Source organism: Corvus brachyrhynchos, unplaced genomic scaffold (assembly GCF_000691975.1).
Source record: "Corvus brachyrhynchos isolate BGI_N302 unplaced genomic scaffold, ASM69197v1 scaffold279, whole genome shotgun sequence".
Classification (NCBI taxonomy): domain Eukaryota; kingdom Metazoa; phylum Chordata; class Aves; order Passeriformes; family Corvidae; genus Corvus; species Corvus brachyrhynchos.
The window spans coordinates 8,210,429-8,272,228 of NW_008246060.1; the positions used below are offsets into that span (position 1 = coordinate 8,210,429).

At 39.3% G+C, this 61,800-nt stretch overlaps 1 protein-coding gene and 1 long non-coding RNA gene across 2 annotated transcripts; one reads left to right on the plus strand and one right to left on the minus strand.

Annotated features, from left to right (window-relative positions):
• The first annotated feature begins 20 nt into the window (after positions 1 to 20).
• Positions 21 to 10,584, plus strand: LOC108449655. The gene is made up of 3 exons (XR_001865913.1): positions 21 to 402; positions 8,865 to 9,025; positions 10,406 to 10,584. It is a non-coding gene; the product is annotated as an uncharacterized LOC108449655 (long non-coding RNA).
• Positions 10,585 to 15,022: 4,438 nt separating this feature from the next.
• On the minus strand, positions 15,023 to 51,267 carry RET (ret proto-oncogene). Its single transcript, XM_017746188.1, has 20 exons — positions 51,217 to 51,267; positions 49,565 to 49,880; positions 47,659 to 47,952; positions 46,945 to 47,186; positions 45,723 to 45,924; positions 45,073 to 45,272; positions 40,568 to 40,826; positions 39,325 to 39,450; positions 38,432 to 38,542; positions 35,751 to 35,870; positions 34,288 to 34,544; positions 33,001 to 33,148; positions 29,723 to 29,830; positions 28,070 to 28,284; positions 27,850 to 27,972; positions 25,694 to 25,764; positions 21,656 to 21,793; positions 19,638 to 19,737; positions 17,857 to 18,004; positions 15,023 to 15,943 (listed from the first exon to the last, which is right to left on the minus strand). Exons 1-20 carry the CDS (start codon positions 51,265 to 51,267, stop codon positions 15,786 to 15,788), a joined length of 3,387 nt encoding a protein of 1,128 aa, XP_017601677.1. The 3' UTR covers positions 15,023 to 15,785.
• Positions 51,268 to 61,800: the final 10,533 nt, after the last annotated feature.

Consider the following 61,800-nt stretch of genomic DNA (forward strand, 5'->3'; position numbering starts at 1 on the left):
GCCCCCCGGCCAGTGACCCTGCCCTGCGGCACTGCCCGAGCGCAGACAGCGCACGCTGCTCTGCCAGCCCTGCAGCTCCATGGCTCGCAAAGGTCCTGCAGCAGCACAGTGATGCTGATTTCTCAAATGTTAGCAAAACCGTGACATTGTGAGGTAGCCTTTATGGTGGAAAAAACAAGCAGAATTTACCGATAATTATTTTCTACTTATCCAAATATTTATGTACAGTTCTGTATTTCCTAAAGAAATTTCTTGACCCTGTTTTTTTTTTTTTTTTTAATTATTAGTTTTCTGCAGGGCTTGACCTGAAAGGAAGCCAGGCTTAGGAACTCGTGCAGCTTTCCACCCACGTGCATGAATGGTGGCCTGTAACATTTTAAAAGGGTAAAGCTCAGGAAACAGGTAAGGTAGCAATGTTCTTCCACAACTATGTATCAAGAGGTTTTTGTCCCGCTTTTCAAAAACAGAGTCAGAGAAAGACAGTAAAGGCTTATCCTGTAAAGACCTGCACCCCCTAACTTGACATCAGTCTGTTGGATTGCCTGTGACTGCTCACCTGCCTGAAAGGCAGGCACTGAGGGCGTTCCAGAATGGAGCCCCCCGTGGTCTGAGCAGCAGAGGCTGCACCCTCTGTCACATTACTGCTCTGTCGAGGTCTGCACCCCCTTTAGCACAGAGCAGCCCTTTGTCTTCAGGCAGGCAGAAACCCATTTGTTCATAAATAGCTACACCACACAGGGTGGGAGAGGTCTGGATGTCCAAGGACCCGTTCTGTTCAGTGTAAATTTCAAGCCCTCAGACAGCAAAGACCTTTCCAGGGAATACCTTAAATGAACAGGGAAAGGACATTTGGCTGATGTGACTAGCCATCACTCCAGGCACTTTCCTATCCACTGAAACTTGTCACAGTGTTAGATCATCATTTTAGGTATTCATCAAAAATATGCTTGAAAAGTATATTCATAGAAGAGAGTTATCAGAAGGTTTTGAATATTCATATATGCACTCCTCAAACTAGGTAAATGTGGCTTCATTACTCCTTTAGAATAGTATGCAAATATACTATTTTAAACCTGACCTCATGTAAAGTTTCGGTATTGCATGTTAGAGATGGCTGTTGACTCTCCCTCAGCACCAATGCTTGTCTTTGTTGTGGATAATGTGTGGGAGTTTAGTAGACACCCATGACACACTGGAGAGTGCCGTGCTCTGTAGACATAATATTATTTGGGACTACAACAAGATAATGGAATGGAAATAACTGAAATTACTGATTTGGTTAACTAATGCTAGAACGTAGATCCGAAACAAACTGACTACCCTGCAGCACCCACTGGTTGGCCTACAGAGAGCAACCAGACTCTGAATATTGTCCTTCAGGCTTCCCAGGTACCACCTTTCTGCACACAAGCTTGTTGCTGCTGTGTGGGGGGAGCTCCACAGGGCCTTCCAGGAGATTATACACAGAATACTTTTTCTTCTTCTCTAAGTGCCAGTTTCCTCTGTTTACCACAATTTCTTCACTAGCAGAAGGTTTGGGTTTTTTCCAGATTGAGAGAAGGAAAAAATAGATTTCTTAACCTCTAGTAGGAACAACATGGGTATTCACAGTCATCTCTGTATAAAAGATCTACCATGTCAGGAGAAATGATGGGTTTGCCGTGATGTTGTGTATAGTTTCCTGACTCTTCTATCAGAATGAGCTGTTCTAAGATTAGACATTCCTTCATAACTCAGACCTCTATTTATGCTGACAGATGTTATAGTTCCTATTTGGTGTTAATCTTACAGGCCTACAGAGGAATTCCCACGTTGTTTGTGAATAAAGTAGGCAATAAAACATTTAGGAAATGTCTGTGTTTTAAGATACGATTCATTTCAGCCTGGGGATGTTTCTTAGACAGGTAGTTGCAGACCTCCTAGCATCTGAGAGCAATAGATGTATGTGTCTACATATATGTGACACAGCTTTGAATTTCCCTAAAATATTATGATAGGATGGTTATTTAGGAGACCAACTTTAAAAATGTTTTGCTAAACTTTGCTAAACACTGTTCTTAAATTGGTACAGTTAGGGGAAAGGAAGTGGCTGGCTGGCAATAGCTTATTCAAAAAAGAAGAGTTTTCCAGAACAGCATTAGCTCCAGCCTCTAGTGGTTTTGGTTTTCTTTTCCTTTTTCATGCCTTTTTTTCTTTTAAGCATATGTGTGGGCTGGAGGGGAAGAAACAAAAGAAAAAGAGAGAGAAGAGCTGATCTGAGAACATGATACCAAAGTGAAGGAGTAATGTAAATGAGGCCAAAGGAGCAAAGAAGAAAAGCAATCCTTCAACAAAGGATATTTTTGTTCTATTAACCTCTTGAGCCAAAATTTTCTTATTTGAGAATAAGAAAAATTGTCTGTTATTTTGTTTTAAAATTCTGAGCTTTAATTGTCAAACAATAGTCATTAATTTGCCTTGACACAAGGCTTTTTGTCAAATACCACAGCTCAGCTTTACTGATGGCACAATTCCAACATGATCCCATGTGAAGCCGCTTTCTTTTTCCTTAGATGTTGCAAATTATTTATAACAGATACTGAACAATACAACCAAAATCATGAAGAATTTTTAATAGCCTGAAATCAACCCTCCTACAGTATTTTAATAATTGTGATTTATATCCTTTAAAATCCTCGATTTGAGCTTCTAAGTGACACTCTCTGGCCCTTTGTCACTGGTCCTGTCCAAATGCATCCTGTTGCTCTGGGCAGTGAAACAGGCTCTTAGGAGAGGCCGTGTGCTACAGCAGAGTTAACTCACGTCTGGCTTGGGCAATGCCAAGCTTGACCTCAGGCTCTGCTGGCAGTGCTGCAGCGTCAGCAGCAGCTGGGTCACTGACAGCCAGTCCAGGGCTTGTTCTGCACCTCTGAAAGGACACAGGACACTGTCTTATTGTCCTCGTGGGGCATCTACTGTGGGTGTAAAGATGCTTGGAATGTCAGGATGTTTTACCTCACTGCTTTCAGAGACTGGAATAATCTCTTGACTTACCATAGGTTTAGGAGAGACAGTGCATCTGTAAAATTAGATTGTACTGACATACCACACAAAAATCTTCCTGTACTTATTGTTACTGTGCCCTTTATTTTGCACTGAGCAGCATTTTCTTTTTGTCAATGCCTAGGCTTTTGGCCTCTAAGTTTTTGAGTGCTGAAAGACTACATTTTTTCATGTAGTCTTTTGGGATCAAATAAATAGTAATTCTTTGGTATTATAATGTACTAAATTTTGGACTCAGAAGCATATAATTTATGTAATGTTTGGGAAATTAACTGCTATGGATTGCTCTTTTCCTGTTGTTTTGGGATCACAGTTGCTAAATTACTTCCTTTCAAAAATTCTCACTAGAAAACAGTATCAACCGACTTTCAATTTACATAGAGTCCTTTCATACATTAAAGCAGACTCAATAATTATGGTACTAATTCATGAAAGTAGACGACATTCCTTATCATAAAAAACATAATCTATACAATCACAGCTGTAAGTGAATGTAAATAAGATTTAGTTTTATCTACTATCTGAAAAAGCTTTCTTCTGATAACAGAAGTGCTTGCTGTAGTCCACTTGCCTTTTTCTTTGAATAGTGATAGTTTAGCATCTGGAAAAGTGTTTGGAAACGTGTATCAGATTTTTTTGGATACAATCTCTTCAAATAACTTTTTCTTTTTGAAACCAACATATAGTTGCTGTTAGCAACAAATGTTTGCCAAGCTCTGTGACAGTAGTAAATGGATTGTGGAAACATTCCTGTACCACGAGTACGGTGTCACTCTGGCCGGTGTCACGGGGGAACAGGAACACAGGAGGGGACAAACAAGGAGCTGTGTAAAGTGCCTGGGCTCTGCTGCTGCTCCAGCTGAGAGCAGCAGGTAATATTCTGCAGTGGTGGCTGAGCGTTTTTCCTGGCCACATGGCCTTATTTTTCCTGGCAGGAACAATGGGTTGTATGCCCAGGGTTCCACTGCTCACTCGCAGCTGCAGCAGGGTTATCACATCAGAGTAAGCAGTAACAACACATATGGAAAGTAATCCATGTAGGCAGTGCTGGAATTCTGTATTGGTTCATTTCTGACTATTCCAAAGCATCTTTACTATATAGCTTCTGTCTAATGGCACCAAGAAGTGCTGTAGGCATTTCTCTAAAATGAGAGGAAAATTTTGTCACAAATACATTGATGGCAAAGCAGCTCTGAAACAAAGTCCAAGCAACCATATTCTGTGCCTAGAATGGAAAACAAATAGGAGGGTTTTGACTGGAAGACTCAGTGTTATGCAAAACACACTAAGAAATACACATTCCTTTTTTTGTCCTCCAGTGCTGAAGAACAGTAACCTATGAAAACCACCAAGTAATATATTTAAAATCAATTTTATTAAATTACTTTTTAAACTGTAGACTTGACTACCTAGGATGCAGGAAAAGAAAAAAGAAGGTTCTGTATATGAGACTTAAGCCTGACAATCTTTCATGAACACTGCTTGTCTGATGAGATAACAATATAAATTATCAAGGTCTTTTGGTTGGTTATCTGGTTGGGTTTTTTTCTGTGCTTGAAAGTCTCATGCACCAAAGCTCAAGTTATTCAAAAAAATATCTACAGTAAATGCAGTCTCTATAGAGGGAAGTACTTGGGCTTCCTTAATCTGAGGTTCTTCATGTTTTATACAAAATATTCAGTATATCAATAATTAATATGCATTACTGCATAATCAGGTGTACCCACTGAGCCAGTCCGCCAATAAAACCACCACCACCTTCCACACAAAATCAAAACAAAGCTGTAGAAAGGCACAGTACAGGGATGATCATCCATGCTGAGAGCTTAGCAAACAGTTAGTACAATGCCAGCGTTCATTTCTTCGTTCAATAGACAGGACCAGGGACTAAGGAACTTCTCTTGCTCATTGTCTGTACTGTGCTGGGCCATTTTTTGCAATATTTATCTACTCCAGTTTAGGGCTTGGGGTGTTTTGCTAGTGTTAGCTAAGGCTTGTCTGTCACTGCCCAAAAAAGATCTCCCTCCCTCTGAATGAAAACTCCAGCCAGTTCATAAAACCAGTTATTTGTTTCTAGTTTCTGGTACCATTCATTGTTGCATATACATCATTAAAATGTTTTTAAGTGCAAAATTTTTCATATATTTAAATTCCTCCCATAAAATGGCATGGAAATAATAATAAAATCACCTAACTACTTTGATTTTATTAGCAGTACTTTACCAATGACTGAAAAACTCTCACAGGATTGAAACAGTGTAAGACATGGCAAAAGGAAGGTGGGACCTAGACTATTCCCTTGTCAAGACAGAACCCTCCTGGGTACCATAGAATATCAACAGACAAGCAGAGAAAAATACCATACCTCAGTTAAGCAGTTGAAAATACTTTGTTTAGATTTTCATGGAAATTGTCATGTGTTCCTGTGGTGCATAAAAGCAGTGGCTGATTTTGGAAAAGTGTTAAAGTATGCTATTGAGACTTCACTATTATCATTGTAAGACCAATGGGTAAAGATGAACTGATTTGCAAAGTCAGGATCAAATGTCACTGCATTCCTAGCAGTCTCACAAGCTTCCCTTTAATTGCTGACTTGTAACAATTGTTTTATCTTTGTTAGGAGAAAGTTTTGCTAATGAGCATCTTACAATAACTCACATCTGTTGGTAAAATGAAACTTCGAATCAAATTAATTCAAAGCAAGATTTTACATTAGAAATGCAATCACAGGAGAGCTGAACAGCAAGATACTTTGAAAATCACTTGAATTTGTACCCACTCCTTCTCAAGAGCAAGGAAAATGTGTTCCTGCTTCTCCTTTCCCGCCCCTATTTTTAGAACTAGAATGAGAAAGACCTGATCTGGCAGCCTGTACCCCATTTAAATGATGAAATATCAGGTTCAGATGTATTTGCTAGATGGAATTGAATAGTTATAAATGACATTTCCATTCCAATTTCATTCCCTTTTTAATTTAAATTTAAAGAATGTCAGTTACCAGTTCTGGCACTGTGCTAGACAAGCAAGGATTTGTACTATTTTAAAAAACAAATCATATCTATGACAGGATAAGCACAGAGATAGAAAGTTTTTTAAACTGACTTTTTCTGCAACTCAAGCATCTTAGAAGCTGTGTGCAAGCTGTGATTAAGTTCCTAATGTACACTCACAACATGAAGATGTTCATTACAAGTGCAGACAAATGCAAATAGTAAAATTTGGCCACATGTAGGAGGTGAAAGAAAAAATAGCTTAACTTGTGAATGCTTAAATGCTGCTGATAATTTTGTGTATGTTTTCTGCTCCCCCTGAGCTATGCTTAAATCTTTTATGACAAGGTCTTTACAGTAGATTTGATGCCTTTTATAGCAATAAAGGCAGTATGTACTATTCATATCACTGCATTTCAAGGTTTAATACCCTTGAATTGTGTTCTGCTATGTATTGCCTAGTAAATATAATTATCATTTGAAATGGTAACAATTAGAAGCAATCTCTAGTTCTATTATTTCCCCCAAAATAATGCATTTCAAAGCATGCATTTCACGTTTTCTAACACTGAGTAAACCTTAATGGAAACTCAGTAAGCAAACAGAATTGATTTCATAAACATCATTTCTGTTCGATTACAAAGTTGTCTCTGATGGTAACTTGTTGTAGCCTAATTTGATTGCTTACATTATCTTTGTGCATGCAAAAATGGGGAAGAATATTTTGCAGTATAACTTAAAATATTCTTGGTAGTATTTTTTACAAAAACTCACATAATCTGTTTTTCCTCAGTATTTAAAAAATTGTCACAATTCATTTTAACAAATGATCCTGGAAGAACAACACTGTGTGAGACCTCCAACAGCAATGTTTTAAAATAAAAATCCATATAGTCAGCATAAAGTTTATGCTTTTCTGTTTGCTGTCTGGACCAGGCCACTGTTCAGAAAGCCTCTGCACAGGAAAAACAGTGAAGTAAGCATTTAAATGATTTCCTGACTCGATGCTAAAATCTCCCTCAATTATTTATACCCTGTACCAGAAATAATAATTCTTGTCTTCTGCTGTCAAATCAATCACTGACACTCTTGACCACACAGAAACTATCTTGGAGAACAGTTAACTCTGCTTGTTTCTCGCTGGCTGGTTCTTGAAGCTCTGTACACGTTTACAAATATATACTATGGATCTGGTACTGATCTCCTGGATCTTTTCCCACATTTCACTCTTTACAATGCTTTTCCAAGCTTTTTAATCATCTGAAGATGAACCCTTTACCAGATTTCTCAAGGCATGAGATCAGCCCTCCCTCTCAGCCTCCTCATCTCTCCCATCAGCCACCCCTTACTTGGGATTCCACTCTTTTTTGACATGTGCTTTCCCAACAGATGAGAATTTATTCTGAATCTCTTCTTTTTTGTGAAATATTCTTGATTAAAGGGATACTATTCTTGTTATTGGCAACAGTTTGGCAAACAAGTAGGATGAGTGTATCCTATTGGTTTATTGATTTGCACTGGGCTATAGCTTACACCACATTACAGTCTCTGGAAGAGTAAGTGGAGTTGTTGGGGTTTTTTCCCCCAAAATAACTTTAAAATATACCTAAATATAGGCAAGCAAGATTCTTTGCAAACCAAATGCTTAAAATACATATTCATTTGATTTAGTTTTATTAAAAAATTAAAAATACTTCCATCCTTAAGCACAGTAAATTCAGACAGGAAATTGCACTGGCAGGAAGCTATGAAAATGGCACGTTGCAAATGAAAATCAGTGTTCTCATCAAACTCTTTTGATCATGATCATGTCAAGAAGGAAAGCCCTGAACAGCTGAAAAATTATATAAGGGCTTTAACAATTATTTATGTGACCTGCTGAGTGCAGAAAAATCAGACTAGGAACTGCAATGATCGATTGATATCAAGATCGAGGCCGAGTTCTACAGGATTTCAAATCTATGGTAAGTACAACTGCAATGCTCTTGAATTGTTCTCACTATTTAGATTACTCTGTAATCCATATGAAACAGCTTTCAGATGAGATAAAGTTGCATTTTTATGAATTGTACCTTTTTAACCCAAATAAAGAGCTAATTATTTCTGATGAGCTTAAGGGAAGGTGTACTTGTCTATCCTCAGGCAGGCGAAATGTTTTTACTTAACTTCAGAACATTATCAGCAAAATGAACTTTGATAACAGCTCAAAGAAAGGTTTTAGCAAGAAATTTTTTAAGATACATGTAACCCTTTAAAACACCAGGTAAAACTAAAAAACAGGCCATAAGAAGAGAGGAACTATTACTTTTCTCAGAATGCATTAGGAGTATTTATCTCCTGGAAGACAGGTTGCTGTCCCAAAGTTTAGAAATGAGAAACAAATACAAAACACAGCTTACATGAACAACTCAGCTTTACTGAAGAACTTGATAAATACAAAAAAATATTTCATTCACTGTCTCTTCTAGGTATAAATTAGAAATTTATTTGTGCTTACCTGTCCTCTAGTGTCTAGTACCTAATTCTAAAGACTGCTTCCCAACAGGCAAGTTCCAATGTTGTACCAGGCGGGGATGGGCACACCAAGGCTATTGCTACTTTGTCCACATTTTGATAACAGTCTTTGTACTTTTGCTAGTTGACTCTTGGGATATTGGGTTTTAAACCAGCAAATGTTTATGAGTAATGTATTTATGAGTGATCCCGCTAACTTCAGAGGGACTACTTAAATTTTATGTAGTTAGATACAGAGGACCTGAACAGCTTAGGTTTTCTTATTAGGATTCTAAATACTTGTGCACATCTTTAGGAAATTATTTGTTTCTTTTTCAGGAAGTTTGCTTGGGCTGAAACAGTCAAACCATTCATCGCCCTATGGACCATCTGCACTCTGGTCATGGGGAACATTGCTGGGTGCCACTTAAGGGCTGGTGCTCTTGAGTATTATCTCCAGTATTTTTTATAAATTTACCACTGTAACTACATGCTTTTAGGTAAGCTGAGTTTTCATACAAAGTATTTCAAAATTATAAGCAATTTTTTTGAACTTTCAAAAGTTAGACTAGAAATACTCTTTTTAGATGTATTTTGAAGCTTGTGTTATACATATAAGCTTGTTTTTACTGTATGTTTTTGAGAATTGTTGAGATCTGGTTGAGTGTAGCATAGAGATTCATGCATATTTTGCATGATTAGCCCCCCATGATTTAAATATTATGTACCTCATATCCATGGGACAATATTTTTAAGAATTTCTACTATCTAAAACAGGCTAATGTCTGCAAATTAAAATTTGCAAGCTTGAAGCAGATTTTCTGAGTATCCCACCTCTGGAAGTTTGTGGAAACCAATATTGCAATAATTTCCTTGTGCTGCTCTAAGGACTGTACTGACATGTAAGATTCATGCTGTCCCCCATGTGCCACAACTCAAAGCACAGATCAGGTAAAGCATGTTATTTCTGCAGATATTTAGAAAAGGGTGGCAGAAATTTTTAGACAGTTATTCCCTCCAACCTGTATATTTAGGTGAGTCATTTGTTCCCTTCAAATTCACTTTCCTCAGGGCAGCCAAGTGCATAAGTATTTCTGGCACCGATGGAAATAATCATCTGCTGTATCACTTTTTTCCCATGTGGGAAGTACATTTACTCCCCAAAGAGGAACTGAAACAAAATTGTCACCATTTTGAAGAGTGGCAACACAGAACAAACAGGAAACACTTCAAGGGAAATATTTACAAAAATAGCATACACAGAAGACATAAGAAGCTTTCATATTGTGAATGAATACTTAAAAGCAATAATCTATTTCTTGCCAACATTCATGAGCAGGAAGGGAGTCAAAATTAATTGCACTAGGAAACACTTAAAATTTTTTCATTTAACTGCACTTAATGCAGGTAATTGTGTACGGAAACTGTAATTATGAGCCACGTATGTATTTTACATGCTGGATCTATGTCCAGTAGGATAGGTGGCAATAGCTAGTAGTGAAATTTTTCACACAAATTAATGGTTGAAACAACACGGACTTATGCTGAAAGTCTGAAGTGCACACTACTCCCTGCATCCACTGGTTATTTCAGTATTGCTTACTGGCCCACTCACCTAATGTACAGCAATGCTGTCACAGGGCTTGTCGAGTTAGAAACTGGGTGTTTCATGTCTCTCAGCTGCATACCGTTGATGAAGATACTGGATAAAACTACATTCTTCATTTAAGGAAGAAAAGATCCCAACAAAACCAAAAATCTTGATGCCTTGGTTGCTCATGGCAAGTGGGCAATTCCTATTTACAGACATGAATTACAGGAAAACGACTGGACAATGCAAAAAGTTATCACAAGTGTCATTTTTCTCTCCTTTTTTGTAGATCTCTCAATGGAAAAAACAGCCCATATAAAGGGTTTAATTTTCAGTGGCCTTTGTTTTACAAGTATGCACTCTGACGGTCGTGTCATGCCAGTGAAGATCACCATGGTATCACAGCAGAGCCCCTCCTGCATACAGAGATGTGTGTTTGCTGTGCATAAGCATTACTCAACATGGCAAGTGTCTGTGCAAAGGAAAAGCTGCTGTGCTTACTGCTTGTCTAAAACCAGGACAGGATCAAGTATGCAATCCAACAAGGAAGGTCTTTAAATTCCAACACATCACTTCATATCCCACTTTTTGCAAAATGAAAATCTGTGTTCAGGTTTTGGCAGTCTGACTCAAGACCATATTTCTGAAATCACAGACTTTAATGGAAACACAAAGTTGATACACAAAACAACATCTGAAAACAGATCTGAAACATCTAAATTGGACTGTAAGTGACAGGAGCAAGCTTTGGTAGAATTGGATTATTTAGAATAACCATCACAACGCTAACAACGAGTCACTCGGGATTTACATCCCAACATTTGTAGCAAACAAAAGGTTACCCTTAACCATGGTAGATTACAAATAAAGACAAAAGTAGTGCTGATCATTTACTCTTCCACATAGAACATGACTCACAGTCTGATTGTTCTCCCAAATACCAAGTCACTGTTGTAAGGACAACACTTTTATGCCTTAACAAATTCCAATGACATTTTCCTTGTGTAGTTTCAACAGCAGAGTTTTAGACCAATTTTGCTGTGCAAGTGTTATTTATTTGTGACTTTCACGGTAATAGGTTTATTTGGAATTATGTTATGGCAGTGTCCTGTGCATGGCAGTCTCTCCAATTTGGAGCTGAGAGGAGGTCTCCAACCCACTTAACAAGACTGCAAACAAAATCTCTGTACTTGAATATCTGCAAAAGGTGTGCTGAGGCAGAGGACCTCCTGTGGCAGAGCTGCAGGAGGTGGTGAGAAGGCTACATAACTTCAGGAAGGCTGGGAAGGAGTTGGATGGCTGGTTCCAAGGGCAGCCTGCAGTATGCCACACCCAAAGAGGCAAAAACTCCCCCACCATGCACACACAGAAGGGAGGAGGGGGGTCAGTAAGGCAGAACAGTGGACACTTGAAATGACAAGGACCTGCTGGAGGAAGAGACTTCCCTGAAGCCTGAGGTGCCCCTGCAGAACCACTTCTGCACTCTGCAAGCTGGAGAGGGAGGGCCCATCACATCAGGAGAGAGGCCGGAGCTGAGTAAGGCAGCCCCATCTGCTCCCTGTGTAACAACCAGCACAACTAAGCAAAGGTGACAGGTGAGAGTAGCAGGGGACTCTCCTCTGAGAGGCACGGAGAGAGCCACTTGTCAGCCTGATTACCAGAGAGCTGTACCAGGGATGTCACCCAAAGCATCATACCAAGCTTCATACTGTCCCCTGACCATTTGCTGCTGCTGCTGTTTCATGTGTGCACCAGGGATACAGCCAGGAGTGGTCTGAGGAGGACCAAGGAGATTACAGAACCCTGGGAGTATTGGTGAGGGACTCAGGTGCCGGCAGCTTTTTCATCAGTCCTCCCTGTCAAAGGGAAGGGCTTTGAAAGGGCCAGGTGAATCTGGCAAATCAGCAAATGGTTAGGGGTCTAGTGCCACAACCAAGGGTCTGGCTGCTCCTGGGGACTCACACTGAAAACATGGGCTGACAGAGTCTGGTGGAGGCCCATCTGCCTGAGAACGGGCAGAGTATCTCTGGTCACAGGCTTGCCCAGCTGGTGAAGAAGGCATTAAATTGAAGTTGCTGGGAGAGGGAATCCTCAATCCATTCCACTCCTACTAGTTTGATGCCAGCACCAGCAAGAGATTTCAAGAGCCTGGAGAGGGATTGCAAATCAGCAAGAGAGAATCTGAAGTGCTGCACAAAGGAATTCCAGCCATTCCTGCCAGTAAGTCTGCTCCATCAGGGGCCCAACTTACATGCCTTTATGCAAATGCACGTAGCACGGGGGATAAACAAGAGCAGTGCAAGGCTGTGATCTTACCAGCATCAGGTATGTTGCAGGATGCTCCTGTGACTGGAGCGTTGGAGTGGGAGGATACAGGCTCTTTAGGAAGGACAGGCAGGGAACAGGAGAAAGGGGTGTTGCCCTCCATGTCCACGACTACCTGGAGTGTTTGGAGCTGTGCTTGGGGATGGATGAGAAGCTTATGGGTCACGATTAAAGGGAGGGCAAGGACAGGTGACATTATAGTGGGGGTCTAAGGCCACCCAACCAGGAAGACCAAGCAGATGAGACCCTCTACAGACAGATAGGAGCTGCCTCACATTCACAAGCCCTGGTCCTCATGGGGGACTTCAACTTCCTCAATACCCATTGAGGGGACAACACAGCAGGGCAGAAGGTTCTTGGAATGCGTGGGTAACTTGCTTCTCCAAGTGACAGAGGAGTAAATGAGGAGAGTTGCTATGCTGGACCATTTTCTTTCCAACAAGGAGAGGCTGGTGGGGAATGTGAATCTCAAGGGCAGCCTTGGCTGCAGTGACCAGGAAATGGTGGATTCAGGATCCTCAGGTCAGCAAGGAGGCACACAGGAAGCTCACTAACCTGGACATCAGGAGGGCACACCTTAGCCTCTTCAGGGATCTTCGGGATAGAGTACCATGGGATAAAGCCCTGGAGGGAAGAGTGACCCAAGAAAGCTGGTTAATATTCAAGGATCACCTCTTGCAAGGTCAGGAGTGACGCAACAAAGAGGAAAGTCTGGTAAAAACATCAGGAGACCTGCATGGATGAACAAGGAGCTCCTGGACAAACTCAAACAGAAAAAGGAAGCCTATGCTTCCGCCACAGAAAAAGGGTGAAAGCAAGGACAGATAGCCTGAGAGGAATACAGAGAAATTGTCCAAGCAGCCAGGGATTAGGTTAGGAAAGCTAAAGCCCTGATAAGAATTCCATCTGGACAGTGACATCAAGGGCAACAAAGCAAGCTTCTACAGGTACATTGGTGAAAATGTGAGCCCTCTCCAGAGAGGAATGGGAGACTTGGTTACCTGGGACATGGAGAAGGCTGAGGTACTCAATGACATTTTTGCCTTGGTCTTCACCAGCAAGTTCTTCAGCCACTGAGGCCCGAGTTTGCACGAGCCCCTTTGCTGAGGTGGCAAAGGCAGAGATTGTGAGAATAAAGAACCACCCACCACAGGAGAAGATCAGGTGTGGAACCACCTAAGGAACCTGAGGGTGAACAAGTCCATGGAACCTGATGACAAAATGTGGAAAAGAAGGTGACTGGTGACAGCCAACATGGCATCACTAAGGGCAAACCCTACAAATATCCTTCTATGACAGGGTTACAGCACTGGTGGATAAGAGAAGAGTGATTGATGCCATCTACCTGGACTTGTACAGAGCAATCGACACTGTCTTACGTGACATCCTTGTCTTGAAACTGGAGAGGCATGGATTTGATGGATGGGCCATGTGGTGGATGAGGAATTGGCTGGATGGTCACACTCAGAGTTGCTGTCAACAGTTCAGTGTCCAAGTGGAGACCAGTGGAGAGTGCTGTTCCTCAGAGGTCGGTATTGGGACTGGCACTGTTTGACATCTTTGTTGGCGACATCAACAGCAGGATTGAGGGCACCCTCAGCAAGTTTTTCAATGGCACCGAGCCGTGTGGTGCAGCTGACACACCAGAGAGAGGGGATGCCATCCACAGGGACTTTGACAGGCTTGAGAGGTGGGCCCCTGCAAACCTCGTGAAGTCCAACAAGGCTAAGATAAGGTCCTGCACCTGGGTCAGGGCAATCTCAAGCACAAACACAGGCTGGGTGGAGAATGGACTGAGAGCAGCCCTGGGGAAAAGGACTTGGGGGTGTTGATTGATGAGATGCTCAACATGATCAGGCAGTATGTTTTTACAGCCCAACAAGCCAACTGTATCCCAGGCTACCTCAAAACCAGCGTGGGCAGCAGGTCAAGGAGGGAGATGGGATGTTTCTCCCATCTACTCTATTTTTGTGAGACCCCACCCAATGTGCTGCATCAGCTCTGGGGTCCCCAGCATAAGGAGTTCATGGACCTGTTGGACTGAGTCCAGATGAGCGTCACAAAGACCACCAGAGGGCAGAGCATCTCTCCTATGAAGACAGGCTGAGAGCGTTTGGGCTGTTCAGCCTGGAGAAGAGAAGGCTCTGGGGAGACCTCAGAGCAGCCTTTCAGTACCTAAAGGGAGCCTACAGGAAAGCTGGACAGGAAGCTTTTTACAAGGACATGTAGTGTTAGGATAAGGGGAATGGCTTTAAACTGAAATAAGGCAGGTTTAGGTTAGATACTAAGAAGAAATTTTTTACTGTGAGGATGGTGAGGTACTGGAACAGGCTGCCCAGAGAAGTTGTGGATGCAACATCCCTGGAAGTCTTCAAGTCCAGGTTGGATGGGAATTTGAGCAACCTGGTTTAGTGCAAGGTGTCCCCATGGTAGAGGAGCAGGCAGGGGGCAGGAAGTTGGAACTAGATGACGTCCGAGTTCCCTTCCAACACAAAGCATTCTGCAATGTTACTATTCTATTCTATGAAATCAGTCTAAAAAGCCTGTATAACCTATTTTTAACTCATAAAAGAAACCCTGATTGTACAAGATTGTATGTTTTAACATTACTAATATGTGGGTGATGGAAAGTAAATGTGTCAGATGAACATTCTTGATTGCCATCAGTCTATACAGCTTATCTTGTATCAAATTTATCTCCATTGTGCTAAAGGTAAGAGAAGTTAAGACTAATAAAACAAATTCTCTTCTCATTAAGACAAGACAATACATTTTACAAGACTTCAAATGTTGAATCTCAAGTGCTCTATTGAGTTACTAAATGTTTGCTTCCAAACCAAGATATTGGCTTTGTTAGTGCCAACATCATCCTAACACTTGTGATTTGATAGCAAGCTCAGTAATCTGGGAACCTGTTTCCCTCCTCCCTTCTATATATTTGTGCTTCCTGCTTAGATCAAGTGGTTGTATGCTAACAGCCACTATAAAAGTAGCAGTTCAAGTACATTTTACCATCCCAGAAAGCTGTAACACAGGATGGTTAGTCTAAAAAACACCAAGGATGAAGTGCAAGGCCATTTGCACTGAGAAGTTGCCAAATGGAACCATATGCAAAATGGCAAGAAGTACCAGAACTACAACTCTTATCCAGCTTGATATGTTTTCTGAAAGGGGAGAGTACCAATTATAGTCTTCAGCATAAATAACACACTTTAAAAACTACCAATAAAGGGATGTGCCAATTTAAAAGTTAGTTGTTGATTGTACAAAGAACGAGCCATATACTTCTCACTCTTTGCCTCCTTGTTCTCCTCAGGAGTCCATTACCTTTCACAAAGAAAATTTTAGCTATCAAACTTGTCCATAAATTTTGCCGCTGAGTGTGAAACCATCCAGTTAGCATATACACTATCATTTGCATATCTTGAAAACACAGAGTTAGTGCCATCGAATCTTGTGAGTGGAACGGGGCTCTCCTCAGGCCAGTTCGGGTATGACATGCCTAAAAATGAAAACAGATAATTTTTTCTGCACTGAAGAACCATAACTTCATGTGCAGACAGTAAGGCCCTTGGCAAAACTCCCTTCAATACTTTAAGCCAGTCCACTGGATTTTGTCCCAAATCAATTCATATAAATGATGTTTTGAAATCCCTGAAGCACAAATTCTGATGCAGACAAAAACCCTGGATAAATTAAAGTGCTTACTCGATAAAAAATTGTGTGCGTGCATGCACATGTGCATAATAAAAAGCGAAGAATTGTTCTTCTCATAAGCCTCCAACTTTCCATAATTTTATATTTTAACAATCATGTAGCAATATATTGCTTTGCAAGAGGAAGTTCTTCCTGTACAGGAAATGCTCCAAGAATTAATAAACATATTTGGGACAGGATCCAAAGTCCATTTTAATGATAGAGTATTTCCATTTACTTAAATGGGCGCTTTTCCTTTGGCTTCAGTGAGGTTCTGGGGACACTTTCACACCCTCACCAGGGATCCCCTCCTTAATTTCAGGAAATCCCAGGAGCACAACTGAGTAAAGTCCAACAAAGTGCTGAGCACTCCTGTCTTGGTTCAGCATTTAAAGTTGCATTTCAGGCCTGTAATTATTTGCATTGATTCCAGTAACTCTTTCTGTGTTTAGGCATAAGTGATCACCAAAATGGATGCAGAGTGCTTAGCACTATGTTGATTCAGCTGTGCAAGCACAGAACCATAGCAGGGTAGAGAGTTTCAAAAACAAGAAATCTGATTCTGTTGCTTATTAAGCATTCAGCATCTGCCATCAACCTTGTGGCAACTTTTTTTCTGCTACTTCATTCTTTTAACAATCTGACCACTACGTGTGCCAAAATCAACATGAGTTGAGAAAACCTAATAAAGAAAATAATAGCTAAGGTATAGATCAAAAATAGACCCAAAGCCATGTATTAATGGCAACTTGAAAAAGAAAAGGTCCAACTTTTCAAAAGTCATACTGCTTGAAGAATGAAAAAAGTATCTGTGATGTTAGTATCTTAAACCATGTAGAATATTTAATCAGAAGACAAAATATAGGAGTTTTGGCAAGAACCATTTTTACTGTCCATCTCACCATCACAATATGAAAGCATATGTTCTTTTAAAAACACTTGCTACATCATTCAGTTGAAGTTTAGTACTAACATGTTCATAACAAATCAAAGGACGTGAAAACAGCTGAGTGTATTTTCAAAATGTCCACTGTTAATTAAGTTTTCAAAGGATTTTACATGTCAGTTTAGTCTGTATATAATATTTATATACAGTATTTCTACCTTCTGTATATAATAATCTGTTTTCATCCTATGATACATTAAATACATTTCAGCTTATAGATCCAAAATGTACTAATAGCAGCTGAAATTTAGACATCCTTCTCAATAAATGAAAAATGTTGCAGATGAGTCCTATCGTTGAGTTATGACAAAAAACAGTATTTAAAAAAAAAAAGTCTATTGCTTAAATTAGAGGTGCAGAATCTAACATATTTTAAATGTTGTAGCCTCCCCCAACAGTATAGTTGAATTAGATACTCATTAGCATTTTATATTTCCCCTGAGAATACTTCCCTGATCTTTTTTTTTTGCTTTTACTGTATGATATCTAGTCATTTTACTTATTTTCACATCCTTTTAAAAATGTTTATTTTAGACACAGCTGCAAAATGACTAAAGGATGATCCTGATGCAAACTTTGACATTTACCAAAAGAAAAAACAAACAAACAAACAAACAAAAAAAACCCCAAAAGAAGCTTCCAAGCAAATTTTGATTGGCTTCATTCAGACAAGAAACACTGTAATGGAGTTACAGAGTCTGAGAACAGTGCAGAAGAAAAATCAACTTTTTTTGTGTGTTGCTAGAATCTAGTAAATGCATGTGAAATTCTACCATAGAGTTTGTTTTCAATCCATGTGGAAGGGAGGGTTCGAGGGAGGGGAGCATTATTACAGTCCACGAGAGGTGTCTCCTCTTCTGAGAGCCCATCATCGTACAGTAAGGAATCGGAAGGTGTGGAAGCTGCAAGGTCTAAGTAGTCCTGGGAAATGAATGCACAAAAAGCTGTGTTAGTGCACATGGCAGTGTTGCTGTTTGAGTATAAAGGATAAACGTGCACCTGCTTTCTTTACAACAAGGAACTGCAGACCCACTGCATTTATCTTTCTCTGGAACCTCTGGCCCCTGAGGAGGCTCTGCTTTCCAGCAGCCACAGCAGCTCTGGAAGCATCTGATTTGCCTGAACACTGTCCCTGCTAGAGACATATGAATACTTCCCCTACTTAATTCTGCACATTAGCTAAACACCCAAGAAACTGAAGAGCTGTCCTGACTGATTTGTTTGACCTTCAGCTTCTGGTATGCCTGATCCATGTGTATGCCTGAAATATATCTATGGAAATACATATGCATGCTTAAAGGACAAGGTATTCACATCTCATAATCATTTTACAAAAGCTATTACATAATGATGCATAAAATAACTATGTAAATATTGCCAAAGAAAGCTTCTGTTGCTGTTCTAAAACTAAGTATTTAGGTCACCGATAAGAATTCATTGGTTTATTTTATGTTGCTGAATTGCTTTGATGCAAAGAAAATGAATGTGAAGCATTTTCAACTAATTTAAAATGCAGTTTTTGCTTTCAAAATGGTTTTACTTTGGAAATTCACTGAAACATTTTAGCTTTTTATTTTTAAAAGATAAAATTACCCAATTTTATCAATGGAAAAACCTTTGGAATTTTTCATTCAGAAAGGAGAGAAGAAAAATTACTAACTTGTCAAGCTCTATTTTGGATTGGTTTTGTTTTAATTATGATGATAATTTCAGAAAGGCCTGCCAGCCCCTCTGTTACAAGTCTGTCCCTGGACATGCATACCTGTTGCATACAGATTCTCAGCTGCTGTAAGTCAGTGGCTGACACGTCAGAGTGATTTAATGTACAGCCCTAGACAGACCGTTCACTTTCCCATTTTTAATTGAGAATTTATTTTTACATTCACACTCTGAACACAATTGTTCCCATTTGTTGATTAGCCCAACGTAAATGCCACCACATTCTCAAATCCAGTAATATCAGTTGCTGTTATTTCCTCTGTTTTTCATTGGTAACTTCCCCCTTCCCGTAATTAGTATATTAAAAAAAAAATTAAGATTTTATGTGCAAGTAGGTATGTCTACATTTTATAAATAATGCAGCTTGGGCTTATATCTTTAGACCTCAGCATCCATTCATTCAAAGCAACTCTATACAGGATTATAATAGTTTTACAGTAACTTGGAGTGGTGGAATCATACAGCTTTCAGACCCCTGATTGCATGAAGTACTACATTCTTCTAGTTCTGGCTCTCTAAGGTTATTTATTCAGGAGTGGAACTCAGGAGTAACTTTTCACAGTAATTTTTAAATTACTACTATTATTTAAAGAAAATAGACGGGTTAAGGATAATCCACCCACATTTTGGGCTGATGTCACCAAAGCCATTATAACAGGCAGTACTGATTTCAAAAAGCTGGATGCATGTGGAAGGAACTAGATACGTAAATACTTCAAGATTTCATGAAAAATAAGTTACTTTGCTTTAAAATAAAATTAAGAAGTAATGATTTCTCTACATTTGAACACAGATGACCACAAAAACTTTCAAAATCAATGCTTTCCACACTTACCCTACTCTTCACCATCATTTTCTCCAGTTCCTTGCTGATCTCAGTAAATGTTGGTCTTTTATCAGGTTCTTGCTTCCAGCAGCGCAACATGAGGTTGTACCTAGGACCCATCACAGGGTGAAAAAAGCCCAAAACTGTTAGAAAAGAGTCATGCTTCTGCTCTAATGATTTCTAGCACTAAAGTTAACTGTGGCACAAAGGCCATCCACAAGTACATCAATCTCTGCTGTGAGTTCTGTGAAATGTTCCCTGGAATTAACAACTGACACTCACAACAATGGGCTTTTATTTTAAAGAGTCTTCCTGAGTTTAAATGATGATGCACTTGGCTGTCCTTGAAGGACTGTAGTCTTAGGTTTCTTTCTTTATTTTCACTTTCTTAAGAGACCACCTCAAGTGTAGGGCAGCATGCCAGACTTCTAATTCACTTTGTTTGTATATGACACTGAAGAAATTTGTATATCAACCTGAAAAACTCTGTTGTTACACCAGAAAGTAGAATTTTGTTCTTCATTTGTTCAAACTCTTAAGTTTCCGTGAACTTTTCTTCAAAGTGAAGCCTAGCCTAAGACTATTTGCAGAAACTAATGTTCTTTTGAGTTCTTCTATTACTGTTAGTTTGATTAAACCTATATTTATTCTGTCTTTAACTGCTTTCTATAGCATAGAGCGTGGAAAGGAAAGGGAACAGAATTAAAGTTTTATAAGTTGAGTGACTATCAGACAGACATTGGCAAGTTCTGGAAGTGTAACTCTCCAGCCTGTGCCATTCATGCTGTTTTTCTAGCTTAGGTGTTCTCAGGACTGAGTGATCTGCCCACACAAGTGCTCTAATAGTGGAAAAAGTGGGCTATGAGAACTTACAGGAAGCTATTGAAAAGCACTGCATTTTATGCCTTCATCCATGATCTCTCTCTTACTTGACTGGGTATAGGAGAGAATGCAATTTAAGAAAAATGGTCCTTAAAGTGGGCTTTCACAGGCTGTCAAAAAAACTTCTGAGTAAAACAGAAAAACATCTGAAAAAAGTCAGAAAACCATGTTTTAGCTTCAATTAAAAAAATCCCAGAAACTCAGCTGTGGTCAGCTTGCCATAATTATAAATGACATAACATGTTTGAGGAATGAGAATTCCCCACTGAGATGAAACAAAGAAAAAATTAGTATTATACATTTCTTAGACAATATTTGCCAATCATTCTTGTAAACTTCTACACTGCCCTAAATTTGGAAATACTTAATGTTTTGTTCTGTATGTTAAAGAAAAAGGTTTATTATTTATACTATTATTTATTTAAAGCTTTTTTCTCAGCCCAGATGTGGCCAAAGCATCCTTCCAACTGAAAATCAGTCAAAAGAGTGGCCACAGTGATTAAAGCCTGGGAACTTTCAAAAAACCACAACCACGATCAAATCTGCAGGCTGAACATAAAATCATGCCTCATCTCCAAATGCCATGGAAGATCACAGACAGAAGATATTTTACATTGACTGTGTTTTAATAAATCAGACAACACATTATGAACTGTCTCCAAAGCCATGGGCTTATCAAGTCACAGAAAATTTTCATCTTTTAGGGTGTAGATTTCTGGGCCAAGGTATCATTTTTCCTCTGGAATGCCGTGACAACTAACAGACAATGACTGTGGATCGAATATCTGTCTCATTTGCAGAAAGTACTAAGACATTTTCTTGAATATTTCAGCTACCACTGTGTTTTATGGAATTTTCCTCCTTCCCCCACCCTCATAAGTTTTGAATGTGCAAACTCTTGTAATTGTTTGGCAAGCATGTTATTCAATACCCTACAAATGGTTTGGATATAGCTGTAGGCATTCTGTGGGCAACTTTTTCCCCTCTTTACTGTTCACTAATTTAATGACATTCTTTAAAGCACTACATATTTTGACTATATCTCTAAGATACACAGAATAGTATTTATGAGGTATTTATTTAAACCTTTTTTCAAGTGTCTTTATTAATGTTTTATGAATCTAATCAGATCAAGAGTTACTTACATTTCTTCACTGCAGTTTTCTGGTCTCTCCATTCTATAGCCTGTTTTTAGGAGGTTAAAGAGTCTTTCAGGAGCAATACCTGGGTAAGGATTGCCTCCCAAAGTAACAATCTCCCATAGCAGAACTCCAAATGACCATCTGAAAAAAAAAAAAAGAGCTTTTATGTAGAGCAGTAGGTTTCAGGAGCTTAGTGTGGCATTTACACAACAGATCTCCTCCTAGTATTTTCAGAACCCAACAAAATTCAAGACACCTCAAAACCAGAGGGGCTGTACAGATGCAAGCAGGGCCATCCTTGTTCCCAAATACTGCTCATTGAAAAGGTTAGCAACCCAACAGTAGAGAAAACAGACAGCCCTTTTTTATCCATTGACAAAAGTTAACTATATCCTGGGAAGGTCCATCTTCTCTGGACAGCAGAAAGAGAAAAGTCCTTCCTCTGGTGGCCCAGCCCAAAGGCTTGTTCCTCTTCTGCACGGTGCTCCTGCAGCAGTCTAACCTCCCTAATTAGCCCTTGTATTCAGAAATAACTCTGTAAATTAGATTTACACAATTACCACAAGACTTTTTCACTGTCTCGACCGTGAGACAACACAATGTGTTTATTTTAATCATAAAGTAACACCTTTGATATCAGCTGGTCTGTTGGGCCATTTCAGTGATTCAGGACTTAATTTTCTTCTTAGAGTTCATGAAAGAAGAGGAAAGAATTTCCTCTGGAAATACCAAATGCCTAAAAATGAAGTTAGACATAGAACAGAAGAAACCATTTTCTGAACTGAACAGAAGAAATAGTGAATTTTTAAACCTACTTTACTGCTGAGCTCTAACAAAAAGATCTTGCACAATGGGTTAGAAATATTTAGAAAAATCAGTCCATTTCTGGAGAGCAAGCCAGGAGAAAAGAGGCAAAAATGTTTTTCTTTTCTTCGTGAAAGGCTTTTCGAGACACAAAGAAGCTACAAATCACTCTGAATCTGCTCAACTGACAACTGACAAAATCTGGATGTTCGAAAGGAAGGAAGCCAGCCAACACTGGGGCTGCTCAATGGGATGCATCTGGAAGCAAAATTGCATACAATTTATGGAAAATGCTAGCTTTGGGCAATTTCTCTGTAAACCCCATTTTTAAGAAAATTTTAGGATGTGTTAGACACCTACTGCCAAAACAAACAGCCGTGTCTAATTCCCTATGAAAATTCCATCTCAAAATGTTAGCCAAATACCTCACCTCCTGTCTGACTCCATTCCACCTGTGCTTCTCACGTTTTAAAGAACAATGTTAACCCCAAAAAATACGGCAATAAAACTTCCAAAATGGTCAGAAAAGTCAAAGTGACTCTCACACAGTCCCAAGTGGTATGCTGCCATTCTTCTCCCTAATGCCTAATTCACTGAATTAATTTTTAATCACTCTGCACATTCTTGAAAGCTTATGAATATTTATAGCATTTTCATATACTTTATTAATATTTCTCCTCATACCCTTTTTGAAGCCAATTATGCTCTGCCATCAGGTTATAATTCTGTCCATGATTAATTCAAATAAACTTTAGAGCATGGCAGGTTTTATTTTTAAAATCCACTTCTGCTCAAGAGGAATTTTACAGAATATGGAAGGAGATCAGATGAACAATTTCTTAATGGAAGTTGTTTAGTAAGTGAACATATTAGAACAGAATGCTGTAGAGTGCTGCAGTACTTTCAGATTGTTATACAAATTAAGTACTATGGGAGGAGAAATGAAAAATTTCCCACTGTGTTATGTTTAATGCCGAATAAAAATATGATCACAAAAAGCCAGGAAAGAAAAGTATGTGAAGAGGAAGATAGTAGGTTAGCTTTCCACTGGTGTCATCGACCTCTGAAGCAAAAATGGGGTTTTTGTAAATGCTGGCAAGTGGTACTGCTATTAAGCTCTGCTAACCACTAACTATACAGAACAGCTTGAGAAGGAAGAGGGTGGAAAACAGAAACACAGAACATCAGAAAAAAGAGCATATTGGAATGGTTGCTGAGTAATGTGTTCACCTAAAATACAACTGCATCACCACAAACAACAAAGAATATCCATAAAATAATATTTTCAGAGTGCAATTATCTAAAAATATCAATCAATGCTGCAAAAGAAGTACTTCATTGATCAGTCTGCTGCTGCTGAAATGTCATCGTGGAAGCTGGTGCTGGAGAGGATTTGCTCTGCAACTCTGTGTGTGTGTGTGCATGTCTCAGTTCTGCTCTGCAGGAACCTGGCTAAACTAGGAGCTGCTACACAGCATCTTAGATGATTTCCCATACAATGACACAGCAAAGGTGACCCAGCAGTGAGTCAAAGGCACCGTGTAAACACAGCAGACACCTGGACCCTTTCTGGCACTGCATGGAGCACACGTGCACAGCACAGTGCCGGGCTCCTGAGGCATCTCCAGGAAAGCTGCTCAATCAGCACAGCTCGACATGGAGATCCTAAGGCAGCCCTGGGGAGCAGGGAAGCTACACAGCCCCAGCACACTGTGTTGCCCAGGGCTTTGAGCTTGCTTGCTTGATGCCAGCTGGGCAATCTCTGCATGGTGTTGGATGCCATGGAGAAGAAACAGGCTCCTGGGCTTACTTAATAGCAGTCCATCAGGAAAACGAAATGGGAGGAATGCTATTGGATCCAGATGATCAGTCAGCAATCAAAGAAGAGGCAGTTACATGACAACACAACCTGTTCTGACCCCAAACCATAGTGACAAAACTGTTTTGAAGAAAATGAAGAAATTAAAAATATGCTAAGAAGTTTTTAAAGGAATTTAAATGATTCTCTGGGAAAAGTAACTTTAGAGAAGCAAGTCAGCACAACGGGTGCTCTGAGGAGGATAAAAAGGGACCCAGAAAAACCTGTAAGCTGACCTAAGTAAAAGTGACATTCTCTCAAGAATTATCCCTATTTTTTTCTTTTCTTACTCCAGTGGAAAATATTTTGGAAATTCATTTTATAAGGAATTTCCAAGCCATGCAAAATATTTTATTTCACTAGAACTGCTCTGACCTGCAGAGTAAAAAGCGAAGGGTAATAATTTTAGAAGTACAAATCTAAAGGTGCGTATTTTGTCATACTGCTATTATCAAAGTGTTTTTCCTCTTGAAGTGCCATGCCACCCAAATCGGCATTTTACTCCATTTGAGTGCAACAAAAACATTACTTTAGTCAGATGCTCTCTTTCAAGGCAAACTTAGAAGGTATCAAGATGCTACCTATTAGAAAATCAGGCCTAAGTACTGTGGCTTTTACAGTCCTTTGGAGGTTTTTCTCCTAAATAAATAATCCTTAGTTTTAGTGTCTGCCTGGTGACTAGTCACAAGCATCGTTCACCCTAGAGAGAAAGAAATGAAAGTATCTGATCCTGAATTAAAAATGTGTCTACAAACTCTCCTCTGCCTGGCTCCATGCTTATCAGACATGGGAACAGCTTAGCTGTGGTTGCTTTGCCTCCTCTTCATCACATGTGGAGGTTACAGCATATCCATCTTCAGGGTCTCTGTTTCCCTAATCATGAAAATGAGCTTGTATCTTGGCACTGAAACTGGATTGAGCTGACTGGCATTAAATTTAACTGGAGTTCTGTCATTGATTTCAATAGGAGAGAGGTGAGGCATAAAATTCCCCTTCCTTTCTTTCACTGCATCCCTCACCCATCACCCAGTATTACAGGCAAGTGATGAACAGCACTGAGAAGTTCAGGTATCACCATTATCTGTAGCAACCTCTACTAACTTGTGCCTATATATTCAAAGTCAATCATGTCAAATGAACAGATCCAACCCTTGCTGATTTCAACAGGAATTACAAATACCTCTGATAATCTTTTATTCAGATTTAATTCAACAGCAAAATTCTTAGGTATCACTGCCAGTTGATGGTGCCACCCAAGACTTCCTTCATGTTTCTTTCCAAGAGTAACAGCTTTGACTCCTACATACCTTGCTGTGCTTCCTCCCCCAGCTCCGTAAACAAGCACACAAACCAGAAAGTATTCAAGAATTTACACTTACACATCACTTTGTGTGGTGTAGATATGGTCAAATAGGGACTCTATGGCCATCCATTTCACAGGGATTCGACCCTAGAAGGTAAAAAAGCAGTAATGGTCAGAAAATTAAATTTCCAAGTGAGAAAACAAGGTATTTATCTTCAAAATGATAAAACACAGTCTATCCATACTACAGCATTTGCCAATGGGCTTAATGATTTGGCATTTCATAAGAAAAACAGTGAGGAGAATAACTGTAAGACTTTTTAAAATCACTCATTCATGTCGTTTCACACACTTCAGCAATCTAATTATGTTCAATAAGCGGCGGTCACCAGTTTAAGTTAATTCAACTCTTAACAAAGAACTTTGAAAATGTGCAAATGCAAAAATTATGAGGAATGATGGTTAAAGAGGAAGAGCTATCTCATTTTTACCAGGGATGATGCATAAATGGAAGCACCTGGATGTTACAGTTACCTCTGGTTTCAGAACTGAACCTGGACAGGCATATTTGGTTACTAGTTTCTAAATGGAATCTGTAAGTTGCTCCTTTCACTGGAAGAAATTCCCTGAGCAAATCTGAGAAAACCACCCCAAATATTAATGAAAATCTAGGTTTGCAAAATTTCCAAGATATTTCATAACCTTCACAATATGACTAGCATTCATATGCCTTACTTCTCATTCTCATTAAATTCATATATATCTATGCAAAAACTATTTCAGTTGGATTTGAAACTTGTTCTTCCTACTCAAATTCCTCTTTTCCCTGCTTCCCCATGCAAGCAGACAGATGCTTGTTAGGCTCTGAATAATACTACAGTGACAAGTGTCTCAGAAGTAAAGAGCAAATATCTGCTCAGTACATCATGCCCCACCAAATGAAACTAAACTGCCGAACTGCCTCTATGTAAATGCATTACTCTTAAAATACGGAGCACCTGGTATAAATCAATGTAAAAACACATCCATCAGAAGATAGCCAAATGAACATGGCAATGACCTTTTAGGTAAGATCATGTCTTCTAGAAGTTTTTTTTTTTCTTATTTTGACTTATGAAACATTCACACAAAATGGCCTTTAAAAACAGGGAAAGCTAAACTAAAAATTCACAGTATTTATGGAAATCTTCTCATAAAATTTTAAGATTTTCACATGCAAAAAAATTGTCGAGAGTTGGCAACTCTTTCATATTAAGCCATAGAGGGAACTGAACCACCACTGCTCGTTTGACAAAGTCAGTGGGAAGCTGTGGTCATGAACATCACAGTCTAGCCCAGGAGTGACTTGTGGAAGTTCTGCTGGTGTCAGCGACAGGTGGATGCAAACAGGCAGAAAGGATTTACCTTGCTGTATTTGACAGGAGCTGTCAAAAGAATAAATAACCAGCAAGCCTTACCCTCCTAGTCTCGAAGTTATAATGCTCAAGCATTTCTCTTTTCTTTACTGTAGGAAAGCAGTAACATAATAACTGGCCTTTGCATCAAATTTACTCTCACAGTCCTGCAGGTGAAACATTACCCTGTGCTGTCTCCTGCCATGAGCACTGTGAGAAGACAGGACTGTCCAGGCACTCAACAATAATTTACTGTTGCAGGAGAAAGACAACTGCTTTAAATAACCTCCAGCAGATATCATGAGCTCCTCAACTACCCTGACCTGTAATGTACCACTTTAATTTAGCATCTTTCATACATTTAGAAGTATTTACAAGAGGGCTTTGCTTCAGGTCTTCTGCATATAAGAGATCATTCCTGAAATTAGGAACTTGATATAAATTGTCTATACCTTTTTCAACTCCTTGGTACTTTTAGTTCATATTTTTAATTATAAATAGAAAGAGAGAAAGAAAAAAGATGGGGTTTTTTGTTTGTGTTTTCATGTAGTTTGATGAAGAACTGGATAAATAAGGAGTGGAATGAGAGGACTGAATAAACAAAGAGTGGAAGAGGTAATAGTTACTTAAAGACAATCTATATTTTACATATATATATGGATTGCTATCCCACTGATTAACCTCATAATTTTGCTTCATTGTCATTTTTATTTCCTCAAAATATTTAAGTAAATAAAAATAGCAATTATCCTTTTCATCCATGCTCAAGTCCCACAGTATGAATTCATTTTCTTGATTAGGCAATAATTTCAACTACTGCTTTTAATGTGCACTGTACCTTGCTCCTCTTTACATACGAATCTTCCTCATATACATCACGTGAAAGGCCAAAATCAGAAATCTTCATTTTGCGCCCTTCTGCCACCAACACATTCCTGGCTGCTAAATCCCGATGCACAAGCTTTTGGAAGGAAACAACAGGAGTGTTTATGCTTCTTGTGGAGGAACCAGCTGCTCCACATCTACCACATGCTGAGATCACCACTGCCCTGCCCTACCTTCATCTCTGCAAGGTACTGCATCCCTCGGGATATCTGCCATGCAAACGATATCAGGTCTCCCATTGTTAAGGCTCTCTCATCAGGGTTATCCAAGTAACTGGAATTTCTGTTGCCATCACTGCCCACGTAGCTCGGGCCTACTTTTCGACTTTCCCTGAGGAAACTGCGCAAGGAGCCGTATTTGGCGTATTCCACAATTAAATACAGTGGGCCTGAAATAAACACACAGGTCAGTAAACAATTAATAGATAACCATTTTAGAGGGGCTTTTTAAACAAGTCTCTCTTCTAATCAGCACATTGTTTTCAACAGTTGGAGGCTCCAAACACCTCTGCCCTTTATGTAAAAAGCACTGAGTCAGCCATGAAATGCGAAGAGAATGAATTTCAAGTTAAATCAAAGCACAATGCTGCCTCTTGCCTATATTCCCTCATCTAGATAATCTGAGACCAAAAAAACAGATGACCTTCACACAAATAGGATCTGTGAAACAGCCTAACTTAGAGAAACTTTAAAATAAAAATAATCTTCTTGAGCTTGTGATACTGAGCTCAAATCATCTGCTAATTCCAGCACTGTGTTTAAGGTGCCTTTTGAGAGCACTTAGAAACATTCTGGCATTACAAACCATTAATTTCTCCTCCCCATTAACCACATGAATAATACCTTCTCAGTGCTGTCATGCTAAATACATTTGTCTGCTGTATCAAAGCCCTCCTACCTCATACGCTAATGAATTAACTTGATATTTATTAAAAGCCTGTGACTCAGAAACATTTCACTTCCTTTGGGATGAAAAAACACATTGCACTGAAAAGAAAAAAAAAATAACCCGCCCCACTGGTTCATTACCTTACTAAGACTCAGAGATGACTCACTCCTGAATTATATTCTGTCTACAACTAAAAGTGACAATTGCAACAGAACTGGGTGGGAAAAGAAGGCAGGCCTTTGCCCGAGGTTGCAGAATCCATACTGTGATTTTAGGCTGCACAACTGCAGATGCAAAAGGAAGAGAATGTTGCCATGCCACTTTATTTAAAATGAGCAATTTTTGTGCACAACAAAATTTGCTTCACTGGGAATTTATAATACATGTGTCTGCAGATTTTTCCCCTTGAAATATACCTGTTGATGATTGTGGCTTTTAGAAATCATTTCATAACAACAGGGAGACAACAGTTTCATGAGAGTGGAGGAAAACTGCGTATCAACCTAACTATCCAGCTATATTTATCTGTATATGCGTGTAGTTACCTTTTTGCATTGTTTTAGCATAAATAATAATAATAACGAAAACTAAATTAAACTTGAAATATACCTCATATTTGAAAACACTTACTGATTCTTAACATAATATACAAATATATATTGATTGGAAGGGAATTTGTAGGAGACTTGTTAATTTAAAATAGCTTCAGAATCAAAATGTGCATTGAAGGAAACCACAGGAAGAATGCTTAGTTACACTGAATTAGTATTTCCCCTTCCTTTCAAATACCTTTTTTTTAGATATCCCTCTTTTTTCAGCCAACAGCAAATTCAAAAGGTGCTCAGCAATTATTAAGCAGTTGTTGAAATCCATCAACTAACTGAATTTTATTTCCTTTCTTGATGGTTTTATCTTAATAATGAGCTTTTAATATTTACCATCTTGACTGCAGGCTCCATAAAGTTTGATGACATGAGGATGGTTGACTTGTTTCAAAAGGTTGAACTCTGACAGGAGATCTCGCAGCTCACTCTGGGAAGCATTTTCTGCAGAAAGTGACCAAACACAATTTTGGTTAGCAAAGCATCCCTCAAGAGTTCTCTGTGTACCGTCTGAAGTATGACATCTACCATCTCTCCTGGCGTTAACAAGAGGCTGGAAAACTCCATACTTCCCCACAGGAGAGAAATTTTCCCATCTCCAGTGTCCTGCAGTCATTCACATCAGAACCAAGTGAACGTGACTGCTGCTGCTCTGGCTTGGTAGCAGCCTGCTCCAAGCATTGCTCTGCCCTGATACAAATGACTACAGAACAAGGACGTCAGGCAAGAATCAGGACCAGAGTCTGTAATGTCTTAAAGATGCCATGAAATTATTACAGGCCTTTTCTATTGTTCTAAAGCAACTTCCTAAGGTGAATCAGTGCAATAAGAGCTTCAGAAGCATATGAAAGCCAAGATGTCACGTTGATCAAACAAAAAAAGACTCACTCCTTGTCCTGAATACATTTTCCAACAGAGTAAAAATCCACTAATCTGCTGGCCTACTCTTGTAGCATTCATCCATATTTAGAGTTCAGAAGCTAAATGTACAGTTCAGACTGATTTTTACTGGAGGACATGTATGCAGACTTCACTGATGCCAGTGAGAATCATGTGGCAACATATGGCCCCTAGAGGCTTTCTTAGCCTTTCAAGTGTTTTGTCTTTTTGCAGAATACTTCAGACTGACAAGCTTCCTCTTTGAGTGCACTGGGCCTTGAAGGAGATCCCTAGTCATAAAGACACCACAGGTCAGAGATAACCCTTCTTCTTCCTCATCCTTAATCGGACACAGAACCGGCCTGGACAGCTCTTCCAGTGTAATTACTGGGCATTGACAAGGATGTGTTCATCCTGACTTAAGGATAATAAAAACAAGTTTGCCTTCTACTCTTTGGTACTATACTGTATGGTTTTTTCATAAAGGCTGTGAGCACCAAAGGATTTATTTGCCTATTCACGTGAGACCAGTTTGCCCTGGTTAAGAAAATTGTTATTCTGTTCTACTGTATGTTTGTATCTGCCTGATATTATTTTGTACTCTGAATCTCCACTCAGAGTAGAGAATCTTCTACCCCAGGGAGCACAGTATCAGTTGGTCCCTCACGACTGATAAAGACTACAAAAACCACGTATTTATGTAAAACAAAAATTAAGAATGTCAACTTAATGCCTGTAAGAAAAGTCCTATTTTTGTAGTTCTAGAGCTGTATGATGTGAACAAACAGAACAGAACAAAATTCCCCATATACCATGCCTGTTTGTCTGCTGAAAAAACTAACTTTAAATTGAGACATTTAACTCTAAAGCTTTATGCCCCTTGTTTTAACAAATTGTGAATAATTTGTATTTATATATTGGTTGGTGTTTTCCCCTTTAATTTTATTGTAATGAGAGCATTCATATCAGGCAGGAGGTCAAATTTAATTCATATGAGAACAGGGGCAATAATGGCCTGAAAAAAATTGTCCATCTGTTCCTTTAAACCTCCATCCATAGCTCCAAGACTGTTTTGGCTCAGCTAATTGCTCCCTGTTCCCTCCCCAGTACATAATGCCAAGTTATCACAGTAGGGAGAGTCCTGCCCTGGTCTGTTCTTATCCAAATTGTGCCCATCTACCCAGCCCAGGCAGGAGATACCTTTTATGTAAGAAGAGGCTTCCCCATTAACACCCATTAACTGGTGTACCTACCACTGCCTTTTAGAGATCAGTCAGTGTATAACAGTCATGAACACTTGAACAAATGACCTGCTTTGCATCTGTTACAGGGAAAGAATGGGTAGTTTTGGCCTGATCCAAAATAACTGTCCTTTGTACTTCCTGGCAGCACTGCAAAGGCCACTCAAAGCTAATGCACTGCTCCTTATGCTTCAGCTGTCATGTGTGAGCTGTGAAGTTAAGCCAGTAATAGTACATAAATATTTGCAGAATGACAAATGTTTTCCACAGTCAAGATGGAAAATGGAATTTCAGGTGACTATCTTCAATTTAATTTACATTACAGAGGGATTCATTAGAGCCTGAAGTATTACTGCAAATGTCAGATCAATTTATTAAAATAAGGAGCTTAAGATAAAGGTTCACTCCTTCACATTGTCAATTCTGTCAATTCTTTCCTTCATAATAGCTAGGGACAACTGAATGTCAAACCATCTGCAAGTAAAAGCAACGTTTTTACTACTATGTCTTGGAATCTGAACTCAGTCACACATCGATGAAAATGTGCTAGAAAAAGCAGTGTCACTAAGTGCACAAAAAAACATGAGATGAAATGGTGACTATTGTCTTGACAATGATACAATACAGGTCACTACTTGAGTATTACAAGTAATCGTTAATTAATCTCCACTTCTGAAAAATCTAAGTTCCTAGACGTGCTCCATACGACCTATTGTGCACTGAAACTCTTGCAATGAAGGCATGCACTGCATAATGCATTTATTTCTTAGGTAAAGTGGTGGGATATGCAGCATCTTCCCTGTCAAGGAGCAGCAGATATGCTTTGAATATAACAGAAATGGTAATAAGAAGTATAACATTTTCCTGTAATGACATGCTTTTACCGATAAGTGGCTGTGACTGGTTTAGTGCAAGGTCTCATACTGTCATCTTAACATTATCTAGGCACACTTTGCTTCCCCCAGGCTTACAGTCTTAGGGAAAACTGAAGATAGCAGCAGACAGCACTGGGTTACTCAAGCCATTCTGACAGAGCTCCTAGTGATTGAAAAGCAGATCAGAAAGTATAAAACTAGACAGACTTCTCAATCAGAAGAGTAACTTAATAGGTCTGCTCTGTCTCTTTGAATGACTATAACACGATTTATTTAAAAAGCTTTGTCCAAGGAAACTGGATAGAGGAAAAAAATCAGAAAGCTTTAACAAACCCTTGCAGTATTTCCATCAATGCCAAACAAAATTAAATACATTTGCTGTGTTAAGACAGAGACTCCTTGCACATCATGATTTAGAATTACTTACTTGGATCAATGTGATGCTAGCTGCTTAAGTCACAGATCTGCAGATTGTGACTGTCAGAATATATTAGAATGTTGGAAGAAATAGAGGCTGTGACACTGGTGGCTTTTTAGCTGACCTCTTTTTTTCACACTAGCCCCTCTTAAAATCCATTCAGAGGTTACCACAAATAGTTTGTCCAGATGGGAAAGGTACCTTTTAACATTTTCACTGCCACAGTGGTATAGCCAGCCCTTCCCTTGAGTCGGAACGCTGTTGCCTTGACGACCTTTCCGAATTCTCCTTCGCCGAGAGTCTTGCCCAGAACTAGGTTCTTCCGAGGGAATTCCCACTTTGGATCTTCCTGCAGGGGAGAAAAGAAACCCTGTAAGATGAAGCAAGGAAAGGAGTGGCTATTCCTCATACAGGTGCACTGCAGTGTGCAATGTTTGGTTGCCCGTTCTATCGCTATCAGTGCGTTCTTACAAAAGCTTCTGGATATTGAGGTATTTTGCAAATGTGTTTTCCCTCACCTGAAAACACCTCCTTCAAAACAGGCTGTACATGTAGTGTACGGCTAATGGATTATACAGGTCTGGGAAATTGGGTACAAATGAAAAATGAAGCGATACAGGATAAATGCTTGCTTTCAGAATAACTACAAATATGTGATTTCCATGGAGAAGTAAATCAGTTTTACTCAGAGAAAAAGGCTTTCCTTTAAGAATTCATCAGCAACAACAATCATCCTCTTATAAAATTTGTGCTAATAAGCCTTAAGGTTGCAAAATGATAACAGATATACAAACCAGACAAGAAACTAAAGCAAACAGAGCACAAGCTCTGTGAAGACCTCACTATCTAACATTCAAATAGATTTGATGTTATATGTTATATAAAGTGGCAGTGTTTCTCTACCATGTTGGTTCATGAAAATGCCCCATCAGGCAGGAAACCTGGGTAGTGTGTGATTCAAAGCAGGAAAAAATAGAGTAAAGTTATGAAAGCATGACTGGGCAAAAGTCCTTAAATGTGGGTAAAACTCCCACACCAACTGAGATCTGTGTATCAGAAATCAGGAAGACATCTCAGCAGGGGTGTTTTTGTTATGTTTTAAATTTAGCCTTGTTGTAGTACTTTGGCCCATCATAGAGAGTACAAACCTGCTTATCATTAGTACTTAACTGGACAATGTTAAAAGTAAAACCACAGTACTGTCAAATATAGTTATATTAGTAAAAATCACGGGCTTAAATTAGACCTAAAATGTTACAATATATTAAAGCATAACAAAAAAGGAAGAACGTACTGGCCTTATAGAGCAAATTAAAATGTTTATCCAATTACTCATGAAGTATCTTCAGTGCACGTGATTTCCAATGCTGTTATTTGAAGGTAATGGGTGTTTCCATGCCATGAATGGACTGCATTTCTGTAACATCGTCTGCATGCATAAACAAGGCTGACATCAAAACAGAGTGCGCAAAATGACATCAGGCTTACTGGTATCTTAAAGGTGTCTACCGACACCTGGTTCTCCATGGAATCCAGGGAAGGCCGGCGGACATTACTGGAAGAATAGCTGATGGGGTAGGACTGCGCCGGGCGCCGGAACGTCATCTCCGCAGAGGCGATGGGCGGCTTGGGAGAATTCTTGTGGTACCGGTGGATGAAATAGTAAGAAACCAGCACAGAGATGACAAAGCACAGTGCCACTGCCCCTGTGATCACAGCCTTGCACACAGCATCACACAGTTGCTCTGTGGACAAAGAAGAGCTCCTTAGAACTTTCCTTATGGTCTCTCACTTCTGATTTGGCAGGGCATATAGCCTGCACAGGTGTGACAGAAAAACAAAGTAATTAAAAAACCTAGAGAAAAACTTAATAGCTATTATTCAGTGTAATCTGAGAAGTTGCAAATATGTCCACTGCACCTACCACTCCTTTTTATTTTGGGTACCAGCGAGTAACTGTTTGCCTAAGTGCCTGTGTAAAGGCAAGGACAGAGAGCTTGAGCCCATGCTCCTCATCTTTACAGACATTGGCTACTTCTGACTCTCCTGTTTAGGCCCCAGCCTAAGGTTTTACTTCAGAAACTAAGTTGCTTTAAGTTTGTGTGACCCTAGACAACATCCCTAGGGGCTTCACCTCCCAAAAAATTGTGAGATCCAAAATAATGTCCTTTTCACTGTTGTATCTAAGGTCAGGATTATATGATTTCAGATACATAATAAATTGTCTACATCTGCACACTGCACTTCAGAAATAAGTGAAACCACCACCTTTCTAGAATGAAAAAATAAGATAAATAAAAAGAAAAAAGAAGCTTTATGCTTCCCTTCTTTCTTATGCCTACTAAAAATTTACTCTCTCTATATATTCTAAACAATTCAGTTTTAAAGATGCAAACTATTTCATGCCATGTTTATTATTAGTCATAATAAAAACAATTTAAAATATCCATTATTTGTTTCAAACAACCGCACAAAGCTTTTCTATTTAAACAAAGGTCAATGAAAAAAAGAATGCACTTCTCCTAACACCATGGGAGCTGGTTGTCTCTGACATTTTGAAACTGAGAATTTTCAGAAATTATCAGGAAGCTGGAATTAGTTGAAAGTAATAGAAATCATTATTCTAATTCTCCTGGCTGCCTCTGCAAATATCAGGTAAGTCTCACTGAAATGCAAATGCTGCTGGAAATCAAAGGATGACCGACTTGTTTATCATGTAGTAATGAATAAAAAAGAATCCTTAGCCAAGGCTATAAATAACACACTCTGGAAATTTTCAGGCTCCATAGCAGATGTCAAGGTGCCAGTTCTTCACTAGTCTTGTATTAGCAGTCTCTGACCAAAGATACTGCTTATTAACATGGCCACAAGTGTAGACTGTTGTATACATACACATGACATATACAAAGAAAAATATCACTGTGAGAACAGCAGATAATGTTTAGACTTACCTTTGATATCATCTTTCTCACAATAACAGTTCTGTCTTGGGAAGCAGTAACAGATCCCATGTCCTGACTTAATTCCAAGATTTCCAATGCCCTTCCCATGGCCACCAATAATGTTTCCACCTAATCAAATACAGACAACAGGCTAAGATCCTTACATGTAGTTAAAAGGAAAAGTCTCAGTTTTTCATGTGTTTGACCCCGTATGAATCTGAAATTTGACTGGGGAGCACAGTGCAGGAGTAATGACAGGGACTCCTGAGAGAGATGAAAGACTGTAAATTCTGAAATTCCTGAGATCCTGAACTGGGGGGACCTTGCACTGTTTAAACATTAGTCCTCATTAGCAGTTACTGAGTTCCATTCCTGGTTCTGATGCCAATTTCCTCTTACCTTGGAAAAGTCAGCCTACTGTTCTAGGTATCATTTGTTCCACTGCCAAATGGAGATAACGACACTTAACCACCTCTGCAAAATGCCATGGGACAGTCTAGTCAAAGCACTAAGAGCAAATGCCAGGTTAAGTGATAAAAAAATGAATTGCACTATCTAAAAATGCATTATTTAATATTAGGGAAAAAGTGCAGAAACTCATACTCTTGATTTCAAGTAGGAGTTCTTCATGCAGAGTAACAACAGGATTTCCAAGTAAATAATTTTTTTCTGTGTATGCTACAAAAATGACCATTAGTAGTGACATTTTTAATCTCTAAACTGCCTTAATCACAAACAGCATTTTACAGACTGCTCAGGTGGTTAATATTGGAAGAGACTGCGCTGAGTCACTGCTCTCTGAGCTGACACTTAAAAGCACCGGTGTTCCCAAAAATTACTCATTATCCTCCCCATCTCTCCCCAGCCAACTTCCTCCATCATGAAGAGGTGATGAAATAAAAATTTTCCATTTGCCACAGAAAATCATATGTATTTACTTATATCTGCCTATGTTTGAAGACCTGGAAGAAGAGGAAAGAGCAGGGAATGAGCCAGTTCTATCTAACCTGTTCTTGAGCAGTTGCTTACTGCATAAAATCTCTTGCTCAGAATGCAGTTAGGTTGCCTCTGTTTGACAGGCACAGCCTCAGTACCAGCTGTTTCAGCTGAGTGCCCTTGAATGTAATATTCATAGTGTTACTGTGAGAAAGCAATTTTGGGACTCAAGGACATAGCCATCATAATGAGAAATGAATTACAAACATAAGTATTTTCACAACTGTCTGTACTTAAAGAATATCCTTGATCTTAACACATCTCGGTATTTCTATTTATTGTTTGCCATTCCCAAAGAAATGTCCCCTGCCAGTAAAAGCTGATAAAATGGTACTCCTGCAGCTCTGAGCTCCCAGAATACACTCATTTTTTTGTCTGCAAGTATACTGCTTTTGGGCACCAGCCCAGGTTCTGAGTTGTGTCAAGTCATGCATACAATTATTCAACTCAGGCGTTAAAAGGGCACACATAACATCCTGAAAACTTGTCTTACTTGCCTGCTTATTATCTAGTAAGACAATATTTCTTTCAGGCTTCCGTTGAGCAGAACATTTGATGTTGCATATGTTGCACATATTTCAGAATTGCAGCCCCTGGCACAAATATTTCCACTTTAAAAATGACAAATTATTGCAATTATTACCAATAAAGAATTCTTTTCAGATTATTAGAGAAGTTACTCGCATTTGCTTCAAGCACTTCTGCCACTCTAGGGATTGTTTTTATGCACTCTAATGAAAAAATTATCTTTCTGATAACACTAATTTACCATACACAATCTATTCTTGAATGTAAGAAATACAAAGAAGCCTCTTTAGTAATTAATTTTATAGAAGAACATTAAGTCACAGCCTGTAAGAAAATGCTAGTTCCTCCAAGACTCCATTTTAAAATCCAAACTTGTACTATACAAAGTCACAGCCAGAAGATGCATTCAAGAAACATCTATGTTTTTATTCCTGAATCAGACTGTTGGATAAAAAGATCCACTTAAAAATTATCATCACAAAAAATGGAAATTGCTCAAGAGAATTACAGGGTTTTTTACCCTTTGTATCTTCAGGGTGAGCTGTGAACTTGCAAGTATTCAGAAGTGTATGAGTGGAGTGTAGAAAAATGTGTTCATGTAAAAAAACCCAACACAAATGCATTTCAATTCTTCCTTCATAAATTCTGTTCATGTGAGTCTTTGCCTGGATCTTCAACTAGGTAAGGCATTGGATCATTCTGATGGCCACCTGTCAAAAAAGGGCAGGTACATTTCCCCAGGTGATCTTTTGTCCATTTACTTTAAATGAAAATTCGTTTCTTCTTACTTATTTAACCAGGACTTCAAATAGGCATGGTTCCTATCATACTGTACTTGAGTCAGGAAGTAGGGCATTACCATGCCTAAAACCTATACCTCTTCAGCAAGTACCTCCACTGAAAAACACCACCAGTGAATGAACAGGGCGCAGAACGGGAATTACTGAGAAAACCCTATCCCTCCATCAGTCAGCCAATGGGTGTCACCTGCCTGGCTCAAAAAAGGTCAGTGTTAATCCCCATAACCTTAACTCGCTTGTATGATTCAAATGCAAGCGTGACAATGCAGAGATGTTGAGCTTGTAAAAGCATCTGTGCTCAGGAAAGTGAAATCTGGGAAGCGATCAGAGGTGACACAGAAAAGCCCATCCTAAAACATTCCCTACTTGTGCAGTCTTGGGGGCACACAGCCGGGTCTCTGCCCTCCACCACATCACAGATGCCATCCGGACAGGTCTTGATGCTCGGGGTACATGTGGAATAGTTTGTGGTGATCCCTGTTAACAGAGAAACAGCTGCACTAATACCACGAGGAATGAAAAGTTCATTGCATCTTCTCAGGGCACACTGACACTCCAAAGCACAGGTTATGGTGCCTTTTACAATGAACATCTATGACTATAAACACCTGCTAAAGTAACAGACAAGAAAACAGATAAAAGCAACAGGAAGAAACTTTTTTTGCTATCTTTTCTGCTTTTGACAGCCCTCTGGTCATGTCACTTGCAGTTACAGTGAATACTGCTTGAAAAAGAGCTGACTGACCATTTTGAGACTGAAGAGCAGCTTTCACAACTGAGGATGTCTCTACACAATTTCACCCACTTGAATATGAGGGTTAAGAGTGGTTGTAGAGAACATATGACACGCAGTTTGAAGGGATCAAGCATCGACACAGATTCATTGTTCTGGAAGAGTCAAGTGCTGTCACCCATCAGATCTGTGCTACAGACCACTGCTTTGTGCTCACTGTCTGCCAGGTGCACCTGCTCAGCACTTGCTCCAGTTACACTGCTGCAAGCTCAGCTCACTACATGCTGGTTTATGTATCGTGTTCAGCGCCACCAGGGACAAGATCAAGAATGACCATTCCAACTTCATCTCATTTTCCTTCCTAGTGCATGCTTCATATGGGTATTATGACTACATTTTTAGCCCCAGCTCCTGTGTAGTTTACCATACCATGTTTTCCAGCCAGAATAAACCAGTTTGCATCCATGGAAGTCAAATGCACAATTACAACTGAACAGAAGTTTGACTTCACACAACACACATGTACCTTTTCCACTCCCCTGTCTCCACTGGCATCTTCCTGTTAGCACTCCCAGGCCACCACACTCTTCACATTCAGCACGGTGCTTACTCATAGCACAAGAGTCAGGGCAGTCCTCTTCTTTTTTTAAAACTGTTGGGAAATGAACACACAAGCAAGTCAGCTCAAGGTCAAGCAGGTCAACCTGTTTTTAGGGATAGATAGGAAGGAAAGAAAGATGAAGAAAGCAGTGAAAGGCTGAAAACTGACTGACCCAATTATCAGTAAACTTAGATAACCATTAAAGAAAAGCCCAGATGTTTCTTTTCTGTGAAATAAAAGACAAACAGCAAGATCATGAAGGCATGGTTATGTCTGCTTGATAGCACGCTGTCATTGCCTAGAACTATAGATATGTGTAAACACACTGGTATCAGAACAGAGACCACAGACAGTTAGAGCTTCATACAGAACATTTAATCAAGGGAAAATACTTAGCTCTGGGGCTAACACAGTAGTAGCCCAAAGAGCACCAGCTAGAAATGTGTGTTTTCAGACAATTTGAGGCTTGTACAAAAAAAAAAGTCCACTGCAGGTTTTTCTTTCTCTTTCTTCAACCCATTTGCTCTTGGCATAGGAGTTCTGACCCGACAAAAAGTAACAGAGCTGTTTATGAGGTAGAATTGTAAGGTTTTGCATAAAATGCAATATAGCTTGCAGAGAAATGAGTATGTTTCCAGTGAAATCCTCCTCTGTGGCTGTTACAGGATATTTCTAACTTCCTTCCCCATAAGGGTGGGTCATCACACTGCCCTTAAGAAAACTATTTTTAAAAATTGTAGAGAGAAGGGGGAGAAAAATCAGTGAACAAACATACATAGGCCAGATAGTTCCTTTTTCAAAGAGATAGACAGATAGATAGATATACATCTACACATACACCTATAGACACTTTTTCTTCCACAGGAATATGTGAAATACAAAATAAAGGTGTCACACACACACTAAAGATTCTTCCAAATCAAAGGTCATGATGAACATTATGAATTGCATATAATATCCCACCCTTCTGTGCATTAGTTCTCCAAACAAGTATCTACTCCAGGAAGGTCTGAATCAAAACTCAAAATCCAAAGTCTATGATCTGTATCTTGTAGCTCAGATTCATTTTCATTGCTAATGCCATCATTTTACAGATCACCCTGCTAATGCATCACCTCATACCAGTAACAGTCATTAATAAATAAATAGTTCTGACTGGGGTACTTACGAGTCCCTTCCAGGACAACAGTGAGGAGGGTTTTGGTGTGTTTCCTGCTCTGCTTGTCTGTAGCTTGAACAGTGTACTGTATTTCCTTGCATTCAGGTCTGCACAGCACAGAGGAATCGTTGACATAGAGGGTCCCATATTTGTCTTCTCGGCCTTGCAGAATGCTGACAGGATAGCAGCTCGCGTTGGGGGACAGCAACTTGTAGGTGATGTTCACACCACGGAATTTCATGCAGTTTTCAATGCAGATCTTTCCTATCTAGGCTCAAACACCAGCAAGGGAATCACAGACAGGAATGAAACTCTACACAAAAAATGTTTAGTGCTTCTCAAAAATATCTGAAATAAAATGGAGCATACTATACCTTGCCAAATTCAGCATTTATTTGGGGTTTACAGATTTGTTATTTTCCTATAAATGCAATATGTAAATGCTTTAAATGTGATTTATTCTCAGTAAAAATGAGAGGTAAAGCATTATTGCTGTCTTCAGACTAGCAGTGGAAATGCAAAAAGCCTTGACCCAGAGACTCAGTGGCATTTGGTGCCTACTGCTGATGGTCAGTTTTCAGTGAGAACAAGACGCTGTGATTTGGGAAAGTCTGAGTTCAACCTCTGCTCTGTCCCAGGCTAACCAGAGAAAAAAACTCTTGCCATCTTTGAGAAATCAAAGAGCTCAGCATGAACAAAGCCGAGACTCTTTTCAAACAACATAGAAATTACTATTACATAATTTTTATAATATTACAGTCAAAATGTTTCTGTCCAGCAGAGCTCTCTGAAAGCCTTAAAAGGAACAAGAACCTCATTGCTTCCCATTTGTAATTTTAAAACATTTTAATCTGAAAATGAAAATATGTTGGTATGCCATATTTCTGTGTGCCAGAGTATCTAGGCCAGAACACTCCTCAGTCTGAAACACATCATCTAAGAGGCAGCACAGGAATGTAAAGCCCCATCTCCTGTCCAGCTCCTATTGGAAACTGGTCCAAAGCTCACTTTGGTTTTTCCATTTACAAGAGTGGGATTTCGATCAGGCCCAGAGGCATTGGCTTTCTTTGCAGGGAAAGCCACAATGTGAAGGGTGGGGTGCTATTGAAGGGAACTTGGTGATAGATTATTTTCAAATGCTGCAGTTAAGAAATGTTTTCAAGAAACACTACTGCTGGTAAAAGCGTATCTGTACATCTTGGTTTCAGCATTCTTACTAAAGAATGTTTAAAAAAAACGAAATTTTTTTGTACTAAGACTTCTTCCCATGAACCTGGACTATTTAAAGTCAGAGAGGAAGCCTTGCAGTTCTAGAAGAGTACTTTGTTATAGGATAATTCCACTTCATCTAAATTATTCCCATTCACATCGCTGATGGGTCATTTGGCACCATTCCTGTTGGGTTTTTTTGGTGGCAGGATAATACAGACTATTAAAGCCATCAGAAGCAAGGACATTTCTTTCTGGCTGTCTCCTCTCCACAACATGCTGGGACTGGCAGGAAGAAGAAGAAGAAAAGATTTCCACTGTTCATAAACTCTGTCTAGACACAAGGTCTAGACATGTCCCTTCCAGAAGCACGTCACCGCAGCTTTGGTGCTGCACTGCAGCTGGCAGCGCTTTGCAACTGCTCAGATGGTGCTCCTTCGAGGCAGGAAGAAAATACAATGATGTTCCATGGTATTAACCTTTACAAAGACCACATTAAACTGCCCCTTCTGCATACTCTGTCATAACTGCTGTTTCCAGGCACCTTTTTAATCACAGCGATTTCCTTCAATGGGCTTGGAGAAGACCCCATAAATTCAGGGTCCCTGAAGAGCCGATTATCCTTAGAATAGCACATTGACCAGTTTTGCTTTCCCTGTATAATTTGAGGAGAAGCTATAAAGGCCTCCCTCAAAAAATTTCTACAGAAAAGACACTTTCTCTTTTTGCCAGATTTCCACTATGGAAAGCCCAGCCTTGTAACTCTGCTCTGCTCCACACGTTCTAGAGCCAGCTCAGCTCTCAGGTGCAGCAGAGCACAACTCCAGCGGAAAAAGGTAAAAGCAGCTACTTCCCCTTTCTCATGAGAGTGAAAAATCAAGTAATCAGGGTAAATGGTAGTCAGGTTTAACATCAGCTTACAGGGGAGGAACCTACAAAGGTGCAATTTGCAAGACTCTCAATAGTTAACACAGAAATACCATTATAAGAAATAAGAACAGAAAAATCCATCTTTTGAGTTCCAATGTTTAATAAAGCCTGGATAATGATAATGTTCCTCTTCACTGAATTCCAGGGACATTTGGACATATAACCTCTCTAAAAATCTCAGCCAATGTTATTCATCATTTGTCTCAGTAAATGTCAATAGAGCTTTAAGTCCTTTGATAAGTTAAATGCCACTGGGCAAGCCTGCACCATCAGGCCGTGCTTCTGTTATTCAATTCATTTAGCTGCTCAAACAGACAAATGGCATCAGCCCAGCAGTTAATAATTTCTTCACGCTCCTGTGTTTTCCTTAGGGCAAGAGACAGTTCAGCCTTCATATTGATTTAGCCCAGTACTTTCCCTGACTACTCTGGCACATCAAGGCTAATTATGCAGCCAACTTTAATAATGTGAAGTGCTGGGGACTAAACTGCTTACACTGACTTGTGCTCCAAGCTGAGCACACTGTAAATTCAAACCCAGTTTCAGAAGTAAATGGATGACACTTTAACTAACTGAAAACACCATCTCCAGAGCCAGGATGAGTTTTGCACTTCGCTGCTCAAGAATCAGAACAGAACCTCTTTGTGAATTTGTGTTTAGGCAGCACAAAGAGAAAAGATCTCTTCCCAGAGACTTGGAGTTCTTGCCAGGAACAGTTTTCCCTGCTACTACTGCCACCCAGTGAAACTGAACAATTGGTGGGAAATGCCACTGTTTCCAAAGATCCTAAAATTCCTTTTCAGATGTTTGACTCTCATGACAACATTCAAAACCAGTAGCTTTAAAAGTCAATGGGCTTTTTTTGGTTTTGCACTCTGAAACTAAAAAAAAAACTCCCAGATTTTAACACTAAAGTGTTCAAGCAATCTAGGGTATGCATAGATAACCATGGTTGTCCAAATTTAGTCTGAAACTTATTCATTCATGATAATACTGTATGCATACACCTATATATAAAAACATGCACAAAGAATAACACCCAACCAATTCATTGATCTAAATTCATACATACCTAACAGGTAAGCATCCACACTTGTTTCAGTTACAGCCATGTTGTGACACAGATACAACTGGGTCACATTTCTAGATGCAAGAGTTAGACTACCAGTATCTTACATACCGGTGCGATTATTTCTTTTAGTGGGAAACCCAGGTTTCACCCTACCCCCAGGAAACAGGCGAGGGTCAAGCTTTCACAGGCTGGTGCTACAGAACTCTCAAACCTAACATCAAAAATAATTTGATCTGCACAAAAAGAACAGAGTATCCTCTGAAGTTTCTAACAGACTACAAATTGAAAAACTGCAGCCACAAGGCATCGTGAAATGTCATAAAGGAGTAGCTTTTTGTAGTGAGGCTGCTAAGTGAGCACACTTGGTACCTTTCTCTAATTTAGGATATTCAGTGCAGACTATGGACAAAATGTCCCTTGTCAGAGCAGTAGAATTTTTATTGGTCGCATACAGCCTGTTCTGTACTCTGAAGAGCTATCAAGCCACAATGCATTTCATCAGATTAAATATAAGAAAGTGCAGTATATCTAACTTCCCTTTTTATTTCTTTTTACAGTTAGCCAGAGGCTTAAAGATTAATAAAACTTAATTCTTTCTTAAAAGTCTTCTAACGAATTGGTTTTCTCTGCAATTGGGATGACCATATTTTAATCTCAGTCCTCCTCTCTGCTACAATAGTTACAAGGCACACTTTCCAGGAGCTCTCCCAAAAGGGTTCATCACTGATGTTCTTAACATTCACTTTCATAATATTAATTATACTGAACTAGTTCCTTATTAATGTACATGCTCCATAGGAATTACATTGTAATTTTTACCTGATTAACGTCAACCTGTTAGAAAGTGTCTCTGGAAAGCGTTATTAATGGCAATGGTGGTGATTAAGCTAAAACAAGAATTGAATTAGGAAACACATTAATTACTAACTAGCCATTACCTAAAGAAAAGCCATTAATATACTGAGACTCCAATAGCTGGACAAATTTCTTTTTTTTGCCCTTGACATTGTTCCTGTTATTCATGCCTAAGCCACACATGGTTGCAACTCCTCCTGTCCACAACACATTATTTCTCTCCATTAGTACTTCCATGTGTGGCCGCTCCTGTTACTACATGGTGGGAGAGGTAGTGCCCAGCCGACCTGCTACCTACTACATCCAGCACCAATCACACTGAGACCACATTTTTCATTGATTCTGCTTAAAACAGTTAAAACCAATGAGCACTTTAATGCATCTTGCCCCAGTGATCCAGCTATTAAGCTCCATCTGAAAGTGGATGTATAATTAACATGGTTCTTACTTGTGCAAAGCGCTCAGCGTTTCTGTTCACGGTGAACTGGTAAGTTATGTTTGAAAACTGAATGCTGACAGGGAGGATGGAGACATTGAAATGAAGCATCACTGATCTTTCTGGGCCATGAAATTCTGTGTCATTCACCAAAACATCCAGCTGGAAGGAACGATGCTCTGTGACTGAAATGCTTTTATTCAGTACCAGTTCTGTGAAGCAGAAGATTAGTCTATTAGCAAACCACATTATCTGCAAATGTATATTTTAATACTGCAAGCCCAATAAAAATAGATGTAGCAAATTTAATTATACATATCCAAGTTTCCTAACGGGAAATAGAAGGTGAGTTAAATATGAAATATGTTCTTATGCAGTTATTCTCTCTGTCACTCAAGATGTTTGGGAGGCCTTATTCCCTTCCACCTACCAAGCTGAGAATCCTATAATCAAAAGCTCTTGCTTATCATTTTATACCTCATCATACCATACACTCCCTGTTCCAGAGAGTTTAAGCTCCATTTTTCAGTACATATTTAAAACTTTACTTGAAATTTCTCAGCTTTCTTTGGCTCAATGTTTACAAAATGCTTGGAAAAGTTAAAGAGCTTATTGGTCAATTACTAACAAGCAACTTCTTTATTTGAAGAAAGGGTCCTTACTGTACTCGTGCCGAGTTCCCCTCACTTGGCTGCCATTTGGGCTGAAGTGGATTTCATCAAAGATGTGCTCTACACGAAATGTTTCACTGATCCAGGGATCATCAGTAATGATGGTTCCTGTGTATTTCTTTCTGCTGCTTTCAAGGGGATAAATAGGTGTGGTGTCTGCATCGTACACAGTCAGCGTGGAAAGAACAGTGCCCTGGAAGGAAACAATAAATGGCACTGCTGAAGGACCTGAAGCTTTCTTCTGATAACTGTTTTGGAGATTAAAATATTGGTCAAACAAGACCTTACAACTTCCACTGAAACCCAAGAAAATGTATTCATAGGTGTCTTGTCAAGACTAGCTCTAGTCAGGAGATGGCAGCAAACTCCCAAAATCAGTCTTATCCCTTCCAGACACAAATATGATCAAAATGTACTTTGAAGGGAAAATTGACTAACAAGACATCTTGTCGTTAGGAAACAGAAGTTCTCTCATGAAACACACATCATTTATGCCCCCTCAAAAAACGTCTTCTCTATACCATAGACATATAAAGGGTCATTGCTCCCATGGAAGAGCCAAAGAGCCCACCTGTGTATTCTACCAAAGCAAGGGGCGTATGTGTGCACACCCAGGGATTCAGACCTCTTGAAAGATCAGCTTGGCTTGGTAAGGGAAAAATGGGAGGACACCATTAAAACAAAATCCTGGAGCTTGCCATTAACAGCCTGGAAACTTCACAGGTGCAATGTTTGTCTGTAGAAGTCAACTTCTACAGCATCCTAATAAATGTTCTGAACATAGCTCTGATATATTACACAGATTTGCATGTATGGGACAGATACACATATACACTTGCTCTAACAACACAATTTTAATCCCCTGGGGGGAGCAACCCTGTAAAAAACAGAGCAGAGCTCAGTACGGAGGGACGTAGAGCGATCCTGACCACAGATTCAGCTATTGTCCATCCCGACCTTGGAAACTGCTCAAATTTCTTCACACTCTTTAATTACTAACTCGAACTCCTCTTTCTTTGGGATCTGAGTAAGACATAACTTGGGCAGAGGAATCCTACAAACACGAATTTTACAATCACAGATCTGCAGAGCATGGTGTGGTGATGGGCTCATTGCCAAGATCCACTACTCAGGCAGAACACGATGCTTCCCAGGAGTTGTGCCTCCCACTGCTGTGCTCCTACTTCAGGGACTAGGTAAAGGAGAACATTACCTCTTTCCTGTTGAACTCCACGACAGCATCTGCGGTATCAGTGCCATTGGGAAGGAAGGGAGGAGAGTCATCTTCATCTAACACATTGACCAGGAAGGGCACCTCAACCTGCATTTCCCTGAATCCCTCCCTGACGGTGCACTTGGCAATGAGCTCGTATCTCTCTCTCTCCTCCCGATCCAGGCGCTGTGTCACCTGCACGCCGGTGGTGGTCTCGTTGTACCGAAAGGGAACACCTTCAGCTGCAAAACAGCCACAACATACACAGGGACAATCACTTCCCAGCATAGGGCTCTGATGGCTTTAATACTCTTTTGCAGTCCAGTAAATCCATTTGGACATCATGACTGCACAATAAAAGACAGAAGTGAAACACAGGGAACTTGTGTGGTTATATTAGGGTAGGGAGAAAACATGGAATATATGGGAAGATTCTACAGTTTAGAAGCAGCATGATTTAAAGCTCAGGATATTCTCAGTCTACTTTTAGCAGATACAAAATTCTAAAACTGATCTTTTTTTAAGGGAAGGGGGTAGTTCTCTTTCCCATTTCCTCCGTGTATCTCAAAGGCAAAATCTTCTGGCTCAGTTTAGGTTTGCAAAGGAACTTCCTTTACAGAATCAAATCTAGAGGATCTACTACAAAAGAGATCTTTAACAGTGCAGCTGTTTGCATCTGGTGCTAGGATGTGAGCGGCTCAGATCCAGTTTTACCTGCTAGCAATTTGTAGGAAATGCTGAGATTCTGACACAGATGATGAACTGAGGGTAACTGGAGCTGATGAAATGTGCCAGGTGGCTTGTTCTCCTTGATGTGAAAGGAGAGATCCATTTCTGTGAAGCAAAGCTGCCTTGCTGTCAGAGAACTGCAAGCTGGTGCAGTAGCATTGATCAAAGAGAGGAAAACCGTGGTGCGCGTAGCAGAGTCGCATTCCTTCTCTTGGAAAGGGTGGGATGAAAGGAAGACATACAGCATCACCTTAGATAATGGCATCCAGTTTCCTACAGCTTCAGGGGGAAGAAATCAGTGTAAGAAATATTTTACAGAAGACAAGCCACCATTTGTTTTCCTCATTTTCTACCCTAGTCCATTATTCCATAAATGACTGTTTAATCCTATTATGTGGCAAAACAACTCTTCAACATGCCATATGCTGGTGGGAAGACCTTAAACCTTAATAATCCAAATAAGCCAAAAACTATAGGGCTTGGCACCAGTATTGCATTATAGAATCTCAAAACCAATACCAGCATTCTGTCTGTAAAACACTAACATAGAACACGTCACTGGCAGTAATCAGCTCTTTGATAGGATGGCTTTTTCAAGGCACTAGAGCAGAGCAGGGTGGAAACAGGAAAAATAATGCATGAGATGGCAACAGATACTCAGGACAAACCCATATCTACTATGATTTCAGTCACAGCATTCCAACAGTTTATTCCAGTTGAGGATATGGACCAAATCGTTTAGGCTCAAAAAACAGATTGCTTCATCGGTTTGAAACATCAAGAGGTGGACAAAAGATAAAACAGAAGTTAAAACCAACCTGTGGCATCTACTAATACATCCTCAAGCCTCATTTTGATTCCCTTGGTTTGACTACAGATGGTAGTAATAGCTCTGTAATAGATCTAACTCGAAAATAAGTTCTAGGTCACTTTGATCTGTATGAACAAAACAAGGCTCTTGAGTTTTGAGTAGCTATTCCTCCTTTGTTCAGCACAAGTATTTCATATACATGAACACCAAGTACCAAAAATGGATGAAATATCAAACACTCAGCACTTCAAAAATAAAGCATTAAGTGCTTGAAGTTGAAAATTTCAACATCAAGAAGTCGGAAGGTAGTGTTGATTTACGGCTCTTACAAACTGAAGACAGTTACTACAGACCCTGTAACAGTAAAATTTCTGCAACTGATCACAGTGGTATGCCATTAACTCCTCACCCATTTCCTCCTCCACCAGCTAATGATACCCTAATTTCCTCATAGATCAAAATCACCAAAACCAATTTACTGCTAGAGCATAAAAGAAGAGAAAAAAACCTGAGATAATGAATTTTTGTTGTTAATTTTTGTTGTTCAACAGTAAGCTTCTCCAACAAAGCCAAATTTCAAGAGAGGGAGGTACAATTAACTATTTCTTCAAAGAGTACTTTGGTGTACATGCAAATGTACTTTGTAAATCCATGTTACCAGAATTCAAGGACCATTTATGTAAGAGTTTGAACCACTCTCACAGCATTTGTCTGGACACTAAGCACCCACCGTTAAAACAATGGAATTGGTCTCACTTGCATCAGCAGATGAACAAACTGCAAATCTCAGTGAAAAGCTGTGGCCTATACAGCTATGAAATGCAAAAAAATATTTCCAGTAATGCAATTTTGCCAGCCTACTGGAGTTTCCAGTGTGAGTAACAGGATCTCTCCCAGGTCAGCATCTGCTTTGGCATACTGGTGTGGGTTTCATTGGGTCTGGTTCCTCATTTTAAAAGGGCAGATGTGTTTTTTCCAAATTTGATGCTCATCTTCTGATGGAGAAACCTCAACATCTGAACATACTTTGCTTTAAGAACAGATACCCCCAAGAAGAAAAGCTGGTCTTCTCATACTTACACAGCATGTTAAAGTCTTCTCTATCCAGGCTTTTACTGAGGTAGAGAAGTCCTTTTTTTTCTCTGATTTGAAACCAATTATTTTCATGTGATCTCGCCCGAGAAATTATGAGATTCTGGCACAGATGGAAGTGGGCCACTTCCTCATGTGAGTCCTTCAAGGCATGGATGCGCAGGAGCGGCAGTCCTGCTGGCTCGTCAATGTAGACGTTCTCCAAGTACTCTTTCCTGGGGAAGTAGAGACCCAAGGCCACTGCAAAGAAAGGCACGCGAGAGAAGAGGTAGGCCCAGTTAAGTGGTTTGTGCACTGGCTTTTTCTTAAGAGATGTGTTTCCAAAGAACCAAAGGCATCATTCTCTAAGAAGTAAAGAAGCATTAAAAGAGATGTGGAAAAAGGCAGATCCCCATCTGGTGTAAATAAACACAGTTTTACTGCACTGAAGTCAAGGACTTCAGTGCAGTAAAAACTTCAAGCCACCAAAAATATGGCCTATAGATTATGTTCAAGTTACAATATCATCTGCTTTTTGAAAGCAAAATTGCTTTGCTGTACACAAGGCCCAGTTTATGCTGAACACTTAAGGAAGCTCTGCTTGCCAAGTTTTACTTAAGTTCCTATGTGGTGCTCTCAGTTGTAATTCCATTACCTCACAGATAATACTCAAAGAAGAAAAAAAAAAAAAACTTTTGATGAAATCACACACTTTAAAACCCTTTAAACACACTCTCTGTTGAGAGAAAAACCAAAAATTTATCAATAGCTTGCACGCTTTTCCTCAGATTACATAAACCCCTTCTTATAGAGGAGTACTTTTGTCGCTACTCCTGCTTTTTAAACAGTCCAGCATGATACTCTTGGTACAGAAAATGAGAGTTGTTTAAAAAAAATACTGATATGAAAGTGTTCTAAGTATTTTAAATATGACAGATGGGAAAGCTGAGAAGTGAGCGAGAAGGGAAATGTACATTTCTTTTCAGTACAATGACTGTGACTGACCCGATCATCTCCCACCCTGGCTCTGCAGACATTTACATTTAGTAGGGCTCAACTGCCCCTCTTGGTGCCTGTTTCTTCAGGTGATCTCACCTCACCTGGTCACTGCAACGGCCTCTCTACCTGTTTCCAGTGCTTCCCTTCCAGTTTCACTTCTTGCAAATGTGATCAGAGTGGAATGCTGGATTAGCAAGGAGGGGACAAAGTGATCCTCACTGCACTCACACAGACCAAAATACTGGAACTTTCACTCTTTGACTTCACGTGCACCTGACAGTCAGTACTTGCTCTCATCCAAAAGAATACTTGAATACTGCAGAATTATGCATCATTTAATCCAAGTGATATGGATTCAGGCATATAAAAAGCTCACACATCTGCTAAACAAACGTAAACAATAACAACTTCCATATGTTACTAATACAAAGCTCTCTCAGCTTAAATCAAGCCAGATACAACTGGAAATTATGGTAATGCAGCAGTAAAATTAGGGATATAAGGCCAAAACATCTTCAAAATAGCATCGGGCTATAGCACATAGTTATTTGGTACCAGTATTGGATCCATACACTGTTCTACTGAATGGAGTGAACTGCAAACAAACTGTAAAAACAAGAGAGCTCTAATTTCATTTAGAAACACCACAGAAACCATGGTACCTTGCAGTGATTCATGACATCATCTATATCCCTGGATGCAATTACATCCATCAGGTTTGCAGAGGCCCATTATTTTTTTCTACATATACTTCGCAATATATGAATAAAGTGGTAAAATAATATGGTAGGTGAATTAGTCCCAAAGGAATTAATTCAAAGAGAAGCAAACCAGAGTCTTTTTGAGAGTTTTAGAAAAGCATTAACTCTTGACATTCTCTGTCCAGAAGAAAATTATTACTTTTGATTCTGATGCTATCACCCTTTCTTCTTTGTAAGTAAGATTCCTGAATATTTGTATTAAATTTCAAGTATTTTTTTTCAGTCCCTCCATCTATTTTGAAGTGCAGGAAAACCTGGGGAATATGTGCTTCTAGAACTCCTAACAAATGGGTTCAATAATAAGAAGAATAAGGTGATATCCAAGTAGAAAGCCCAGTCCCAGTGCAAGTAAATAGACTCCCTTGAGTTATTTAGTGTAAAAACTTGATTTTAAAACAATGAAAACTTCACAAAAAGTTCAACACTGAGAATTCACTGTGCAAGACTGAAAAATCACTTCCAACCCACAAATGCATACAAATGAGGCTTACACAACACTAGCTACAGGATAGAGGAGTAACTGTTATTTCCTTATTTCCAAGACTGGGGTGAACAGTCCTGTGTGCTCACATCACACAGTACAAGAACCAGCCCCACTGCAGAGATTTGAAATCACCTCCAGCAGAAGGAGCGTACAGAAAGTAGAGTATATATAACCAATGTGCAACATGACGAGTTGGAAAGGGAGAAAAAATGGAACATTCTGAGTTGCAATTATTTACTTCCTTATGCTAAACAAGTGTGTGCTGATCTTTATATGCTTTGCTCTACAAATGAGGGCTCACACTGCATGCAGGTACAGTCATGTGTAACCAAGCACAGAAATAATTATGACAGAGCCTCAAACCTGGCACACAACTACACCTCAGCAGAGTTCAGCAGCCCAACTGCTCTGCATTCGAAAGCAAAGGTTAATATTGATGCTGCAGACTCTCTGAAGTTCTTTGGCATCCGTTCACAGGAGGAGTCTTCTCCATTGTCAGAAAGAAAGGGAAAAAATCTTGTATTATAAAAATCTGGTTTCTTTGGAAATAACAGAAATGCTAAACAATGCTTTGTATTCTGAAGAGAGGAAGATTCCTTCATAAAATAATTTAGCATTTACATATTAATTAGCTGGAAATGTATTTTACAAGTTTAAAAGCCACTTGAAGAAATTAGAAAAAGCTGCTGTAAGAGATATAAACAAACATATGATCTTTTTCTACCGGATTCAAACCTAAAACTGATTAAACTAAATTCTGTCCATCAAAAGTGTTAGTTTTTAGTACAGAGCAGAGTTCTATATTGAGGACAATGCCCAAGGATAACTTTAAGTGACACCAGCAAGTATCTCAAACTTCCGTATTTTACTTAGAAAACAAGTATTTGAAGTGAAGAGACTTTACAACACTGAAAAATAAACAAAATATATACATATAAAGCTTTGATTTAGCCATGTAACAAGAGTCACCCAATGTTGTGAAATTACTGGGATTTTGTGAAGTGGTTTGTGTCACACTGACTCCATTTCAAGCACCGAAAGAGATGAGAGATATGCAACAGACTGTCCAGGTCACAACCACACTCTCCATATACATCTTTGGGGGCTAATTTTAAAGGAGACCTTTGAAGTAGAAGTGTAGCACCCACTTCTCAGAGCTGTGTTCATTCCTTTAAGCCCTAGTGAGTTAAAACCAGTTTCAATAAACTTGCCATCTGGCAAGTATGCTGCAGGAGGAAGAGGTTCTAATCCTGGCCACAGTTCCTTGTGTCCTGAATAAAAAAAAAATAATCCATTTCCAAGGACTTGTGCAAGCTTCCTATGGAAGCCAGATGGAGTTTTTAATGAATCTGCCATTTAAATAAAGAGGAATTGAGATGGTTACATTCAAGACTGATGGTTAAAGTGATTTTGCTTAGGAATTAAAAACAGAGAAAAATGTTGCGTTACAAGCTTGAAATGCACCACAAGAAGGTTGTGCTCTGCAACATCACACAATCACAGAACCGTTAACATGTTCTGGCAACTCTGAGCACTGTTTTAGAGGATGCTTCAGCTCTCCATACTACAATCAGCACAGGAAACATGGCAACTTCTGATGGATGAGCAATATTATGGGATAATAGCATATCAGTAACACACAGAAGAGGAAAGTGATCACATTTAAGCGGATGTAATGCTACTAACTAATAGCTCCTACAGGAAATAGATACAGTTATGACAGCAGTTTTCCAGTTCAGGGAGAGAAAGCAGGTAAAATGAGAGTAGAGAAATGAGATTATATGTACTTTGAAGCCTTCATGATTGCCCTTTGAAATAAGGCAATTTTTCACATGGCTTTTCTCAGTCATGAATGATTAGGTAAATAATGCCTTTTTTTGATACAAATTGATTTCTTCTGTACACAATTTGCTGTACAGAACTTTACACGTTTTTTGTGCTTTTTATGCTTGCCACTATGCTACTCATGAGTAGCATTTGGGGATGGCTCTTAATGAAAACTGTTAAACTGACTATAGCAACGTTATGTTCTCAATATCAACCTCGATGACAGAAAACACAGTTTAACTTTTTAGTCACAAAATGAAGGAGCAGGAAATTTTTTTATTAGCTATAGAGGAAGACTTCACTGTAAGGCATTCTCCCAAACAGTGTCTGTAACCATCTTTCAAGGTACAACTACAGACTTCAAACAAACTGGTTTGAAGTGAATTATCCAAGTCACAAGATTTGCTCTGGGAAAGGACATGCTTACATAATTGGAAGACCATCTCACGTCTAGGTGGATCACCTGCGGAGTCTCAAACATGTCAGATACGGTGACAAGAGAGGACAACCAGCACCCAGTGAGGCCACTGGTCAGGAGCACCCTGTTTCCCTGATGCAAAAGACCCATCCCCAGCATCCTCTTCTGAAGAGAAGCTGGTGCAGGTAGCAGCCAATGAACTGCTGGTGAGTAAAATGCAGCAGCTCCTTTGCTCTTGAACCCAGGATCCAGAACCTAAGAGCAAAACCCACAGACATGGGGAACACAATGCACTATTCAAATTCAGGGCTCTCCACTTGGCCAAACCATTTGCCTCAAGCTAAGCAGCAGATGTCTTATTGAGCTCACAGTCAAAATTCAAAGTTTACATGACCACTGCATGGTTTAAGTTACAGTATGCATTCGAACTAAAGGTTCACTCTTGATTCTTGAAAAATTCAAATGGTTGAAATGTAACATTACTTTCTAAAATTATTTTGGGTGCCATTACTCATGTAATTGAAAACTCTCTCTCGAGCCTGAATGTCTGTTACCTTCCAGCTTCTTTTCATTAGTTCATGTTGTAAGTTACACTTTTGTCTAGTAAACAAAAATCTTCACAGATCTCAAGGAGCCTGCTGGATGAACATGCACTTATAAACAGTAGGACCAGATTGTGTTTTCAAAAAGACGTAAGGAAAAAAAAAATCAGCAAAATGGAAATGATGGTTGTTTTTCATCCAGCAAGTAATATACACCTATATAACCCACATCTGGCAAAATTTACTCAGAGCTTCTCAGCATTTTGGAGGACAACACAACAATATATTAAGAATGGAACAGCCCCACGCAATCAAAATCCTTAATCCAGAACTGACAAACATCTCCAAGAAAAGGGAGATGCTTTTAATGCAATGATAGCCCTGTCAGTGTAACATACAGGATTTAATGATAAGACTGATGAACATGGGAGTCTGTTGTTAATAATCCTCCATTTGTTGCACAGCATCAGATTTCAACAGGCAATTATCTGTCAAGGTTAGTTTTGTGTTCCTGAAATAATTATCTTTACTTCTGACAAGTAGCCATTATGTTCCATTACTAGTATTAATATACCTAATGTTAGATTCATCAGAGAACAAGGCCAGTAATACACTTTTATATTTTAAATTAAAGGACTTGCCCACTTAATTCCCTTCTAGTCTCTACACAATTAGGAAATAAACTTGCCCTCATAAACCAAAAAGCCCATAATCTAGGAAAAACATTGTCAGTTGACAGAAAAGTAGTATGGAGCAGCAGAGCTAGAAACACCACTCTGGATTCAATCATCAGCTGAGCAGGTGGTCAGGCACGAGCCAGCCTGTGCCTGAGCTGGAGACACAGCAGTGGTGGCACAGGGACCCTAGGGCCACTGAGCTGCCTTAAATGCCCACACAGCCAGGCACCAGGGTGAGCCAGCCTCCCAACCACCATGCAGGGCAGGCTGCTTCTTGCACAACTGCAAGTCATAAAAACCTCTCCTGTTTTTATATTGAGAAGTCCAATGAAATTCCACCACCAGCTCAGCGAGCTGGTGCTGCAGTGTTCCTGCCTGGGTGTAACTCCTGATGGGTTTGAGAGTCACTACAGCAGTGATAAAGAGAACAAGTGGCATTCTCCCAACTGACTGGCAAGCCATTAATGCAGCTCAGCAGCATGACATTATTTACTTTTAGATGTGTCATTTTTAAGCTGATCACTACAGAAATTGTAACACATGTGATATGAACACCAGAACATAAGAAACTGTATTAAAGTGAAAATTTATTTTTTCCTTTTTTCCTTTTTATCCCCAAAGCTTGTCTGCTGGACCCCAGGTTAGAGTGGATTGGGTATAGATCATTGTAGAGATTTATGCCAGAATTTCTTTACAGTACACTCAAACTTATGGAGCTGGATAATTGCTAAATGTCACGCGTCGAGTACATTTACATGTAGCACAATTTTTGGAGAGCAACAGAATAAATTTCAGTACCAGAGGTATCAGTGAAATACATGTGTTTTACAGAACACGATACCTCCAGGGAGAGCAGGTCCTTACGAAGTGATGGTAAGCAGAAACAGTCCTTAGCTAGAATATACTCCAGACCTGTTACACTGCTCTGCTTTAAGTTAATTGTCTCTCTTGTGATTTTCCTCACCAGATTCCCATGCTCATATTGAAAACAACCCTGAATTTTAGACTGAAAATATAGAAATTAAGTAGAAAGAAAATACTATATTAGATATTATATTAAATATAGTATTATGTAACATATAATTAGATAAAATACAAATATATAATTAGACATAATATTAAATATTCCACTAGTCAGCAAAATTACAAAGATTTTCAGGTACAGGAAAATAAGACAGACATGGTAAAGCAAAGGGATGGATCTGACAAAAAGAAAGTTTGTTTCTATATCAGGCATATTGAACATAAATTTAAAAAATGTCCAGATGAAAGACCCTAGATTTATAAAAAATAAGCAAATTTCGATTTGTGAGAACTGCCAAGATTGTCATTTTTGTCTCAATTCAAGACTGGAAAATCTGTGCAGCTCAGGATCTACCAGAGGACATCACCTCTAATGAAGCTTCACTTGTAAGTTCAGATCAAGGTCAAATCTGTGCCTACACTTTCCTTCCAGAGCCTGCACCTCTAGGTAAGTTTCAGAAAACTGCTCTTTAAGTGCCACAAAGGCTAGAAGTTTCCTTCCTCTTGCATTCTTATGATTTGTTGTTTGTTTTATTTGTTTCAGGGTTTTTTATTACTTTAGCAAAAAGACAAGTTTTTGATACTTCACTGTTCTAAATACCAGTGTTAGTAGAACTTAAACTGTCCCTTGTAGAAATTAATATGTGTGGAAAGCTTCTGTGAGAGATTGGAGGAGTTTCTGAAAATTCTTCAGATCCTGATTTTGCCACTTCCCCTTATTTGTATTAAATACTTGTTCTTTAAAGTATGGCTTAATTGTTTGAGAATACCTGGATGTACTTTTGCTCTGTAGGAGTACAGAGCTGAAATGTAAGACAAGGAAACTCTCTACTGTATTGCAGCACAAATTATATTAATAAATGCTTATTTACTCTGTGTAGGATCTCACGTGCCTTCTAGAACGTGTTTATGTATGATGTGTACACAAAGACTGTGATAACGAGAAGCTAGAGAAGACCAGTGACGTGTCTCACTGCTCTGTGGTAAAACTGACACACTACTTGTATCAAATCCTCAATTAATCATGGAGTGACATACAAGTGCTCCAAATGCTTGTTATACTTTAATTAGCTTTCCGATATATTTAGTCTAACAGTGCTGAGCTCATACAGAAGGTAAACATTATAGCAGCAATTTGCAGAACAAAGTACTGACAACCAAATATATTTGTTTCATAAAAACATAAAAATAAATCACAGGACACTTATCTGCAGAAATTGTTCAGCATACTTGATAAGATGAAAGGATCCTTAAAGGCAAAGACAAATAAGCTTAAATTAATAAACTTAGTTAAAAGGATATCAGCATCACAATACATTTCCTACATTAAGATACAGATCTGGATCACTGTGCTGATTCCTTAATAAATATAGAGTACTACATTTTCACAATCCCAAGTCATGAAAATGAATGAAAACCAATTAACTGTTGATTTATGACAAAGATTTGTATATGCACAAATTCCTGCATTCCATTACTGCTTAAGCTCAAATTTCCCCATTTCTCTTCCTCCAGCTGCACTTGATTCTGTAGCACCAAAATGAACGCAAGTCTTCCTGTCAATTATAAATAGATGAAGTCAGACATAAGGGATCACCTTCTGACAGCTCAGTGCGGTGCACAAACACCTCCATCCATTTCCTCTGCCTAAGCCATCTTCGGAGTGAAAACACGCTCAGGTGAAATAAGTACCAATATTTCTCACAAACAGCTTCTTTTCCCCCTCAGCATCACTGGACTGCAACAATTAACAGAACCGTGACCAAATGTAACAGCACCAATTTGGGATAATTGCACAATGGCTAATTCTTCTTGATCAACACCAGTGACACCACCTGTGTCGTGGTGAGAGGAATCTGGTTTTCAGAGAAAAGTTGCATGCAATACCATCTCATTTTCTAAGGAGTGGATGACTCTATAGCATCTGGATCAAATTTTTACTTTGGGTTCTCCACTGTTGCACTGGAAAACCTATTTTCTGTGTTAAGTGCAGATGTGTAAAAATTAGCCTGCTAGACCTCATGCAGTAACATATAGGAAATAGCTCAGCCTGAATTGTGTTTTATCCATATCTAATATCTCTAGCTTCCCTTATTTTTTCCAATTCCTGCAGCTCATGAAAGAGAGAGATCGAGCAGTGTAATTACTGCCTTACAGCAGGAGGCAATCAATGAAAACTTTTGCTGCTGGTGGTTGAAAAGTTGCCAGAAAAATGGTAATGACATGAACATCCACCCCTCACAGCAAAGTGCTCTGTTATTAAGAGCTGCTATTCTCTTTTCAAACACTCAAGGGAGCTATGAGCCTGCAGTTCAATTTTTCAGTCCAGGAAGTGAAATCTCAGTGCAACTGTGAGCTTATTTGTTTATCGATTTATTTAAAGTTTTGTCTTGAATTAACAGAGCATTTTGGTTTAATCAATCACTATATTTTTGGTTAAGATTACTGTATTTTAGGCCATCTACGACGTGAAATTAAGAACATAAGTTCTTTATCGTATTGTTGTTGTTTTAATTTTTATTATCTCATTCTAATACATATGTATATAAGAGCTAAAATACTATTAAGACACACCTGCACTTGAATCTCGAATTCCGTAAGACACCCTGGCAGAGAAGACATTTTCTTAAGTGCTTTTACAAGGCACACTGCTTCTAAAATAGTTTTAAAAAAATCTGTATTACACCTGCCATCATGAAAAAAAAAAAAGACAAGAACCCCCACTATCCCAACTGTGAACATCCCTGTTTATAAAACAGAACTTTTCCTTTGGGGACTTTTCAGTCATTACTGCACAGTAGCTACTTGTTATGCTGTTGTCTTAAAGCATAAATGTTGTCAGCAAAAGGGCAGAAATTGTATTGACAAGGCTTGGAAAGGGGCCGACAGACCACTAATGATATGTGCTGGGCACTGCTGCCTGTTCCAGACAGCTCTTCTCCACTGGCTTTGAGACAGTCACAAACTACCTCATATCCTTGACGAGCTATAGGAGTGAACTAGAGAAGTCTAAAGGAAACAAAAGTAAAAGCAGGGGTAAAATCTGGAAGAGCAGGGGTCTTTACAGGATTATTAAAGAGCTTTATTTTCCTTTAAGTGAACTTCTGGGTTCCAGCCCAGTCCCTTGCTAGAGGGCATGCCAAATCACCACAGACTGCCAAGCAAGCGCACGCATAAAACAATCCTCCTCTGATTATTAAAGACTGAATTTTCTTAATATATTTCATAACTATTTCAACGCCTTTTTTACTTTACAAACATTTTTATTGTAACAGTTAAAACATGTTTATACCCTCCACTGCCAACAGAAGAGAAGCAATTCTTTGTATCTCTCATACAGACACTTTTGATAAAGACTTCTCTAATGCTGCTATGCTGCAGTTTCTCTGTTGGGTAACTTCTGATCACTTACTGTCATTAATTATTAGCTATTTCTTCTACATCGAGGTCTGCACCGAGTCCTGGCTTGCACTGATGCACACAGATAGTCCTTGATGCTGACATTTATTTTGAACTCAGACTACCAGAGCAGTCATTCTGATAACACGTTTTTGATGTATAAACAAACTGCAAGTGACAGACCCAGAGTCAAAGGAAGTGCTGTCATCCTTCAGCGATTAGCTCCTGGGCAGCCCGACCCAAAAAGAATATTGAAACACAAAGTTTATACATTTATGTTTTTCTCAGATGGTGAAACTGATGCTTTGTGCTCTGTTTATGAGCTGAAAACACCTCCAGTAGCATCTCCCGTCACAAAGAAGCAATCAGGTTTTGTTCCAGCACAGTATCTCCATGCACATTTTATCAAGGCATATTGATTTTTCAACTCCTCTGCAAAGGTGCTTGTTGCACTATTTCATCAAGAGCTCATGTTTTAAATTTAAGTGTCAGTAAAAAACCTCATTTCCGCTGCTTCCCCTCTTTCCTGATCAAGGCAGCAATATTCACAGGCTAGAAGACTGGAACATATAATGAAAACACAAGTTCAGATTTCAACTGAATACCACAGAAATGTAAATTAAAAACTGCAGCTTCGGTGACTGTGTTAGAAGTGCCTTTCTTTATCTGTGCCCTAAACACCTCCCCACACACACCACAAACATTTGTCATCAACAAGCCAAGCTGGGTTTTACAGTCATGGTACGTGATTCAAGTGCACTGACTTTTCTGTGAATGCTGCTCCTGAAAGAGTCTCCTTGCATCAGGAATAAAAAGCTGCCTGGCTTGATGCTTTTTAGTGTAAAAACTTAACAAAGCTTAAGTTTATAGCATACACTTGTCTATTCACATTTTATCATTAATGACACCTGTTACATTTCATTCCAGAAGGAGACAACAACATACAAACCTTTACAATTTACAGATTTCTTTCTATGCCATAGCTACCAAGAACATGCAGTAGGGTGGACTCTTCCTTTCATACATCTCTCTTCCAACAGGTTCAGGACTCAAGGCTGAAGCTAAATGTTCCTAGAATTTGTGAAGTCAGTGTGACAATAAGAAATGGAAAAAACACTCTGCTGGACTAAACTCCTGGGATTCTCATGCTGCACTGGGATTAAAAAACACTGGCTTAGGAAATTTCAGATCAAAGTTCCAACTTGCAGGTGCAATTAGAAAAACTGAGAAAGAGGAAATACAGCATGATCTCTATATATAATTAATGCCCATAACAAACCATTATCTGTGTATATTTTCATATTCAAAAACTCAGTTTCAGTTTTAACATGGATCCACATTGATTCTAGACTCTACCACCACGTGTACGATGCAAAATGCACATCATGACCAAGCCAGATACCTAGGAAATTTTTTGAATATTTTCAGGCTACAGAATAAAACGTCCAGGGTATAAATCAATCTTCAGGTCACAGAGGTCCCCTGATAAGCATTAAAGCTACTTCCCAGAGCATTACCCAACCACAGGTGTCTGTTTTTACTTTTTTGGCGCACATTTCTTTTGCTGATGAGCTAATATTTTTCTGAGGACAGTAAAATCCACTGGGCAACTGCTCACTTTGCTAACAAGACTTCAGTGTGAGAAAAGTGAGGGCAGAGCTGCTTAAAAGTATTTTGTGGCTTTTCAATTGCTCTGCTCTGGAATGAACATTGACAAGTTCTGCTGCCCCTCACTGGGAGTTCCCACACACCGGCTGGCAGAGATGAAAGCAGTTGGAAGGAAAATAAATGTCATTCCTTTCCATATTTCTCCAACTTAAAGCAATTATCAATTTAATAAACTCTGATTTCAAGGAAAGAGAGAAGATTCTGGCTTTCGGCTTGCATGAATCATTTCGAAGGCAATGCCATTTCCAGTGACTATTCCCTAGTTTTTGTAATGTTATTAGAAAGGGCTTGACCTCCCATATTTTTCCATGCACTGGAGAAGACTTTGCTCAGCTAGCTAACCCAATTGCTTGTGCATTTGGAACACAATGTAGAATCAAAAAACAAACCGAAACAAACAAAATGGAAAACTCCAACTTTGTTTCTGTTACAAACGGACTTCCAGTG

Bases quoted from the DNA above. Each gene is read 5' to 3' on its own strand.
- RET (XM_017746188.1), bottom strand. From the start codon at position 51,267: ATGGATGTAATTGCATCCAGGGATATAGATGATGTCATGAATCACTGC. The intron at 45,273-45,722 runs GTAAGGACCCTT...TCTGCTTCACAG, and splicing joins GGGAACTCGGCACGAGTACA to AACTGGTACTGAATAAAAGC. The intron at 35,871-38,431 runs GTAGGGAATGTT...GTATTTGATTAG, and splicing joins GTGCCCCCAAGACTGCACAA to GTGGAAACATTATTGGTGGC.